At 45.3% G+C, this 70,118-nt stretch overlaps 4 protein-coding genes across 7 annotated transcripts; all 4 read left to right on the top strand.

The window, feature by feature from the left end:
• The first annotated feature begins 6,276 nt into the window (after positions 1–6,276).
• LOC127292456 (uncharacterized) lies at positions 6,277–9,442 on the top strand. The gene is made up of 4 exons (XM_051321851.2): positions 6,277–6,522; positions 7,447–8,550; positions 8,658–8,801; positions 8,905–9,442. The coding sequence occupies exons 1-4, from the start codon at positions 6,427–6,429 to the stop codon at positions 9,241–9,243; spliced, it is 1,683 nt and encodes a 560-aa protein (XP_051177811.1). The 5' UTR covers positions 6,277–6,426; the 3' UTR covers positions 9,244–9,442.
• A 7,245-nt stretch (positions 9,443–16,687) lies between these two features.
• On the top strand, positions 16,688–23,270 carry LOC139829768 (casein kinase 1-like protein HD16). The gene is made up of 17 exons (XM_051321849.2): positions 16,688–16,847; positions 17,536–17,994; positions 18,612–18,737; positions 18,822–18,895; positions 18,978–19,047; positions 19,132–19,187; positions 19,264–19,335; positions 19,445–19,539; positions 19,691–19,757; positions 19,833–19,962; positions 20,052–20,267; positions 20,361–20,491; positions 21,063–21,237; positions 21,321–21,411; positions 21,916–22,073; positions 22,603–22,791; positions 22,895–23,270. The coding sequence occupies exons 2-17, from the start codon at positions 17,590–17,592 to the stop codon at positions 22,952–22,954; spliced, it is 2,115 nt and encodes a 704-aa protein (XP_051177809.1). The 5' UTR covers positions 16,688–16,847; positions 17,536–17,589; the 3' UTR covers positions 22,955–23,270.
• Positions 23,271–27,855: 4,585 nt separating this feature from the next.
• Positions 27,856–36,007, top strand: LOC127292455 (casein kinase 1-like protein HD16). 2 transcript variants are annotated; one of them, XR_007845154.1, is made up of 18 exons: positions 27,856–28,362; positions 28,601–28,960; positions 29,041–29,187; positions 31,519–31,629; positions 31,720–31,793; positions 31,873–31,942; positions 32,035–32,090; positions 32,168–32,239; positions 32,327–32,421; positions 32,597–32,669; positions 32,742–32,871; positions 32,951–33,166; positions 33,246–33,376; positions 33,982–34,156; positions 34,243–34,333; positions 34,926–35,083; positions 35,579–35,688; positions 35,794–36,007. XR_007845154.1 is itself a non-coding variant. In XM_051321847.1 (18 exons), exons 1-18 carry the CDS (start codon positions 28,114–28,116, stop codon positions 35,851–35,853), a joined length of 2,460 nt encoding a protein of 819 aa, XP_051177807.1. In that variant the 5' UTR covers positions 27,856–28,113; the 3' UTR covers positions 35,854–36,007. The 2 variants fall into 2 exon arrangements, 1 of the variants encoding a protein (XP_051177807.1); XM_051321847.1 differs by having other exon boundaries at positions 35,497–35,688.
• Positions 36,008–52,937: 16,930 nt separating this feature from the next.
• LOC127292453 (casein kinase 1-like protein HD16) lies at positions 52,938–60,791 on the top strand. Of its 3 annotated transcripts, XM_051321844.2 has the most exons (18): positions 52,938–53,553; positions 53,796–54,101; positions 54,179–54,319; positions 55,150–55,278; positions 56,349–56,422; positions 56,503–56,572; positions 56,655–56,710; positions 56,789–56,860; positions 56,957–57,051; positions 57,189–57,261; positions 57,335–57,464; positions 57,562–57,780; positions 57,864–57,994; positions 58,643–58,817; positions 58,900–58,990; positions 59,533–59,690; positions 60,156–60,344; positions 60,467–60,791. In XM_051321844.2, exons 1-18 carry the CDS (start codon positions 52,987–52,989, stop codon positions 60,524–60,526), a joined length of 2,736 nt encoding a protein of 911 aa, XP_051177804.1. In that variant the 5' UTR covers positions 52,938–52,986; the 3' UTR covers positions 60,527–60,791. The 3 variants fall into 3 exon arrangements, with proteins under 3 accessions (XP_051177804.1, XP_051177805.1, XP_051177806.1); XM_051321845.2 differs by lacking the exons at positions 52,938–53,553; positions 53,796–54,101; positions 54,179–54,319; positions 55,150–55,278; positions 56,957–57,051 and having other exon boundaries at positions 56,378–56,422; XM_051321846.2 differs by lacking the exons at positions 52,938–53,553; positions 53,796–54,101; positions 54,179–54,319; ... (5 more) ...; positions 56,957–57,051; positions 57,189–57,261 and having other exon boundaries at positions 57,351–57,464; positions 57,540–57,780.
• Positions 60,792–70,118: the final 9,327 nt, after the last annotated feature.

The following is a 70,118-nucleotide window of genomic DNA, read 5'->3' as shown; positions in this document are numbered from 1 at the left end:
TGTAGCAAGATTGAAGATTTGAAGTCGATCCAATCAGGTCAATAACCACGATTGAACAAGAACCAGAAGATCAGATGTAGGGCGACTCGGCGCGTTGGCATCTTCCCGGAATATGAACTAACGATGTGTCTCTTTTCCTTCAGCGCAGCGTGTCGCCCTCTCGTCTCCTGGACTCCTGGTCCTGATCGATCGCTTGTATCGATTACCGAACGAGGCTAGCCTGCTGTTGCTGTTCGCTTCGGTGGCGTGGAACGTGGAAGGCCCAACCGAGGCCAGCCTTTTTTCATTTCCGAGCACGCATGGGCTGGCTTCCAGGCCGAGAGCAAGGCTAGTTTTTTTTGTTGTATACACATATAGACCTATACCAAAATATGGGGGCCCTCCTGTGGGTCGCACAGGCCGCACTCCTATGGGCTCGGGCCTGTTACATACACATATTTGGAGTTCGAGTCTATGTAGGATTAGAGTTTTTTCGACTAAGCGAGCTTTTATTAATTGGGAGTGTCTAATCATCAGCTAGATGATTTTCCAATTCGCCTTAAGTCAAATTTTTATTTTTATTTTCTCTATTTTGGGGTTTTGTCCAGTTTAGTTCTGGACCAATATATGGTATTTCATTCCACCCGATTTAGTTCTGAACCAAATCTGGTATTTCATTCCACCGGGGCCATGAAATTAAATTACCATGCACATGGTAATTTAATTTCATGCTATCTCGCTGGAAGCAACACTCTAAAGTATGTATCTATCTAGCTAGGATCTGCAATGCAGCCGCAACAATGCTGGTGTCCGTTCGTTGCCTATCCATGGTCCTGTGACCTCTAGGAACCATTAGCTAGACGGTGAATAGCAAAGGTTATCAAGCCTCGCTCTTATACAAGAAATCAACTAAAAAGTTCAGTCCACCAGAAAACTAGAGGAATTCTGTTTGTCATTCTATATATGATATGACAGATGAAGTAGACTAGATATACAAGAATGTATTTAAAATCGGAAAGGTGTAGCGACATGTGCCATGCAATGGAGGTGTCAGATGGTGGAGGTGTGCTGCTTTGGGAGCACATCCATTTGCTCACCACTTGATAACCAATAGAAAACAAGATATGATATATATGTTATCAATTCCTCTCAACGTCAAGTTAACATAACAATAGAGACTAATGCTGCTTTTTGATCAACTTGTGGAGCAACCGAAACAGGTGAATTATGTGTTCATATTTCATAAAGTAGGAGCGGAGGACACATACCAGGGTTCAGCATTTCCTGAGATCTCTTTGGCTTGCCTTATCACAGCCTAGTACCCAATTTTGTACTAGGTTAGGAGACACATGTCCAACTTATACAATTTTTGTGAGGAAAGAAATTCAGAAAAAGTTAGCAAGGAAAGTCCTGATATCCCATTACTCAAAATATGATACATAAGACTAAAGTGGATCAAACTGAGAAAAAAACGTTGGACTGAACCAAAGAGATAACAGATAACTATAAGCATAGTAAACAAGATGAATGAAGAGACTGAAAAAGTGAAATAAAGGCATATGTGAAAAATAGAGAACCGAGTAACTGATACAACTGAAAAAAATAACACAAGAAATCAAGACTGATAGAAAGAGTACTAAAGAATAAAGACTAAAGAATGAAAATACTGAGGAATAAAACTGAACTATGATAGAGTAAAAAACTGAACACATATGTAAAGAAAGACTAAAGTGAACCAAAGAGATAAAAGATAACTAAAATTAGAGGGAAATCAAGATGAAGGAAAATTCTAAAAACTGAAATAAAGATTGTTGTGAAAACTAAAGAAAGACTGAGGAAATTAGAGGATTGAGAACTGAGGTGACTGGAGAAAGAAAGAAGAATGAAGAAAGAGATAGAAAACAAATAAAAATGAAATAAATAAAAAATAGTGAGATAAGACCGAAAAATGACGAAGAGAGAAAGATGACTGAACAATGAAGAAACAAGAAAACTGAGATAATAAAAAAGAAACACTGAGAAATGAAAGAAAAAAACCAAAGAATGAAAAATGATAAGATAGAGGAAAGAATGATAAGTTTAAATTTATCATTTTCACTGCACGATCCGAGTAAACATCAATAGACATAAGAAATGAGAGTGAAAATTAAACAGTGATGATTGTCCAGTCGCAGGAGGCACCCTTGAGATAACATCGACATTGACAGGCTAGTTAATACTACAGATTTATAAATTACTTGACATATTTCTCGAGAAGTAATTAGAGGCCTTTTCTATTGCCTTGACTTTTCATATGAAATGTGAGCAGAAATAGCACATACATCTTACACCTATTGTGGCTGAAAAAAAGATTGTTTAAGCCACTAAAGGAGAAACATAACCGAAGAAAAATGCTATTTATTTTGGCTAACACACTACTAGAACAAGAGTCGTAGTAGTACTGTCACCTAGTTTATTTCCCTATTCCTATTAGTAGCTAAGTTTTCCTCCCTATATGTTCAACTTTGAGAGGGATTGATCTGGAATTAAGGAATCTAGCTGAGCACATTTCTAGCTGAAGTCCAACCGAATCCCTCACTTACTGGCAATTAGAAAAATTAAGAAGAAGGCTAACGACACGTCAATGTTGAGGAGCCATGCGGGACGAGCGTGAAGATTAGGAGACTTGGCATGGACATCATCGAACAAAACAAGAAAAACAAACTAGGATTGATATCTAAACATGACGTACACTTCATTTGAACAGGGCAAGGAAGACAAGCCGACGAATTAGTGTGTGCATCAAGAGTTGTTAGAACTATGTTTTTTACAAACATGCAATAAGCTAATCTGCGTTTTAAGGAATTAGTTACCCGAAGAGAACCAAAAATAAAATAGATAGCTAAAGTATGTCGATCGTGAATGACCATGTCAGGAACCATTGCTAGGGGAACTTTGACTTGTGAGCGACGCGTCTAAGATGACACCCACTCCAAAACAACAGAAAGAGCCCTCCATATAATTTCCCTTGTCAAAGCACCTAGTTATTCACCACCTCATCCACTTTAGCTGGGTGGGGTATCATAAACTTTGGTTCAAATGCCTAATGTAGTTAGTGGCCAGACTGAAAAGATAGAAGTACTTTAGCATATAAATATATTCAGACCAATAACCACTATAAATACATGAAAAGTATTTTTGGTTGAACGAAACTAGAGAAGAACCTCAATACAAAAACTATTTCCCGACATAATAGGTCAGAGCACCAACTATACACAAATGCAAAATTCAAACAATTTTCTGATAAGGACCAGAGCACAAAACAGATTCGATCATGAATAAGCGAATACAGCTCATATGTCAACAACTCCTGTTTTGTATGTGCTATTTGTATTATGAATATTTGAATATTATTGAGCAATCGATTTTTTTAAAGGAAATATTACCAAGCCACCAGAGAAGACTAGAAGTGAAAAGTTCGATTAATCCAAACAACTTTCGGACATCAACCTTTTCTTGATCTTTCCGTTCTAGCAAACCTTTGGGAAGCACTGAATGATGTTGAAACAATTAGACACTGAACTGAAAACACTTGACTACAAACTGAGCAGACAAGTGGAACAACCAACCAGTGAATAGAATGAGTAACCAAAAATGCATAACTGATGACTGATATGGTTAACTCAAATTGCAACTATGTCTTGCCTAAACACTCCAGCTCAGATTTGGCTTACCCATGTACAGGAATTACGAGTTAGATGCTACTGCAATGGATGAATTTGGATGTAAACCCTTCAAAATGTGGAAAACAAAGGGTAGAGCACATCGTGAAATTGAAAACTCCACCACCCCTGAAATTTCCAAATCTCGTCCGCTCACATCGGTCTACTTGTCGTTCGTTCATGTTTCCTAAATATTTGCCCAGTAGATCAGACGGTCAAGAAGCTACACATAGCAGCCAAGGGCGTCCAGGCGGTGCATCCGTAAATGAACACATTGACTAAAAACGAAACGAGCGAACTATTGGAGAGAATAGGGGGATGATAGGTGTAAGCTACTAAGCTTCCCGCCGGCAGACATGGGGATTAATGCGGGAAAAACAAATTACCATTCGTGAATTAACGCACATACTAAATCCGGGTGGCGAGCTGCCATAGAGGAATAGGGAAGAGGCTAGACATACCCTGGCCGCCGCCGGCGACAGATCCTCCCGCCCACCTTGATCCGTCGCTATTACTCGTTGTGTTTAAGCCTCCACTCCACTACCCTCTCTCTATAATTTCCTACATACTTGTGACAACGACTCAAATATGGGAGAGCAAATTACGCGGCGCCGACCCGCTCGAATGAAGAAACCGGTTCCGTTGATTTGGTAAAAAAACAAACTGATATTGAGCCAAACAGGCAACTTTGAAACAAGGAAGCAAGTAAATACTGAGGACGCGTCGAGATTTGCGTTAGGCTGAGGGATCAATTGTCCAAAATGTGACCGATGGCCAATTGAGAAATCAGCTAGCTAAAATTTAGGAAAATTGTTTTTTAACACACCACTATTGTCCGTACTCCGTAAGGAGTAGTCTAGCATGGAAAAAATAGGGACACACTTTCCCCCTTATCCTCTCTCATGCATCTACAATACCGCGCGTTGAGAGTCGCCCGTGAACACCCGCCTTCGCGCCCTTGTTCCTCCGGCAGGGAAAGTGGTGGCCGGGGTAGGCTGTAGATAGTACTGGTAGTGGTTATGGCGGTATGCCCGTAGTTTGGAGTAGGGCGCCAGTGTCTTTGGGCGAGATCCGGTGCAGCCTGGTGGGGATCTTCCGTCTTCCTTAGCTCCGATGATCGGTGCTGGTGATGGGTGTCTCCTACCCAAGGATCTCCGCAAAATAAGCCATGGGTCCTCCAGATATGTGGTGTTCTCTTGCTGCTACTACTTCGATCTCATGGCCAGCCGTGGTGGCGAGGGCGAGAAGAAGTGCAGCGCAGCGATGGGTGGTTCTAGAGGATGTCGGGGGCCTTCCTCTGCTCCGGTGCGATGGCGCGGTACCGGGCAGGGGCAGGCCCAAAATTTTGACTAAGGGTATTCAAAATTATTAAATAATTATTATATGAAATAAAGTTTATAAAATAATTTGAGTATGAAGTAATATTATCACACATCTCATATTTTCTTGAGAAACCCTCGCAATGAAGGATACTTCTGCTTGAGAAACATATGAATTTACCAAAATAAATGTATCGAATGTGTATTTTTTTTTCAAATTTCTAACAACTAGAGTTAACATGCAAAGGTGAGAGTAGAACAAACACTATATGATCTTACTATAACAAAAGAAGCCCGCACAATGAAGGATACTTGTGGTTGAGAAACATATGAGTTTACAAAAATAAGTGCATGGAATGTGTAAATTATTACGAATCTAACAATTGGGTTTAACATGAAAAGTAAGAGCAGAAGAAACTCTATATGATATTTCTATAAAAAAAATACATGGGCAAAAGTTATTTTGCAAAAAAGGAATAATTTTCTTACAAGGAGATTGAACTCAATACCAAATGAATATATTGTTCCTACAGAACCATTTGAGCTACTCCAAAATTCATGTCATACCTGAACCGTTTTGCTTTTTATATATTCTATAGAACATATATATCAATGTATTTTTCAAAAAATTTGGGTATTCAACTGAATACCCTTGAATTGAAGTGGGCCCGCCCTGGTACCGGGCAGTCATCGACGAAGCCCTCTGTTGTTCTTCCAAGGTGGAAGAAGGCAGAGTTTGCTATCGTGACGGGCCCTCTCAATAAGCGCTTTGTTGATGGCCACATCGAGGTGTCGGGATGTTACTCTTCGAAGCTTTCTCTGGCCGGCCGTGGAGGCGAGGGGAGGAGGCGTCATGGCGAGTTCTACTCTGCTTCCTCGAGGTGGTGCGACAACGAAGAGCTCTTCACGTGGTGGTCTTGATTTCCATCACGACATACAGTCGGAAGGGCGGCCATTCGGGACGCCAAGACAACGCTATTTTCAACCTTTAGAGAGGAGGCCCTTGTTAGAGCTACTCGCTGGAGTTCACTCCTTCTCTCAGCCAAGTGGTTTGTCCCCGGCGGATTGAAGGAGACCGGCGGTGGAAGCTCAGCTATGTTGGAGAGGATCAGGGACACGGTCGCCTTTCCTGTTTTTCTTTCAAGGTCATTTATGTAATTGTTCAGGACTATGTGACTACTTCCTTTTTAGTTCGGGGTCTTTCTAAAAAAAGTATGGCAAAAATAAAATAAAATTTGTTGCCAAAATCAGGTGTCCTAAAACAGCTTTGCCGCATCATTGCGGTGCCAACACGGACTCGCCCCCACGGTGGCAATCAACCTCGAACTCCAATACTCCATACCCGCCTTCCCGGCGAATCCACTGCCGCCGTCCTCTACCTGCTGACCGGCCGGCCAGCCAGCCGCCGCCGCGGCGGAGCGGATCCGATGGACGCGGGTACAGCTCCTCCACGCTACCGCCGGCTCAGAAAGGCCTCCGACCCCTGTACCACCGCCGCCTCACCATCCCCATCGCGAAAACGAGTACCTACGGTTCCCCTCCTTCCGGTTTCTGTTGAGCTTTTCACATCCTTTCAGTCATCTACTGGCAACTCACGCCCAAATAGTGTCAGATAACACATCCGTTTAAGCAATTGTTCATACTAATGGTCTGAAACTGTAGACTGATTTGGGATTCCCCTTCCTACTTCTGGATTGCTCCACGTTTGCGGAGCAGTTCGTCTTTTTTCGATAGCGAATGCAGTTTAGTAGTATGGTTATTTTGCTACTGACGTTTTTTTAGTTAATCTCTCAATTTCTTGTTATAAACTATGGGACTAGAACACCTATTCCCGTCCATCTAATGGAGGATCTATTATGTACACTCTTTAAGCTGTTTCGCTTGTTCAAGTCATTGTTTAGTTTGTTTAGGCACAAACACCCTTTAAGGTGTTAGTCTCTGTGATTGCAGAGATCTTGATAATAACTACTGTAAAAGGAAAGTGGCTTTCTTTTCTACCTAAGTTATCTGCAATTCACTGGCTACAGTTCCATATTCTTCCTAGTTTGGGGTTCTCCTCTTTATTTCTGGACTGCTCCATGTGTTGAGGAGCCATACTGATGTTGTAGGTAGAGACAATGCAGTTTAGTATGATTATTTTGCTACTGAATTCTCTTAGTTAATCTCTCAATTTGTTCTTAAAGTATGCAACGAGAACACCTCTACATGTACATCTTTTGCAGCACAATGGAGTAACTATCCTGTACACGCATTACACTGTTTCACTTATTCATTTTCATTATATAGTTTGTTTAGGTAGAAACCCTCTTTAAGGTCTTAGTCTCTGAATTTTAGAGATATTCATAATACTTATTAACATTTTAAAACGAGTGGCTTAGTTTTCTCTCTAAGCTATTCGGAATTCATTGGCTACAATTTCACATTCTTTCCCATGGAAACGAATCCAGATGTGTATGAGCAAGGAACACACCAGTTGCTGCGAGGACAAGCTCAGCAGCTTGCCTGATGAGATACTGATCATGATCCTTGACAAGCTAGACCCACGCACAACAATAACCACCACTGTCCTGTCAAAGCGGTGGCTGGATCTTCCTCGGCGATCGTACACCTATTATGACCTCTCCGTTTATGAGATTCTCCCTCCACGCTACCACAGGCTGAAAAAAATAACCGTGGAGGCTAAGGCTGGGTATGAGGCGGAGAAGAGGGCACAGAATCTGACCGATAATACTGCTTTCAAAGACAAGTATGATCGGTTTTATGCCATCAAAGACCAGTATGAGCAGTGGATGTGGAAAGTCCATCTGGTCACACCCATCCTGCAACGTTATGAGCGTCTCGCCATGCGACGCTATGTGAAACGGGTGAATGCACTCCTTCTGCCTCCAAATAATGTTCAGCAACTGTCTATACAGAAGCTGAGGCTTCAAACCTTTAGCACGAGCAGTGTCGATCAATGGATTCCGGCAGCGGTTGGCAGATGGGGAGTTGAGGATTTGGAGATTATCATCGAGAACTCTTATCAACCATATGACTTCCGGCTATTGGATGGATACCAGAATGTGCGGCTCAAACGCCTTGTGCTATCCAATTGCTGTAATTATGGACGCACCCCGTTGTTTTTTCAGAGGCTCACAACACTCACTATGTGCGGTTTAAGTTCACGTATTCACATCATATATGATATTCTGATGAACTGTGTGCAGCTGGTGGATCTGAGGCTGAAAAATTCTCCGTATCACTGGCAAGCTTATCGGTTCAATTTTCCTGTCTCAAGGTTAAAGAATCTGCAGTTGGACAAGTGCAGCATCTGGAAAATCTATCTGACTTCGCTGCCTTGTCTCGAAACATTTGCTTTTCGGGGCCGGCCAGCGAAACTACAATATGGTGAGGTGCCTCAACTTAAGCACGTGAGTTTGGACTTCCTGGAAACTGGAGATAATGGCGATAACTACAACCTCCGTAGAAAGAGTACCTATGCACTAGGCAAATTCTTTAAAGGGACTCCGCCACCACTGGAGTACCTTGTTCTGCAACTGAGAGGGCATCAGGTGAGGAAGCATCCCTGAATGATCTCGTATTTTATTAATCATCATCATCATAACCTTGCATTGCTATATATAAGGTAGTGCTGAATATCGCTGTATCATGTATGCAGATGTGGATTGAACCAACTGTCATTCCCAGCCGTCTGATTCATCTGAAGAAGTTATTCGTTGCAAACGTGCCAAGGAGCTGGGACACATTCTGGATCTTCATCCTTTTTGCCGCCGCTCCTTTCTTGCAGTCGCTCCAAGTTCATGTATGTCCTTTGTCGACCTAATAACTAAGTTTTCTTTTCAAAACATGTACGTTTCCGGTTTTGAAAGGTTTCTGAAACGAAGTATTGTGAACTCTGAACGCAGTTTGACAGCAACTCGGAGAAGGCAAGCGGTGCTGGACCGCTAGACGTGCAGGTGGAGCAACCGCAGCAGCACCTTCACCTGCGAGAACTGGTGGTCGTCGGCTTCGACGGAGCGGCGTGGCAGACCGGCTTCGTGAAGCGGGTCATGAGGGCGTCGCGGTGGCTGCAGCGCGTCCACCTGCTGGACGGGTACGTCGTGGAAGCCGAAGAGCGGGGGCTCGGGGTCGACCTGGAGGTAGTCCCGCGCCGGCGGGAGTGGCACGAGTGCGAGAGGTCGGAGGTGCTCGAAGAGCTTGCAGACGGGACCGGCTTTCGACAGCGCAAGATCGTTTTGGAATGATTTTTGGTAGTTTGTTAGTCTGTGCTGGTGGCCGCCTGGCCGGCCTCCCTTTTTTTAGGCGTTGTAGCTGTATGCCAACGGCCTAATTATGCTGGCATAAAAGAAAGAAGAGAACAACATGTGTTTATATTGGGCATGTCTTGTGCTCTACTTTTGCTTGATTGTGCAAATGATGTTGTTCAAAGTCGATGGCTGTTCATGGTGTGGTGTGGCTTGACTCGGCAAAAATGACCACTTGGAGGGTGCCTAAAAGATATTTCCCTTTCTCGTTTTGGAAAAACCAGAAAGATTCTTAGGGTGTGTTTGGTAGGGTGAGTCAACCTAGAAAATCCGTCCTCATCCCACTTCTGCCATATGAGATAGTGTTTGTTAGATCGGGTCGTTGCGCAGAGCTAAGCCCACCTCAGGGTTCTCAGCCTAGCCAGGTTGTGAAACTCAAATCGAGCTTCACAACCCAGCTTGGCTGAGTCCATTCCGCAACTTCTCTCGGGAGGCCCGCGTGGCACCCCCAGACCCCAACCCGATGCCTCATTTTCCCCACCAACTGCTCTCACCCGTTCGTTCCTCCCCCATGACAGCTCCCGCACCCCTCCTCCCATGGCCGCCTGTCATCGTCGCGCCTCCCTTCCCCCGGCCGCCGCCGCGCATCCCCTCCTGGGGCCGTTGCCGCCCGCCGCCACCCATAGATGCCGTCTCTCCCCTTGCCGCCTGACGCCGCCCCTCCCTTGTACTTCCGACGCCGCTCCTCCCTTCCCTTGGATGCCTCCCGACGTCGCCCCTCCCCTGGCCGACTCCCGACGCTGCCCCTCCCCTCCCTTGGCCGCCGGCCGCAGCCGACCCTCCCTTGGCCGCCGCCACCGAGTCACTAGGCACTGCCCGTTGCCACCGCTGGATGCCACCCCTCCCCTGGTCTCCCGATGTCGTCCCTCCCCTGGCCGCCACCGGTCTCGCCCAACGGCCACCACCTCCGGCGAGCCACGACCCGCGACCAGTTCTGCTCGAACATGCAAATCAAGTTGAAGGACCCGCTGGATTTTTGGTTACTCTGTTTGAGGGCTTATTTGCAAAAATGCTTCACCTATCTCATCTCATACATGTGATGCCAAACAACATCTCATCCCATCTCATGCGAGCACATACATGTGGTACCAAACAACATCTCATCTCATTTCAACTTTTTTTTTTTTGAAATCATAATATATTAAAGCACGCAAGCCGCCTCATTAAAAACCTTCCAGTCCCCTTCGGTACCCTGGTAAGGAAAAGAGTGCGTCTGAAACTTGCTGCTGCACAAGACTGTTCCGATTACAAAGCGAAGAGACTTACATCATCTGCTAACTCAGCTAAAATAAAGTCAGGAGGTTCATCAATCCAAACAACAGATTGATACCCCTGAGCCTTTGCAGCTAGACTATGAGCTACTCTATTACTCTCTCTAGGGCAATGGCTAAATATGACCTTCGCAAAACCCCTCGCCAGGAAAGCACACTCTTCATAAATTGCTGCAGCAGGACCCGCTGAATTTCCATCTTGCTCCATAGTATTGATTACCTCCATACAGTCACTGTTAACCTCCAGCTTAGAGCATCCCATCTGGCTTGCCAAGATAAGACCATCCCGCAAGGCCCTAGCTTCAGCAGTAGGCGCATCGCCAATATGCTCAATTCCACAGCTACTCCCAGCAATAAACCTCCCTTTTTCATCTCTCAAAACTGCGCCGGTTGCACCTGAAAGATATTCATGAGAGAAAGCAGCATCAATATTAAGTTTCACATAATCTTCCTTTGGTCTCTCCCATCCATGACGCCTGATACCAGCATTTTTCTTAAGGGCACGAGAATAATTCAGGGCCAAAGCTGAAATAGAGAGTGCAGATTGGGCTGCCTTCTGAACCTTCTCATCATGACAAATTTTCCTTCTCTCCCACCAAAGGTACCAACATGCGGTAACGATCAATTCCTGTAAACCTAGGTCGGGTATAGTCGGCGAGGTCTTATTGTCTTGTCTCAGAAGAACTTCAAGGACACCTGATCCCGCCCGGTCTACTACACAGCTTGTTGTAATACACTCCAATAACCCCAAATTGTCCCATACTTCGGCTGCTCTTGGACACTGGAAGAAAAGATGTCTAGTGTCCTCACAATGGACTTGACAGATGGGGCATAAACTACTAGTGATAATGTGCCTATTTGCCAACACTGCCTTGCAAGGAATTGCACCGTGCAGAAATCTCCAAGAGAGAATTTTAACCTTTGCTGGCACCCGTAATGACCATAATTTGGCCCACACTGGATTCACTGCTGCCGTCCCCTGCTGATTAGTTCTCCTCAGTTTCTGACCATGCTGAAAATCCCACTCAGTATGATATGCCGATCGGACAGTAAAAATACCAGTCTTGGTACAGTTCCAAGACACAAAGTCTTCCATCATTCCAACAGCTAGAGGAATTTTCAGAATTCTATTAGCATCCACGTGAAGGAATAATTCTCTAATAAGCTCCTCATCCCAACTTCTAGTCTCAGGCTCAATTAGTTCTGAGACCTTTGTGTAGACAACGTTTCCTCTCGGAGTTAAAATTTTCCTTGACGGGCTAGAAGGGATCCAAGCATCGGACCAAATATTAATATTTGTCCCATCTCCAACCCTCCAAATGTGCCCTCTTTTCAGAGTTTGTAGGCCAGCCCAAATGCTCTGCCATGTATAAGATGAGCCTTTTTTTAGTTCAGCATTCAGAATATCTCCATTTGGGTAATACTTGGCTCTTAGTACCTGCGCACATAAAGAGTCTGGTTCACATAGCAACCGCCAGCTTTGCTTTGCCAACAAAGCTAGATTGAAACAATGAAGATCCCGAAATCCCATGCCACCCTTGTTCTTTGAAACACACATCTTCCACCAAGCAAACCAGTGCATATGCTTCTGATCATCTTCATCTCCCCACCAGTAACGGGCCATTGCATCAGTGATCCCTTTAATTACTAGCTTGGGCAGCTTGAATACGGACATAGCATACGCGGGAATCGCCTGGATAACCGCCTTCAGCAAAATTTCCTTTCCCCCATAGGATAACAGTTTCTCCTTGTAACCCGCTAAGCGGGCGCAGATTCTATCGATAAGATGTATAAAGCAATCAGTTCTATCAATTCCCACCAACGGTGGGAGTCCCAGGTATTTGTCCGTAATTGCTTCCGTTAAGATGTTCAATTCGACACAAACCTCCTCCCTAGTCTCCACCCCTGTACACGGGCTAAAGAATATACTCGATTTCGCTTCACTTATCATCTGCCCAGAAGCACCACAGTAATCCTCCAGCACTTTCCGCAAACTTCTCGCATTATGCAAATCCGCTCTCATCAAAATTAGCGAGTCATCCGCAAAGAGCAAATGGGACACCGCCGGGGCAGCCCTACACACCTTCACCCCCAGAATGTTTCCCGCCTCCTCTTCAGACTTGAGAAGACTGGTTAAACCTTCAGCACACAAGAGAAACAAATACGGAGATAGAGGGTCTCCCTGTCGTAATCCCCTAGTCGGAGAGAACCGATCTGTTTCCCTACCATTGAATCGGACCTGATACTTCACCGATCCTACACAAGACATAACCAGTTGGATCCAATTTTGGTCAAAACCCAGTCTGCTAAGAATCTTCTCAAGAAAACACCACTCAACTCGATCGTACGCCTTATGCATATCGAGCTTTACCGCACAGGTCCCATATTTCCCTTCAGTCTTTCTTTTTATAGCATGGAAGCACTCGAAAGCAACCAAAAAATTATCAGTGATCATACGACCAGGAACAAAAGCACTTTGCGTTGGGGAAATAATCTCCGGTAGAAGCACTTTAAGTCGCGCCGCTAACACTTTAGAAATCACCTTATACACCACGTTGCACAAACTAATTGGTCTGTATTGGGAAATACTCTCCGGACAATCAACCTTCGGTATAAGAACAATATTTGTATTGTTCCACCCATCTGGAACCCTCCCAGAATTAATGGCATTAAGAACTTCATCTGTCAGGTCCTCTCCAATAAGACTCCAGTATCTTTTGAAAAAGATGGCATGTAACCCGTCTGGCCCTGGGGCTTTGAGATCCCCAATATTAAACATAGCTTTTTTCACTTCTTCACGAGTATAAGGGGCAACCAGGGCCGCATTCATCTCTGCCGTCACCCGTGGAGTGACTTTATTGATAACCTCCATACTTGGTTCATCCACTCCTTTAGAGAATAAGTTCCCAAAGTAACTATTGATATGAGCAGCCAGTCCTTCCTCGTCCTCGATCCAATTACCACTCTCATCCTTAAGGCGTTTAACAAGATTCCTTTTCTTCCTTGCGGTCGCGAAGTTATGGAAAAAATTTGTATTCCGGTCCCCCGATTTCATCCAGTTTGCCCGACTTCGCTGTACCCATTTTATTTCATCCTGCTCATGAAGGTGCTCAATCTCTAATTGGATCGCTTGTATTCTTGCAGTAGCTTCATCCGACAGGGAACCCTCCATAGCAGTATTCAGCTCATTCTGAAGCTCCTTTAGGCGACGCTTCGGCTCCCCAATGACCCTACGATCCCATGCATGCAAGGCTAAGTGGACCGCTTGCAGTTTTTGAGCCAAAGTCGACGGCCCACCAGAGGAAGCCTCTTCCCAAGCCCCTCCAACTATATCATCAAAAGATTCTTCCAGTAACCATTTTGCCTCGAACATTTTCTTTGTACCATTGTTCCTCACCTGAGTAGCGTCGAAATACTCAGTATCTGTCATAATCGGTCTATGATCCGACTTCCAAAAATCCTCATGTAACACTGCTGCCATGGGAAACTTATCCCTCCAACCTTGATTTGCCACCACCCTGTCTAGACGTTCTCTAATACGGCCTCGCCTCCATGTAAAAATATCTCCAGAGAAACCCAGATCACTCAGATTACAATTAGACAAGACATCCCTGAACATTTGCATGCATCTCTGCGGCCTCATGTTACCTCCCTCCTTTTCACTATTAGATAATATTTCATTGAAATCCCCAATTATCATCCACGGCAAATCAACCATCCCCTGCAAATCTCTTATATAGTCCCATGATAAATGTTTTCGATCTCCACTAGGTTCTCCATAGAACCCGGTAATTCTCCAGCCATCATCAGAATTCTCATCAATACGGATATCCAAATAATTAGTATGGACAGTAGAAGAAGTCACCTTGATATTATTATTCCATAGCATGAGCAGCCCACCACTCCTTCCATCACTTTCTGATTCGATCATATGATCATATCCCAGCTTCCGTTTAACTGTTCCTGCCCTAGCTTTCGTCAGATGCGTCTCGGACAGGAAAAACACATCCGGCTTCAACCGCTTGTGGAGATCCACAAGCGCACCAACTGCCGACGACTTACCTAGCCCCCGGCAGTTGCATCCACATATTTTCATTGTGCCCGGCGGTCATCCTCAAGGGATGCCGCCGATCCTTCATTTTGGTTCGAAATTGGTGCCCCATCCGTCTTTTTTTGTCTTTTGGAGTCAGACGACGACTCCTTTTCTTGATCTGGAAGGTCCCCTGTACCATCAATAAGCATATTTGAGGGCACTATCTCTAGTCCCTTCTTTCCTCGCTCATCACCAAAATTGAGCCTTCTCTTAGCTAATTTCTCTGCTTCAGTCATAACCTCATCCCCCTGTTTTACTGGGCTGGACGCAGTATCCAAAAGCTCTGGATCCACCTGAGACATATTGACTGTACCCTTTTTCTCTGGATGATTTCGCCAATCAACAAAACCACGGCCTCTGCCATTATCCTGTGCATAGCCTCCCCTTCCACTAGCAAAACCACCCTCTCTCCCTCTCGCACCTCCAAAACCTCCCCTAGAGCTGCCCCGGGGGTATGTACCACGACCCCGTCCATTAGCATATATCCAGTCACCAAATTTCAGGTCCTTCTCTTCATAAACCCCATCACCACATTCCTTATACTCATGACCTATCAGACCACACGCATAGCACAATTGACCCAACTTTTCATACTTTACTGCATAGAGAGTTCTCCTTTTGTCCAACACAATGGAAACAAAACGTGTCAAGGGTCTCCGCACATCATGTTTTACTCGAAGGCGAACAAAATCGCCTCTGAACATCCCGTTTGGGATCATCTCCACCAGAATCACCTCACCAGCTGATCTCTCTATCAGGGGCCTGATAACTCTCTCCTTCCTGTAAGCTTCAGGCAGTTTGTGAACCTGAATCCATATAGGCATATGATCCAGGGGAACCATCATCGGATCCGAGAATCCATCATAAGGTGCAGTAATGAGCACCCAATCACGGAACAGCCAAGGACCCTTCTCCATAACTTTCTCCCAATCGGCAAGACAAAAGCATTGGATGACAAACCGATTCTCGTCTACTGCACGTATGTTGATTTTCTGTGAGGAATTCCAGGCAGCAAACATCTGCTGGAACAGAGCATCATGACTAAATCTCTTTCTGCAATTCACCCTTGCAACCGCGAGCCAGCGAGTGCCTTCCTCGAAATCTTTCACGTCCTCTTCAATAACAAAATCATCGAATTCATCTTCCCCTATATCTAGATTGCCAAACATGGAATCAATACCTTCCTCCCCATGGCTGAAAGCATCTGATGGGGAATCTCCATAGTCTCTCCCCTTGCTGCTGCTCTTCTCCTCTTCTCCTTCTGTGGCGCCGATCGCCGCCCCTCCTGTCGCACTAGCATCGGATCTGGTCTGAGACATCCTTTGAGGGATTGCCAGAACCCTAGCTCCCCGCCCTGCGCACAAAGACCACCGCGAGACCCGTTCCGAGGATCAGATCTCTGGGACTCGATGGGAACAAGCACCTCGAACAAGGGAGGAGAATCAAGACTCCAGGATCGCCACAAACTCGCCGTCTGGACGGAGAGGAGAAAAACCCTAACGGGGACTTGTGTGTGTCGGTTCTTCATCTCATTTCAACTTAGTTAGGGTCATCATGTATATGTACGAGAATAGATAGTACATTATTCTCGGTTGCCCCGGACTACCAAACGTACCCTTAACTTTACTTGATTATTGATTGACATTGCTGACTACTTGGTGGGTAGACCGTGGACGGCTACAAGTCGAATTTGGAAATGAACACAACCACTGGATTCGAATCCTGAGACAATCCAACAAAAAAGGCACCAATTCAGAGCGCACGGATAAGGTTCACCACGGATTCCATTCGAATTCACATCACGTGTTTGTTCCTTCATTAACTCCTGCACCTACCTGTAATTTCCGAGAAGCCATTACTAATCGCTGCCCGTCAAGTTCAAACCTCGGGCGAAATGCGGTGTAGAGCCGCGGTGTGCGCGCACAGGTTTTGTTGAGGACGGCCAGGTGCGCCCCACTATCCGGCCCCACGTGTCGGCGACCGAGGCGGGCCCACCCTCGAGCCAGCTGCTGCGGCACACCGAGCACCAGCACTACTCCTCTCTCCCACCCTCCCCAGCGCTCCACAATTCCTGACCCCCGGTCGCGTCCCCCTCCCCCACCGCACGCACGCGCCCCGAGGCGCCGCCGCCGCCGCCGCCGACGACGACCACCCCCGCCCCGGACGCCATCGTCCCCGATGTAAGCACCCCGCCCGCTCCCGCATCCCGCACGCCCCGTCCCGTCCCCATTCCGCGCGCGCGCAAGATATTTCTTTTATCCCAATCCACGCGCGCCGGCGTCGCCCCCCGTACGATCGGGCTGGGCGGCGGCCTCCCGGCCGCGATCCGACGGGGCTCCCCTGCCCCGATGCGTTCACCGGCGCCCGATTCGTGCGCGGTTTTTTTCGTTCTTTCTTTGTTCCCTCCGGACCCGGCGCCCGCGTGTCTCGCGGCGTGTCGCCGTGGATTCAGGAAGGGGGTGCGCGGTTCGTGCGGGATTGGAGGTCCGCGGCCGCGATTTGGCCGGCCGGCCGATTGGTCGCGGCAAAGGTGGGATTTTTCTGGAGATCCCCTTGTGAGGCGGCATCGGGTGGCGATGGAGATGCCCGGGCCTCCTTTTGCGGCCATGGTGGCATTCGATTCGGGCTAAAGCACCATGGGGCGCTGGGAAAGCAGGCCGGCCGCTTTCGTGATGGGGACGAAGGCCCCCAGAATGATTCCTCCCTCCTCAGATTTTTGTCTCTCTGCGTGCGTCTGGGCTAGTCATTTCTGGTTGCCGGTCACCACCGGCACGCACGGTGAAGGAGCAAGTTTTGATGTGTATTAGCGTCTGCCACGATTCCATTTTGCAAGTATTTAATGTCTGTGTTGGTTTCTTGTGCATGCAGAGATCACCAGAAGCGCGAGGGGTGTGACGCCACACCGGGTTGCATGGACGGATAATGCCAGAGCTGCGGAGTGGTGTGCGGAGAGCTCGTTTGAGGTCCGACGTGCAGGCTGCAGACCGAGTAGCCGCTCCCGTGTCGCCGGCTGCGAGGGGTGGGAGGGGCGGAAGGCGTGCCGCTGCGGCTGGCAGGGGCTACAAGAAGGCACCTGCTGCGGGAAGAGCAAGGGCAGCTCCAAAGGCTAGAGGAAAGGGGATCCAGGCTATCGATTTGGAGACTGACCAGCCATCACAGGACCTCCCTGAAGCTGTCGCAGTAGACGCAGCTGTTGCCAGAGCCAGGCAGGACCTTGCTTTGAACAAGGTAGCTGAAGCTGCTGCTAACCTCAAGATGGAGGGTGCAAGTGGTGACAGGCTTGCGGCGGCTGAAGATGAAGCCACGACGACGCCTGTGCCTGAGAGGGTATGACTTTGTTTATGTTGGTTGTCCTATTTCTTTGTACTGACCGATCAAGTGTTTGGTTCCTTCTTTTTACAAAGGCTGTTGTTTGTTATGCTATCTGCTCAGGCTGTTTACTTTGTTTGTTACTTTTTCTACCATCCTGTGGCAATGCATTGTCATTTATTAGCTGTTGTCGCACCTTGTTCTTCTCTTGTTTCATGCATACTTATCTCTCTTTTGGCAAATAATGTGTCCCTTTTAGAAACTATCGGTTCTCATGACGTGTAAGTAATAATGAATGGCTGCTCATCTGAATGGCGAGGGTGGCCAAAAGATTAACATCTTCATCACATATTGTGTTAATACTTGCATGAGAGCAGTCAACACTGAGTCGCTGTATTATAGTAGCTCTGTTTTGTAGTAGAAAGCAAACATTCCAGTAAAATACTAAAGTTTAGACCTCGTGGGCTTGAAAACTGTTATTAATATATGCTGGCCATTCCTATAGGCTATAGTTTAGCTTAGTTTGCCCTCGTGGTGGTATTATTACAGATCTACCAGTACTATATTACATGATATGGAGTTCTATGTCCATGATTTAAGCTCTTCAAGATCTGAATGTTTTCTAACTATTGCAGGTTCAAGTAGGCAGCTCTCCAGAATATATAACTGATCGGAAGTTGGGTAAAGGTGGATTCGGCCAGGTCTATGTTGGCAGAAGAATAACTGGCGGAGCTTCACGTATGGGTCCAGATGCATATGAGGTTTCTTTTCCGACCTGCCTCAGTTGGACACTTTAGTTCTGTTTCTTAATCTAGTCAATTCTTATATGGATTAATGTGCTGTAGGTTGCACTAAAACTGGAGCATCGAAGAAGCAAAGGATGTAGCTATGGCCCCCCGTTTGAGTGGCAGGTTTATCAGTAAGAACTATGCCTGATCATCCCGTTTTACATTTATGTTACTATTATCTGTAAGCATGGTATGCTAAACGTTTTGTGACAGGTCTCTCAATGGTTGTTATGGCATACCATCAGTCCACTACAAGGGTCGCCAGGGAGACTACTACATCCTTGTGAGTTTAACTATAGTCATACACTGCAAAAGGCCTCTTCATATGACCCTTAATATTAATTCAACTGGCATTTTGTATTTTCAGGTAATGGATATGCTTGGTCCTAGCCTCTGGGATGTTTGGAATTCAATGGGACAGGCGTAAGTATCTTACCAAACTTTTCACCTTGGCAGCATGTTTTTCTTACTCTTGCTGAAAGAACCATACCCCAAACAGGATGTCATCTCATATGGTTGCTTGCATTGCTGTTGAGTCCATATCAATCCTTGAGAAACTTCACTCCAAAGGGTAATCTTCTGAAGCCATTTACCTGTGATAATCATCCTGGAGTGCATGGACTTTCCATACTTTTCTTTGCAGTGGTGTTAACACATGTTGTGCCTCTTATTATTCTCAGTTTTGTCCATGGAGATGTAAAGCCAGAGAACTTTTTGCTTGGCCAACCTGGATCACCTGATGAGAAGAAGCTTTTCCTCATTGATCTTGGTTTAGGTATGATATTGTTTAAGATAGTTTCATGTTTTCAGTGCACTGTGGCCTTTGCTAAGAAGCATTGCACAGTAAACAGAATGTTGATGGCTTGATTCATTTTATGCCGTCCTAATCTTTTCCACGTGGTTCTGTTACTATCTAAATTATGCAGCATCCAAGTGGAAAAAAGCATCATCAAGTCAGCATGTTGAATATGATCAGAGGCCAGACATCTTTAGGTTTGTTCTATACTAGCTTCTTATGTACAAATTAGTCACCTGTGAACTGACCTATTTCCTTTTTATGTTTTCCAGGGGAACAATTAGATATGCTAGCGTCCATGCCCATTTAGGCCGTACAGGTAGTAGGAGGGATGATTTGGAGTCACTAGCATACACCCTTGTTTTTCTAATTAGAGGAAGATTACCTTGGCAAGGCTATCAGGTAGGTTTTATGTGCTCAGCAGAGTTCGACTACTAATTTTCTATTTGCTCTTGAACCTATTGTTAGTTTTAACGGCTTATTGAATGCAGGGAGACAACAAGAGCTTTCTTGTTTGTAAGAAGAAAATGGCTACTTCTCCGGAGGTTCTGAGTAGCTTCTGTCCACCTCCATTCAAACATTTTCTTGAGATGGTCACCAATATGAAATTCGATGAAGAGCCAAATTATGCAAAACTTATTTCTCTCTTCGATAGTCTGATCGAAGTGCCTGCTTCAAGGCCCATTAGAATTGATGGTGCTCTAAAGGTTTGTACTGCTGTACCCACCACATGTACCTGTAAGCTGTAGTCTAATTCTCTTGTATTAAAATCTTGTCATGCATTTGCTACAAATTTACAGGTTGGTCAGAAACGTGGAAGGATGGTTGTAAATCTTGAGGAAGAGGAACAGCCTAAGAAGAAAGTACGGTTGGGCAGCCCAGCAACTCAATGGATTTCAGTTTATAATGCTAGGCGACCCATGAAACAGCGGTAATTATTTTTATAATATGAAATTGGGGCATAGTTCTTCATCATTTTATGTCTGCTTGCCCAGACATAATTTTTTCTGTGAATTGTCATTCCTTTCCTGTTGAAAAGTAGCATGTTCTAGTGATTTAAATGTCATCTAAATTTACCTATGATTTCCCTTGTGCACATTATTGACTGAAGATAGCCTTGTCATGAGTGTATTACATCCTCCTCTCTCTCTACCTGGCAGTCACCAGTCATCACATGGCACATGATCTTGATACTTGCGAGACCTTTAATCATCAGATGAATCTGAATAGCTGAATTGCGATGGAGTTCAGTACTGCCGTGTAGTGATTCATGTTGCAAACATGCGATTATTCTTGGTGTGAACCTGATTTCCTTGTGCTTACTATAGTTTAAGTTTGCATAGCTCCTGTTTATTGGGCTACTCCCGCTTGATCTTGATTTGAGATGTTTGAAACTTGCCTATTTCCTTGCTTATTGATCATTAACTTATCGTCCTTCCTAAATTAAATATGATAGTATTAGTTGATTCGACCGTAAAAGCATTTTTTCTGTCATTTTATAGGTACCACTACAATGTAGCTGATTCAAGACTGCATCAGCATATAGAAAAAGGCAATGAAGATGGCTTGTACATTAGCTGCGTAGCTTCTTCACAAAATTTTTGGGCTCTCATCATGGATGCTGGGACTGCCTTTGCTTCTCAAGTTTATGAGCTTTCACAAATTTTCCTGCACAAGGTGAGAGCTGTGGTCTCTGTCCTGTAGATGGTATTTGATATCCAGAATCCTGACACTATCTTTGTTTCTAACTTCGTATGTAGGATTGGATTATGGAGCAGTGGGAGAAGAACTTCTACATAACAGCAATAGCTGGGGCAACCAATGGAAGCTCATTGGTTGTCATGTCCAAAGGTTTGTAAATGGCCTGTTCTCTGCCAATAACTGCTCATTTTTTAAACTGCCCCCTCTCGTGAAAATTAATTGTTTGGAAATAATACTGCTTGTATGATGCATCACATAAATGTTTGATCACACAGTTTGTTTGGGCCAGAGTGAGGAATTTTACAATATTTGACCATCGTACCAAATTAATACCTGATTTTGTCGAGTCTGTGTGCACACACTTTTGAAAAGAATCTTGAAGCTAACTTTAGCAGAACCTCTTGTACTGCCAGTTGCCATAGCATAGGTGTACAGAATACATAATTCTGTCCTGGACATATTATTATTGATTTGCCATCGGTGATTGTTCTGGTAAACCACCTACGCACAGACGTTACCAGTTTTCTAGTTCTAATATTTACATAATGAGACATTTTGTGCTAATCAAACAAATTATCAGCATCTACATACTGTTGTTGTCCCTTTCTTTCCATGGGTATATTACTTACCCTGATCTTTTTGATATCATCACAGGGACTCCGTATACACAGCAGTCATACAAAGTCAGTGAATCTTTTCCTTATAAGTGGATTAATAAAAAGTGGAAAGAAGGTTTCCATGTGACATCTATGGGCACTGCTGGGAATCGTTGGGGAGTTGTCATGTCGAGGAACGCCGGATATTCTGACCAGGTCAAAATACGTGCCTTCAACTTTTTGTTTGCTGAAATCATGTACAGAAAATATCTGTTTCATAAGTTTGGTGGTTCGTGGTATGTTGTATGATTTCATTTATGCTAAACATACATTAAATGGCTGCATATGTCGTCACAAAAGAAGAAAACAACACTGCATATGTGTCTACATTTAAATTCTTTAACTATCAACTCAGCGAGCTAAACTCTTTTGAACAATTAGATTGTTCACATCTGACAACCAGCAGTTTGAGCCTTGCGTGTAAAATATATGCATGTAGCCTTCCTGCCTGATTCAAAGAATATCGTAAGATACATCATCATGAAATATATATTGAGGTTACCTTTTTATTGGCTTCAGTTTAACCTGAACTACCTGGGGCTCTCCACAGTTTCCTTTTTATCTAAACGATAAGTAATTGTACAGAGTTGTGCAAGTCTGGATTTTCGCACGTATTATGTCAATGTCCCAGTTTTACCTATGTGGCAAGGCTGCAACAAAATTAAATCTGTCTTCCATTGTGCAGGTTGTAGAGTTGGATTTTCTTTATCCAAGTGAAGGACTCCACAGGCGATGGGAGACTGGTTACAGAATAACTTCATCTGCAGGCACTCCTGACCAAGCCGCTTTTATCTTGAGCATACCAAAGAGGAAGCCGGTGGACGAGACCCAGGAAACCCTTAGAACTTCTGCTTTCCCCAGCAACCACGTGAAGGTAGTACCTTAATACATCCTTTTGTGGATTTACAACGATGTACAAATACAGATGTTTATCCCCATTTATATATCTGAACCTAACCTCTAAACCAAAATTTCAGGAAAAATGGGCGAAGAACCTGTACATCGCCTCCATCTGCTACGGGAGAACCGCGTGCTGACGGCGGTTTGTCGTACTCGAGCTCACTCGAGTTATTACCACTTAACAGTGGAGCCAGAAGAGAGTTGTGAGAGACGAAACAAACCTGCCTTGACCGTACTTAGGGTCCAAGCGCGACTGGCTGGCACTGGCCTGGCCTCTTTTGGCTGCAATGCTATTCTAATTGTAAAGAATCTTGCGAGATGGATCAATGTTGTTGTACCAGTTCATCGGATATGAACCTGTCCATAAGCTGAAGTCGTATTATTGGCAACTGCGTTGTTACTCATTTGTAGCAATCTAATATGATTCGGCTGCTATGGCTGCTGTTAATCTAAGATCCAACATTTGGTAGCTTGACTCTGTATGGAGGAGCGCGCAAACGTAGACGTATAAAATGCTGCATTTCAGAATAGTTTTGACATATCGGGAGGACACGTCCTCCTGCCCTGTCCAAGTCCAACATTGCGTCCGTCGAATTCAACGCTGTGACGGGACCGTTTAGAATTTGTTTTGAGACGGGTAGGGGACTTTGTCGGGCTCAACTGAATTCCGTTTTGAGTTGGGCCTGGAAGTTGGATGAGCTTTCCAAACACTAATTGAGTTATTACGAATTTGTATAAACATACTAGAGATCCAAACACTAGCTGTAGCTAGCTTGTACCCATCCAGAAGTTTTAAGCTCAAGAAGGTACTGATGAGAGGTTTCTGGAGGCTGGGTTCACAATCTAAAGCTGACTACATCCCATTCAAAAAAGATGGTTTTGGCCAAACACATTCAGAGGCGGCGATTTACACAGAAATAACCCTTTGTCGCAACTATAGTACAGACTGACCCTCCGGGCAAACTATTTCACCCATCTAACCCTTTTGTGTGGCGCTCCTCCCATGGGTGCCACACATGCCAGTGTGGCGCCCCTCCTGCCGGCGCCACACCCCCAGCCGACGTGGTGCCCTCGACGCTGAGCTGGTGCGCCGATCCGACGTGGCAGGATGTGTGGCGCCGCTCCCATCGGCGCCACACATGCATTTGTAATTGGCCAAAACATATTGTAAGACAAATCGTCTGGGACTTAGCCATTTTGCAACCCTGTTTGTGTGGCGCCGATGCCACGGGCAGAACACCCACGCGTATGACATATGTGTTGCAGCTCTCCAAATTGAGCTTCGAACGTGCTAACTGGTGCTGAAGAAAGCTTCCCTGCACAACGCTGGCCCAGCGAGCAGACACTTGGAGCTTACTGTTGTTTAGAAGAAGACCGAGTGTGGGGATAAATATAATGCACAGTGAACCCAGCATGAGCTATACTAATTAATCAGGTTGGCAATCTAATCTGAACCGATGGTGTCTGTGGTTGCTGAAATGGCATCATCTCTCTTCTTTCCTTGTCTTCGTTCACTCTGCAGAGCTACTCCTGATTTGCATAGACACTTTGACCTGTATGTCTCTTCAGTTATCAACTAGTGCATTAAATTGCTGTCAGGCAGGCGATGGCAAACGGCAAGTGCTGCGGCAGAAAAGTACGTAGAGAGTATAGTGCCATCATGACCAAGTGCTATCACATCCGTGCAGGGCTAGGTGGTTACGTACTCAGGGTTTACATGGTAATGGTACGCACGCCACCTGAGTATTGGTACAGTGATACGTACGGTCAAGCAACCTGCTATACTCCCGTAGCCCTGATACTACTACGTATAGCCTTTGACTTCTTTGCGAGCATCAGAAAAGTAGAACTGCAGTTGCTTGCTTGCTGGGACACAAGTTCAGAAGAGTACTTGGAGCTGATATGCTAGCTCGTCCTAGCTGCTTGTTCTTATCCAGACGGAAATTCAATTTGGTTTCCAAGTATGTATGCTCCCTGTATTAAGAAAATATATTTTAAAGTGTCAAAATTTTTTGACAAAAAAATCTACATGTACATCTCCACAATATATGTGCGTTAATCAAATTTCAAGAAAAAATCGATATTTTTTTGTGTTCTATATAAAAAAGAGAAAATTTATGTTGTGACAAGCGTTATTTTTAGCACCGAATTTTATCTTTTTTACAAATGCCACAAGACAAGTCGAATTTTCATGAAAAAACTTTGTAGACGTGTAGCACATGAAGATATACATGCGAATTTTTTGTTTCAATTTTTTGATGCATTTTAAAATAAAGGGATCATATTATCCCATGTGCCAAAACACCACTTATCGAGGGTACTTTACAACTTTTTATCTTCTTCTTTTTTCTTCCCTTTTTCGTGCTAATATAGAATGATGGGTATTTTGTAACGCAATGCACGCTCACACAACTTTCAAAGTTCGTATAAACGCAGTGGCGGGGCAACATTGTGACATGTGGTCAACTGACCACACATGTTTCTTGCAAATCCTTTGCATGCTGTTATAAATCATGAAAAATATATTAAAAATAAGTAAAAATACATATATTTGACATCACAGATTTTAAAAGACAATACAGACTTCAAGGTCTCGCTCCGCCACTGATAAACGAGCTGCTCATGTATTTTACATATATTTTACATGCAGCTATTTCCACCAACATGTTCTATCGAGCGTCATGTTGAAACTAAACTTGGATCACAGACTTTACCGCTGTTGTCCTTGCAGAAACAAATTAGTTAAAATGACAATGGCGATTCTTTATTTTGGAAATGCAGAACATCTGTCGGTGAACCATCGGTCAGTCCCGGCCTCGCCATCAACAAATTTGCCTAGTCTTTTCTTCTTCATCACTGTTGTAGGAGGTCATACATGGGTGCAATCTAACACATTTTTATTGTTGCCAAATTTTCCGGTTCATCTCTTTCTTGGTCTTGGGTGTTGTCTTTTTTTTTTACCCCTTGTTGTTGGTTCCTTCTTTATCTTTCTCGTCGCTAGGGCATTTTTTTTCCTTCTTCCTCGGTGTCCTATGTAGGTACAAAGATGAGAACATTTTTTGTTGCTTTGGATTTCCAATGTTCCTTCTTCTTCTTCTTTGTCGATATCCGATGCACTAACGACGGTGGTAACATTTCACTAGAGGTGATGGTGCGGTAACTTAATGGTGAATACCAACATCTTCATGGTATGGCGAGGAAGGGAGCCAGATCAAATATCTTGAAACAAAATAAAAACCATTGAAAAATTAACCGAGGGCGGTGAAGTCTTGTGTTGATAGGCTTGCAGCCAATAAAAAAGAGTGAAATTTTTATTTCCAGAACGTTGATTCTTCTATCCAACTAATGGTGGGTATTGAACATTCAAAAAATATTTGCATAAGGGCATCTCTAGCGGTGCGACGCAAAACGGTCGCTTCGTCCGCCGTGACCGGAAATGCGTCTGGGGCCTGCTCCAGCGGCGCGACGCAAAGTGACCGGGCCGTCCGCGGAGACGCAAACCTGGCCCCCCGTCTTCGCGGACGCTCGGCGGTCGCGGAATGTGTCCGCGTTGGGTACATCCGGGCCCGGTCGGCAGTGACTAGGTAAGCAAAAGATTTTTTCATTACTATTGATTGGCCAAAAGGACCATCTTTACAGAGATGGTTAGTCGAGTTAACCTAAAACTACAACGGCCGTACCTACTCGCCGTCGCGTGGCCTACACCAGCCTCGGTTACTCGCAGTCGCGCGCCCTACTACTGGCCGCCGGACGGGCCGACGACGTCGTCGAAGCGGGAGCGCTTCGCGCACTCCGCGCGCCGCGCACGCCGGCGACTGGACATCTCGTCCTGCCGCCTGCAGCGTTCGAGGGCCTCGGCCATGGAGCTGTTCCACATGGCCGTCGCCAGGGCCTCCTCCTCCTCCGCCGCCGCCTGGACCGCCGCCTCCGCGGCCCGGGCCTCCTCCTCTGCCACCGCTTGGACCGCCGCCGCCGCCGCGTCCTCGTTCGCCTAGACCGTCGACTGGATCGCCGCCATGTCGGCGACAAAGCGGGCCCTGTCCCTAGTCGCCGCCACCGCTTCGTCCCCGGCGGCGATGGCGGCTCCGGCCTTGCGGTTCTCCCGCCGACCCGCGCGGGAGAAGGGCCCCTACGCTGGAGCGAGTCCAGGTCGGAGCACATTAACTCTCGAGCCATGGCCATCGCATAGCCGTGGGCTTCCTCCTCCTCCACCCAAGCTCGACGGCGCCGGGCGTCCCGCCCAGGGACTCGAAGGACGCGGGCAGAATCCGCCGGTCGCCGCCGCAGCCGAAGCGCATGGGCACGGGGACGCGTCGTCGTCCGCGATGTCGTGGATGACAAGATCGGCCGGAGGGGCCGCGATGGCCGCCCGCGCCTCCGCGAGCTCGGCCCCCGCGTCGGCGAGCTCGACCATGGCGTTGGCGATCTCCGCCCTGGTCGCCGCGAGGCGCCCTTCCGCGCGCTCTGCCGCCTCCGCGACCTCCGCCTCCGCCGCCGCCACCTCCAGGTCCAGCTGTTGGGCCTCAACGCCGCCGGCGGCTACCTCCTCCTCCTCCTCCGGGTGGAGCTGGCGGCACATGTGAACAACGTGCTCCCAATTCATGTGGTCGGCCATGGATGGATTGTAGCTTGAGGTGTGCCCGTTGCCCCCGCCGGTGTCCACCATATATAGCCACAGCGGGGCGGAAAACGGCGTTGGCACAGGGCGTTTTGCCAATGTATTGGGTAAGCGCGGGAACGATCGTCGTCGCGCGGGAACAGTTAATCACCGGCGGCAGTCCTCGACGGGACGTAAAACGCCAGTAGCGAGCTTGACGCTGTTCCCGGACAAAAAATACGTCGGCACCGCTGGAGGTATCCAAGACGCAAACGATCACTCTGGGCCACATCGCGTCCGCGGGCCGACGCAAACGGACATTTCGGATGCGTCGGCCAGCTAGAGATGCCCTAACGTTATCGGATTTGAAATAAATTTTGGACACTACCATTAAACGGGAGGAAGGAGCCGTGGAGACTGGAGAGTGCATAGGTGGGCCATGGCTCGAGCGGCAGCAGATACAACTTCCAAGGCGGCCGGTCATGTCGTCCCCCTCCTTTGCCCCCGCTCCGCCGCCTGCTGCCCTCTGCTCTGCTCTGCCGCTGCTGTCCCCTCCTCGCCCTCGCCTCCATCAATGCCGCCCTCTCACCGCCCACCGCCCAGCACCCAGCCGCTATATCCCACGCCCCAGGCCTCCTCCTCCTCCACCAGTCCGCCTCCCCGCTCATTGAACCCTCTCTGCCGACCCGGTGCGCTACCATGGCGTCCACGGCGGAAGCGGCCGCCATCCTTTTCTCCATGCGCGAGCCCGGCCCCGTCCCTGACGACGGCGCCGCGCCGCCTGCCTCGGTTCCTGCGCGGCCGGACATTGATTTGAACAGGGCGACCAGCGACGACGAGGGCGGCGGCTGGGTTGCCGATCACTCGATAAGGGGCGGTGAAAGAGCCGCCCACGGGTCTGCGTCGGCTGCACTTGGTGATTCCACCACGCCGGCACTGCCTGAAACGGTACGCACTCGATCAATACGCTTTCCCCTCACTCGATAAGGGGCTGCACTTGTTTTTTTTTTTGTTTCGTCAGTGACATTACTTCCGCAAGCTTCTCTTGTTGATCGCGACCCAGTGGCTGCGAGGTTTTGTTAACTGAACCCTCACCACTGCTGCCTGCCTGCTGAAACGGGGTGATCACTGTTGTTCGATCAATGTGTCCACTTGCCCTGGTCTGATTGTTCAATTTTGTTGGTAGGCTCTGCACAATCAAATTGAAAATGACACTCCACGGGGGAGGGCTGCAAAGCGTGCTAGGAGTAGGACTGACGAGGGAAGACGAAGGCCACCATCCAAGCATGGAGGCAAGCGGTTCAGGGTTACTGATGATTTGCTGCAGACTGGCCAGGATCAAATTGGCAGTACGGCTCCACGAGGGAGGGCTGGAAGGGGAAGAGGAAGGCCGCCACCCAAACCCAGTGTGCAGACTGACCTGCCTCAGCAGGACCTCCCTCAATGTATCGTTGGAGAGGCAGCCAGTGCAGGTAGAGTGCGGCAAGACCATGGTTTGAACAAGGAACCTGAGAGCGCAGCCATGATAACGCCACAACCTGAGAGGGTATGCATGGCCTCATTTTCTTTTCTGCATCTTTTTTTTTTTCTCACACTGATTGATCAAGTAACTGTTTTTATTCATAGGCTGTTAATCATACCGCTATATGCGCTTGTTGCGGTGCCAGTTGCACTGATGAAAGTGAAAGCCCGGATTTGGAGCCTAGGGGAAATGAACCCCCAGAAGTTACCACCAAAGACCAAGCCCCTGCAATGCCACCAGTCCCAGACAGGGTATGCTTTCCTAATTTCCAGTGGACCTAACTTGTTCTGTTCATATTAAATTGATCAATGAATATAGGTATATAGGAGGTTTATACTCTATTGACCTTGAGGGGTCACCGAATTAGTTTCATGCTTTTCTCGACATGTAAAATAAAGTGATGTGCTATTTTGTCTGAATATCACAATCCTTCTCCATGCTGGCACTTTGGGAAAACATTGGATGTTCATATTTCACTGAAACACCTTTGATAAATCTTAATGTATATGTCTTTGGCTACAAAGCAGTTCTCGGCCAGTGCACTAGTAGTGGCCCACATAGACTGTATAATCTTTATGCAGGATCGAACTGAGGAATTGGGATTGGTACAGTTAAATTCCACCAAGCCTACCATCCCTAGTTGAAAAAACCGTACCGGACAATGGCCTGATTGTAAAATACCATATCCGGTGCCCTAACTGGCTTTTTACACTAGGTGGAACGTACAGGCAAGCGAACCGGCAAAATCCTAGCCAGATCGCCAGGTTTGTTGCGAACTAGAGAAAACCAGGAGCGCTCGAATTGCCAGGCGCTCCAGACGTCAGCGCTTCCGCTAATTTGTTAACAATTGGCGCGACAATGGAATCCGCTAATTTGTTAACAATTGGCGCGACAATGGAATTAGAACCATTTGTCCGACCTGTGGACCTTTAAATGAGAGCTCGACCGGTTTGATCGACGGTCTGGCTTTTTAAACTAGGCTACCATCTAGTTTTTTATTTTGTAATATTATAATTTCATACTCCAGAAAAAACTAAAATAGTACTCCCTCTATCCCAAAATAACTTGCTCAACTTTTTCTAGATATGTTGAGCAACTTATTTTGGGATGGAGGGAGTATTATAAATCTGCAACTGCCAAGCTACACATTTTTTAAATCAAAAGTTGGATATAAAATATTAGGACAATTTCAATTATTAACAATGTAATTGCACATTCTGCAAGTATAATTATTTTTGCATATTAATTATCGGAAACATGCAGTTACCTAGATTGGAAATTGTTCTAGCAACTCGTTGCACATTTTTAACTCAAGCTGCGGAAAAGAAGTGCATCTTTAATGTTTAAAAATGAGGAACCAGATATTAGATTTAGAAAATTAATCAATCACCAACAATTAATAATTAATTACTAAAGCAGAAGAAAAACGAAAATGTTATAGTAGCAGGTTGCACAGTTTCGTGTGGACCAGCTAGTTTATTTTTTTCCATACGACTAACAACGGCCAGGTTCCACTATCAGAAGTTAACGGAACAGGACAAACCATTGTTTCAGCATCCAGGTGCAACAAAAAAGAAAATTGTTCAATTCTCCACCTATGCTAAAGTTAACTGCAGCGGAGTTCTCGAGGGTACAATATTAACAGTATTACAACAGGACCCAGGGATTTTCTTTTTTCTCGAACACATGCCAAAGCATGCGTCATTGTATATTAGAAGAAGCCATCGAGAAGACGGGAGCATACAGGGTTTAGCAGAGCTACAAAAGAAGTTCAGAGAAAAGAAAATGAAACTATACAAGGCTAACTTTGTTAGGCCTAGGTACTCTAAGGTGCTGCAGCATCGGGAGGTCTAGCATGTAAGGGTAGCCGGCGTAGCGCCTTGGCGCCGGCCATCATCCGTAGGTTGGCTTCCTCAAGGATTGACACGACCAGATCACGCATGTTGGGTGTTATGTTTTTGAAAATTGCATCATTCTGAACCTTCCAGAGTCTCCACATGGTTAGGATAATGATCTTTGTCACAAATCAACTCAGAAGATATCAACAGGATGCAGGATGCAACAAGTTTATCTTTCTCACAAATCAACTCAGAAGCATACAATCAGCAACATAATTTTTCCTCCCTTGAGTCCTGGTGTTTACCAACATCATCTTGAATCGGAGGCCCCAGCAGTCACATAAAAGTTTTTATACTCTACTGTCCTCGAGGGATCAGCAAATCATTATGCTACTCTTCAACATGTAAAAGAGGAGACCAGTGTGCTATTTTGTCAGAGTAACACAATCCTGCTCTGTTTGGCTCTTTGGAAAGAAAAATTAGGACGGGCTGATAACTCTGCAAAATATTGCATTTTCTATAATCTGGATCGACTAACTTACAATAGCTCGGTTTTGCATAAAATTTCATCACCCAAATAGGTTTCTCATGTTTCCCTGCTTATGCATAGTTTTGCACGAAGTAGTACTTAGCTTACCTCTCTTGTATTGATATATATATTTACTGATCTACCACTAAAATATTATCTGCTATTTTTACTGCCATTTGTTAAGCTAAAGTTCTAAATGTTATATAACTATGCAGGTTGATGTAGGCCCAGGGTATATAACTGGCAGAAAGTTAGGTCAAGGTGGCTCTGGCAAGGTCTATGTTGGCAGACAAATACCTGTTACTCTTGGAGGTCCAAGCAAGGAGGTTACATCTGTTGCCTGACTGCCTTATCTAGATGGATGCCGAAGTCTGTTCTTAATATATGCAAACCTTATCTTGATCAATATCATGTAGGTTGCACTAAAATTTGAGCTTCGAAGAAGCAAAGCAGGTAGCTATGACCCCCCATTTGAGTGGCAAGTCTATCAGTAAGAACTATACACAATCATCCCTTTTACATTTATATAATTCTCTGTGGAGCAAGGCATATTAACATTTTGTGCGCAGGGCTCTCAATGGTTGTTATGGTATACCATCAGTACACCACATGGGTTGCCAAGGAGACTACTGCATTCTTGTGAGTTTAACTTTTGGAAAACAATTATGCATTCAGAAATTCCTTTTAACTCATTATGATCTTTCCACTGAACCATCATTCCGAAATTGCAGGTAATGGATATGCTTGGTCCAAGCCTCAAGGATGTTTGGTATTCACAGGGACAGGAGTAAGTATCTCATCAATATTTTAACCTGTCCACTAGTTCAAATTACCATTTGCTGAAAGTATCAACACTCCTAACAGGGTGACATTTCAAATGGGTGCTTGTATTGCCATTGAAGCCATATTAATTCTTGAGAAGATCCATTCGAAAGGGTAATTTAAAGCCATTTGATGTTTCTGAGATGCATTTCCTCTAATCTTCTACTATTCAACTCTTGCTGCGCCTCCTATTTTTGCCAGCTTTGTACATGGTGATGTGAAACCTGAAAACTTTTTGCTTGGTCAGCCTGGATCAGCTGATGAAAAGAAGATTTTCCTGGTTGATTTTGGTTTAGGTATGCTGTTGCATAAGATAATGTTCTTTGTATATGGATATTCGGTCCCATGTTCTCAATGCAGTCTGCCCTTTGCTCAGAACTCAAAGACATTGGCTACTTAGTAGAACGTTGATGTCTTTTGTGTCCCACAAATCTTTTTTCACATGGTTTTGTTGATATTAAAATTATGCAGCATCCAACTGGAAAAGGAACATAGCGTCATCCAACATGCATGTTCAATATGACCAGAGGCCAGGCATTTTTAGGTTTGTTCTGACTAGTTTTTCTGTACAAAGTTACCACACCTATTTAACTTATTTCCTTTCGTTTTTTCGTAGGGGAACAGTTAGATATGCGAGTGTCCATGCCCATTTAGGTCGTACAAGCAGTAGGAGGGATGATTTGGAATCACTAGCATACACCCTTATGTTTTTATTACGAGGAAGCTTACCATGGAAAGGCATTCAGGTAAGCCTTTGATATGCTCAACAGAGTTTTAATAGTATTTTCAATTCGCTACTTCAGTGTTGCTGGCTTATTAATGCAGGAAGATAACAGGAGCTTTCTTGTTTGTAAGAAGAAAATGGAAACTTCTCCAGAGATGCTGTGTGAATTCTGTCCTGATCCATTCAAACGTTTTGTTGAGATGGTCACTACTATGAAATTTGATGAAGTACCAAATTACCGAAAACTTGTTTCTCTGTTTGAGGATATGATTGAAGGACCTGCTTCAAGACCCATCAGGATCGATGGAGCTCTAGAGGTCTATACTGCTTTATCGACAACATGTATCTGTACTGCTTGTATTAGATTTACTCATGCTTCTGTTATGCAAATTATAGGTTGGAAATAAACGTGGGAGAATGGTAGTAAATCTTGAAGAAGATGAACGGCCTATGAAAAAAGTTCGGTCGGGGAACCCAGCAACTCAGTGGATTTCGGTTTATAATGCTAGTTGGCCCACAAAGCAGCGGTAATTATTTATTCTAAATATGAAAATTGTGAGATATTCTTCAAATCGTTTTTTTTGCTTGCTCAGATTATTATTTCCTCATTCCCTTGCCCTCTGAAAGTGGCCTGTTCTAGTGCTTCAAGTCCCCAGAGATCCCTGCCACATTCCATATGTGCCACATAGTCCTCATATACTCTTCACACCTGAGATCAAGGATTAGTTAACTTTAAGCGTTTGATGGTTCTAAATAGCTTGTTTATATGAATATGTGACTTTTTACCTCCAATTATTTTTCTTAATAAGGCGGAGATCCAGTTATTGTCTTTGGTTATTTCAGTTGAATACAACACCTGTCTTGTGGCGATTGATGTTGTGTGCCATATCTATTGGTCTGAAACTCCACATTTAGATGTCATCCACATTATTCGTGCCTTAATTGTATCTGATATCCTGGTGAAATCATCTACCCGAAGCTATACGATTATGCTTTTCTGTAACTAAAAAGACATCCATGCTAGTTGTTAGTACCTTTTTTATTGGATATTGATGAATGTTTAATATCCTTCCTAAATTAAAGGTGTTATTGATTAATGTAAATGTCAATATATGTTCTCTGCCTTTTGTAGATACCACTATGATATATCTAATTCAAGGCTGCATCAGTGTATAGAAGAAGGTAATGAAGCTGGCTTGTTGATTAGTTGCGTAGCTTCTGTAACAAATCTGTGGACTCTCGTCATGGATGCTGGGACTGGTTTTTCTTCTCAAGTTTACGAGGTTTCCCAATTTTTCGTGCACAAGGTGGGCTACTGTCTCTGCCTTCTCAAGTTTGCATTTTATTGAATCCAGAATCCTCAATACTATCTTGTTTGTAAATTTGTATGTAGGATTGGATTATGGAGCAGTGGGATAATAAGTTTTACATAACATCAATAGCTGGAGCAACCAATGGAAGCTCATTGGTTGTAATGTCCAGAGGTTTGTGAATTACCTGTTCTCTGTCAACAACTACTGTTCTTACTGACCTGTTGTCGTTTGCTCCAATAGCTCCTTCGTGAAAGATTATATTTTTTAAAATAATATACTTCTATAGACAATATTCTCCTAGTATGGTGCACCACATCAATGTTTCATCACAAAGCATGCATGGGGTCATAGCGGGGGAGGGGAGATTACCATTCTACCGATATTGTACCTCATTTTATCATGCGCGCAGTCCTTCTCTTTTGAAAATGAAGAGTTATCTTGAAACAAACATTTAGCAGAGCATCTTGTACACCAAGGTTATGTAGAGGTCATCAGAATTAGTTTGTGGAGGTTGCACACCATTTTTAGTCCGCTTAGTGTCTGGGGCATGTTATATTTATCTGCTATTGGTCATTGTTCTCATAAATTAGTGATGAGCCTACTTTTTACTATTTTTTGTTTTTAATATTTACGTAACGCTTTGACAGTTCGCTACTATATATAATCAGCATCTGTCTAATGTATGCGATCCTGATGCTTCATACTGGGTTCTTTTCTTTCCATGATATGCTCTTTTAATCTCTGGTGTTTGCAATCTTTACAGGAACTCCATATACACAGCAGGCATACAAAGTCAGTGAATATTTTCCTTATAACTGGATCAATAGAAAGTGGAAAGAAGGTTTTCATGTCACATCTATGGGAACCGCTGGAAATCGTTGGGTAGTTGTCATGTCGAGGAATGCGGGTTACTCTGATCAGGTTAAAACACGTGCATGCACTTCTTATTTGTGGTACATATTAAAAATCTTTTGTAAATAATCCTTTCATGAATTTTGCGGTTCCTCATGTATGATATAACTTCACCTGTGCTAAACACTGATATGTACATCTACACAGTCTGCATATGACTTCACAAAAACACACAGGCATGTGTATGTACTTGCAGAGCTATCTAAAACTGCTTTGGACATTTAGGTGATTCACGTCTTACAAGTGGCAACCTGAGCCTTGCCTGTTAAATATTTATATTTTAAATATGTTGCAGCAAGAATGGGGTAGTTAATCTTAGAGAATTTAACATAAAAACATTTGTAGCAAGCCTGAGATTTTATACATATTACGGTCTCCTAGGCGAGGCCGCAATGAAACTGAATATGTCTTCGAATCTTCAGGTTGTGGAGTTGGATTTTGTTTATCCGAGTGAAGGAATCCACCGGCGATGGGAGAGTGGTTACAGAATAACTTCATGTGCAGGCACGCCTGACCAAGCAGCTTTTATCTTGAGCATACCAAAGAGGAAGCCAATGGATGAGGCCCAGGAAACCCTTCGAACTTCTGCCTTCCCCAGCGACCGCATGGTGAAGGTACCTTGAGCATTTTTCACTAGCTTACAACATATTTTACATGGATGTAGTAATATGTTCATTCGTAGGTCTGAATATAACCGTAGCGTGGTAACAATTTTTCAGGAAAAATGGGCGAAGAAGCTACGCATTAATTCAGTCTGCTATGGGCGAACCAAGTGTTGACGGCAATGGGCCGGGTGATACTCTTATTCCAATTGTAAAGAATCGCAGGTGGTGTTTTGGTTTGTTGCTGTCAATCTATGTTGATAACTTGACTCCAAACGGGGAGAGCGTGCACCTGAAATGTCATCTAGTTGCTGCGGTGCCTAGCTTTGAACCAACAGCGGAACCGTTTTGTTGCAGTAGGTCTGGTGCTTCGTGCACTACGCTGAACTTGTTTGTTGCAGTGTGTTCGTAGCGATATGTGGGAGTCACAAAGCTCATTTTGTCGACCAGGCAATGTCCTTTGGTTACAATCGTTCACCCAACTTTCACATCCCCAATCATAAAATATTGTCGTCAACCAGATTGCCAAACATTTTGAAAACTCATATTGGGTTCACCGCAATTCTGCAAACTTGATCATCTTCATCCTAACAACGCGTTCGCGCGGTATCATTGCACCATGTCTTGCTGGGTCACCGATGATGGATCATCTGGGTTCGTGGTTTTGTGATCGTGTGACCCGTACGTCCCTTCAGCTATCAACTCGTGCAGTAAATTGCTGTCAGGGCTTAAACGGCAAGTGCTGCGGCAGAAGAGTGCAGCTCTACGTACGTGCTCGATCAACTAGAGAGTAGAGTGTCATCATGACCAAGTGCTGTCATATCCGTGCGCAGGCTAGCCGTGTTGGAGCATGGAGATCGAGTTTATGGGCACGTCGTGCATACAGATTCGCACGACCGACCGACCGACTGATATGGGCGAACCTTGAGCACGTACCGACCGATGCCGGCTTGCCGGTCCGACATCGCGTGTCTGGACTGTACAGAACGAGCTTTGGATATGGAAAATGATCCTATTCCCCCGGGGGCTGCGAGCGAGCGCACCTCCGGGTCACGCACCGTGCGATCGGCCTCATCGCTTGGTCAAAAAACGGCCACGTCGCTCCTCTTCTTATCTCCTCGTCACCAACCGAACATCATCTTCTTTCTCTCTCTTCTCGCTCACTCCCTAGAATTTCACCGACGATCCACGTGCATCCCTCCGGCTGGACGCCGTTGATCTCGTTATTCGCGGCCGCTACCTCTCCCCCGCCGCCGGATCCCGCGCCTCCCACTTCAGATCTCACCCCTTCTGCTACCTCGACAGATCTCGCGCCTCCCACTACGCAGTGGAGGGCGGTGGACAGGGGCCCACAGTTCGCGCAAGCCACGGTGGCTCCGCCCAGCCTCGTGGTACTCCGCCGCGCCAACCTCCGTCCAGGCTTCGTCCTCAAGGCCATCGGTGGGTAGAGGTTCTGCCAAGAGAGGGGCTGCTGAGCACCTCGATGCGCCGACCCGATCGTCTCCGGTAGGTGCTACCTTGGGCGCGTCAGCGTTGCTGTTTGAGATATGCCCAAGAGGCAATAATAAATTAGTTATTGTTATATCTTAGTGTTCATGATAAATGTTTACATCCCATGCTATAATTGTATTAACCGAAACATTGATACATGTGTGTTATGTAAACAACGAGGAGTCCCTAGTAAGCCTCTTGTATAACTAGCTTGTTGATTAATAAATGATCATGATTTCGTGATCATGAACATTGGATGTTGTTAATAACAAGGTTATGTCATTGGGTGAATGATATAATGGACATACACCCAAATAAGCGTAGCATGAGATCAAGTCATTAAGTTCAACTTGCTATAAGCTTTCGATACATAGTTACCTAGTCCTTCGACCATGAGATCATGTAAATCACTTACACCGGAAGGGTACTTTGATTACATCAAACGCCATTGCGTAAATGGGTGGTTATAAAGATGTAATTAAGTATTCGGAAAGTGTGAGTTGAAGCATATGGATCAACAGTGGGATTTGTCCATCCCGATGACGGATAGATATACTCTGGGCCCTCTCGGTGGAATGTCGTCTGATTAGCTTGCAAGCATGTGACTGGATCACAAGAGATGACATACCACAGTACGAGTAAAGAGTACTTGTCGGTAACGAGGTTGAACAAGGTATGGAGATACCGATTATCGAACCTCGGACAAGTAAAGTATCGCGTGACAAAGGAAATCGGTATCGTATGTAAATGATTCAATCGATCACTAAGTTATCGTTGAATATGTGGGAGGCATTATGAATCTCCAGATCCCGCTATTGGTTATTGGTCGGAGAGGAGTCTCGACCATGTCTGCATAGTTCACGAACCGTAGGGTGACGCGCTTAAGGTTCGATGTCGCATAAGTAGATTCGGAATATGAGATGAAGACCGAAGTTTGTTCGGAGTCTCGGATGGGATCCAGGACATCACGAGGAGGTCCGGAATGGTCCGGAGAATAAGATTCATATAAGGGAAGTTGATTTCTAGGTTTCGAAAAAGTTCGGGATTTTTCCGGTGGATGACCAGGAAGGTTCTAGAAGGTTTCGGGGGTCCCACCAGTGGGACCACGACCCTAGGAGGCCTAGCATGTGCCTAGGGGATGCTCCCTAGCCTAATGGGCTAGGGGCACATGCCCCCCAAGGCCCAGCCGGCCAACCCCTTAGGGTTTCCCCAAAACCCTAAGGGGGATCAACTTGGGGGGAAGAAAACTCCCCCTCCCCCTTTTGGCCGCCGGCCAGCCCTAGATGGGCTTGGGGGCACCCCAACTGACCTCCCCCTTATATAAAGAGGGGAGGGGGAAGGGGGCGCACCACCCCTTCCAGACCAAACCCTGGACGCCCCCTCTCTCCTCCATAGAGTTGTTCCGGCTTGGCGAAGCCCTGCAACTTTTCTCCTCCACCACCACCACCACGCCGTCGTGCTGCTGGGATTCTGAGGGGATCTACCACACCTCCGCCGCTCGCTGGAACGGGGAGAGGACGGGCTTCGTCGACACCGTACGCACGACCGAGTACGGAAGTGCTGCCGAATTGCAGCACTGGATGATCGACTACATCAACAACGAGATCTAATCTCGTAGGCTTTGGAATCTTCGATGGTTAGTATCACATACATCTCGTTGCTTCGATCTTGGTAGTTTAGATCTTGGCTTTTCCATAGATTAGATCTTGGATTTATTCGTCTTTGCGGTAGATTTTTTTTTCTTCCATGCAACGAATCCATCAGTGGTATCAGAGCCGTGTCTATGCATAGATCTGTTGCACGAGTAGAACACAATGGATTTGTGGGCGTTGATGCTCTTGTTGTTTTTGGCTAGTGTACTTTGCATCTTGCGGGATGGTGGGATGAAGCAGCCCGGGCTAACTTTACATGACCGCGTCTCATGAGACTTGCTCCACGCTTGACATGCAACTTGTATTGCATAAGTGGCTTTGCGGGTGTATGTCTCTCTCACCATAGTTAAGATTCAATTTACTCTTTCAATTGATAACATTAGTATCACCGTTTTGGTTCATGTTCGTAGGTAGATTGGATCTTACTCGAAAACCCTAAACCACGTAAAATATGCAAACCAAATTAGAGGCGTCTAACTTATTTTTGCAGGGTTTGATGATGTGATATGGCCATGATGTGATGATAATTATATTTGATGTATGAGATGTTCATTATTGTATTATGGAAACCAGCAGGAGCCTAATGGTTGTCTTTAAATTTGTTAAGACCTGCATGTTTATTCATCAGGTAATAGATTTATTTCAAGTAGTTGTTATAGTAGCTATAAGTGATGGATAACCATGAAGCGACGCCATGGACCTTGGTGCAATGCTGGTGATGATGGAGATTATGCTCGTGTGCTTTGAAGATGGGGATCAAAAGCATAAGAAGAAGAAGGCGAGGGGGGAGGGAGCCTTTGCCACGCAGTGATGTCCCTTTGGCTATGTTCTCGTTGTCGAACCTTTATGTTGTCGAACCATGATATTGTGTGAACATTGATCTTCTCGAACCTTCATTGTCGTTTAACCTTATTGTAATTGGAACTTTGATGTCGTCGAACCTTCTTTGTAATTTCAACTATTATGCTGTGTCGTACATATTCTGTCCAATGTTGTATTCAAAACTGTTGGAGCATGGTAGGATTTTTCATGGGTTTAACACAAGTCAATGTGTGGCGCCCTTCCCACTGGCGCCACACTGCACTGTGTGGCGCCCGATGCCACGAGCGCCACACATGCCAACTTATATCAACTTTTGGGTCGAAAACATCCAGGGGCTCCGGACGATTAGTCCTTAGCCGTTTTGGCGAGGCTATTTGTGTGGCGCCGATGGCATCAGCGCCACACTGTGAGGTGTGGCGCCCGTGGCATCGGCGCCACACAAACAGGGTCGCAAAACGGCTAAGTCCCAGACGATTTGTCTTACAGTATGTTTTGGGCAATTACAAATGCATGTGTGGCGCCGATGGGAGGGGCGCCACACATGCTGCCACGTCGGATCGGCGCACCAGCTCAACGTCGAGGGCGCCACGTCGGCTGGGAGAGTGGCGCCGGCAGGACGGGCGCCACACTGGCATGTGTGGCGCCCATGGGAGTGGTGCCACACAAAAGGGTTAGATGGGTGAAATAGTTTGGCCGGCGCCACACTGGCATGTGTGGCGCCCATGGGAGTGGTGCCACACAAAAGGGTTAGATGGGTGAAATAGTTTGGCCGGAGGGTCAGTTTGTGCTTTTCTTTCACTTTTGGATTATTTCTGTGTAAATCGCCCTCCCCCGCTCTGTTTTCTCTTACTCTGCGCGCCAAATATTAGATTTTAGAAAATTAATCAATAACCAAAAATTTAAAATTTAAAATGTTGTAGTAGCGGGTTGCACATTTAACATTTTTGTGTGGACTACCTAGTTTTTTTTCTTTCCGTATGATCAACAACGGCCAGGTTCCACTATCAGAAGATAACGGAACTGGGCAAACTATTGTTAGGCATCCAGGCTCAGTGAAAAAGAAAATTGTTGAAAGGACAAACCATTGTTCAGCATCTAGGCTGAACGAAAAATAAAATTGTTCAAAGTGCCACCTATGCTAAGGTTAACAACAGCGAAGTTCTTGAGGCTATGATATTAACAGTATTACAACAGCACCAGGGCTACATCAGCCAACAAATATGATCAACAGAATGCAGGATGCAACAAATTTATCGTTGTCACCAATCAAGTGAGAAGAATATCAGCAGAATCATTCCTCCCGTGAGTCCGGGTGTCCACGAACATCGTCTTGAATCGGAGCCCCAAGCAGTCCAGGGTTATCATTGCTTCTCGAAGCATCTTGACCCTCCACGCCATCCTTTGAAGCTCATATGGTGCTTCTATCAGCATCTCCCTGTCTTTCAAACCATGTAAACCTGCCCAATATTTTTCTTTTTTAAAAATTGGTGCTTTATTACTTAATCAAGCAATTACACCTGGCCTCTGCATAACTAGGATGCACACAGCCGTTCGGCAGCCACAAATAGTTCCAAAGAAAAAAGACGTACGTAGGCGAAATACATATCATTAATGAGCAATTGTTGAACGCCTAAGATGATGGTGGAGGCGCAATCCGTAGATTATGCTGCCATCCATGTAGGGAAAAAATATCTCTTGCCGTATCCTCCAACCGTGTACAGACCTCCGTAAATAAGTCTCGGTTCTCCACTCTCTGTAGCGCAGACCACGAACGGGTTGTAGCGGTGCATCTGTATATAACCTGCAAAAGGGAGCAATTCTTATCATTAAAAACTTTGTCATTTCTGCATAGCCATAGCGACCATATAACGGCAAGCGCTTCCACCCTAATAAGCGTTCTAAACCTGTGATCGATACCATGAAGCCAATTCCCAAATATATTGGTTACACTGGTCGGAGGATACAGGCCTGAAGCTACTTGGATGCATGACCATATAGATCTGGCAAAACGGCACTGGAAGAACAAGTGTTTAATTGTCTCATTGTGATGACAGAATACACACTTGGTACTCCCAAGCCAATTTCGTTTCAGAAGATTATCTTTGGTTAGAATTACCCCTCGACGTAAATACCATCCCAAAAAATTAAATTTTAGCGGTATTTTCATCTTCCAAATCTTCTTGTTCTTATCAACTGGAATGTCAGATTGGATAATTGCATTGTATAACGAACTTACTGTGAACTTCCCATTGGATTGTAAGTTCCAACGAAATTCATCCGGCCCTTGGGATAACTGAATGGATTCCAAACGAAGAAGTAAGGAATTCCACGTAATAATTCTCTGTCCGTATAAATCTCGTCTAAATGTCACAGATGGTGGTGAGGTCGCCATTACTAGAGCAATGGTATCACTTTCGCGACGAACAATGCTATATAACGCCGGATATTGTTCCGAGAGAGGTCTATTCTCTAACCAAGAATCCTCCCAAAATCGTATCTGCGATCCATCCTTAATTGAAAAAGTACCAAATTTGAAGAAAAATTTCTTCGTTGCCATTAGGCCGGCCCAGAAGTGCGAGTCCCCTGATTTTCATATGATTTGGGATAACACTTTCTCGCCAATGTACTTTCTCTTAAGAAGGGTCTGCCATACGTCATCTTCAGTAAGTAGCTTGAAAAGTCATTTACCTAGTAAGACTGAGTTCTTAACCGCAAGGTCATGAATACCAACCCCCGATATCTTTGGGACGGCATACAACATTCCACTTAACCATTCGATATTTCTTTTTCTCGCTATCTTCTTGCCAAAAAAATCTCGATCTATAATAGTCGAGTTTGTGCAAAACACCTTTCAGCAAGAAGAAGAAGGATATCATCTACAACACCATATTAGAGAGTACTGAATTAAAGAGTACCAGTCTTCCTCCCAGAGATAACACTTTACAGGTGTTTGGTTGCTATGTATTAGTTTGTGTAATATTATCTGGTACCTACTAATCTTCTACTTATCAGCTAATAAAGTCATATTTAGCCAAACTTATCATCAACTCCACAGCTCTAACAAAGATGAGACCAGCACGGGACGAGGCCGGCGAGGGCGCAGGCGCGGCCGGGGGGCGGGGCGCTGTGGCGCTGCTGATGCGTGGACGCCGCGAGCCGGTGCTAGCGCGGCCAGGCGCGGCGGGGCGGCTAGGCGCAAGCACGACCGGCGCGGCCGTGCGCGGCACGACCGGCGTGGGGGGCTAGCGCGGGCGCGTGCTGCCCGGGTCGGGCCAGCCGCGGCCATGACAAGCACGGTCAGGCCAGGCCGACGCGGCCGGGGGCTGGGCTGGGCAGGGCGGGAGCGGCCGAGCGCGACGCGAGGAGAGGAGGCTGCTGCTAGCTCTCGTCGACGCACGCCCATGGCGGAGCTCCTTGTTGTGGCCGTGGCATGGCCGTCACTACGGGAACCAGTCAAGGTGCCGACGGCCGGCGGCCGTCGGCACAGCTTGCTTTGCCTTCGGCACAGGCTTGTGCCGACGGCAGCCGTCGGCACAATAACGCCTCGGCACAGTCAAAGTTGCCGTCGGCACAGGCTGGCCGTCGGCACAGGATGCTGTGCCGACGGCAAAGCCGTCGGCATAGAAATAACGCCGTTTGGTAATTCTGGCTTGAATTTTTTCAAAAAAATAAATTTAAAATTTTTAAATTTTTTTTTCATATTTTTTTATCCCAATTTTTTTAATCTCTCACATGCACCATTTTAACTCTAACTACACTTAATATTAGGTCAAATTCCACTCATGGTCAAACTTCTCGGTCAGTCACCCATCCTCACACTACTCCACTCCTAGCACGCTTAACTTTTTGGTTCCATTTAGACTAGATTCAATGAAAGAAATAACACCTTGTTGACAATAATACCATATCAATACTATTAACCCTTATTACTTGATGTTGCACATCATTATTTTTTGAATTCCAAACAATTACCTACATAAACTACAAGAATAAGTATATTAATCTTGAATTCAAATGGACAATAAAGTGATTTATTTTTTCTTTTTTATTTAATATGGAATAATTAATATCTTTAAATCTGTAAATCAAAATTTGACAAATAATATGTCTAAATCGATTAGAAAAATGAGAGGAATCCAAATATGACATCTATATCATATTTTGAATCTAAAAATATTTTTTCCAAAAAATCTTGAGCATTAGATCATGTACCAGTATTTCAAATCTGGCCGGCCTCTTACCGATTCGGCAAGAATTTGTCTTTTTCATGAGGGATAGACGTAAAAGTTTCAGATACACCGGTAGGGAAATTTTTCATCTTAGGTGGTCTAATATTTTAAAAAAATATGTTGGTACCAATGTGAAACTTTAATTTGGTGGTTGCTTTACAAAACACCCCGTTTTCGGCACCTCAAAAATGGAAAATGGTTTTTTCGTGCGATGAAATGGAAAACTTCCTCCTGCAATATCGTAAGACATCCCAATATACACATGTATGCACAATATGGGCATATTATCACAAACTATATCGTGATTCTATCCATAACATTGTCATTTGACCTAAATGTCATGAAACCTCGAACATGATAGCTCATTTTGTGAAGGATTTTTTGTGATGTTCACAATTTTCCAACTTTAATATTTTTTCTTGCAACTATGACACATAATATGACACCACGCGAAGGTTTCACATTGTTTGGATTGTTTTCGATTTTTTTATGCCCGTTTCAAACTATATTCAAAACGGCGGGCATGAAGATCCTTTGCCCGGGGCTGAGGCTCGCCAAACTTGCACTGGATCTCTGATGAAATAGCATGTTGTGAATCTAAAAATGATTTTTACAAAAAATCTTGAGCAATATTTCATGTACCCGTAGTTCAAATCTGGTCGGCCTCCTGCCGATTCGGCAGGAATTTGTCTTTTTCATGAGGGGTGGACAGAAAGGTTTCAGATACACCGGTTGAGAAATTTTGCATCTTAGTTGGTCTAGTATTTTTTAAAAATGTGTTGGTACCAATGTCAATCTTTAATTTGGTGGTTGCTTCAGAAAACACCCCGTTTTCGGCACCTAAAAAATGGAAAATGGTTTTTTCGTGCGATAAAATGGAAAACTTCCTCCTGCAATATTGTAAGACATCCCAAGATGCACATGTGTGCACAATATGGGCACATTATCACAAACTATGCCGCGATTCTATCCATAATATGGTCGTTTGACCTAAATGTCATGAAACCTCGAACATGATAGCTCATTTTGTGAAGGATTTTTTGTGATGTTCGCAATTTTCCAACTTTAATATTTTTCCTTGCAACTATGACACATAATATGACACCATGCGAAGGTTTCACATTGTTTGGATCGTTTTCGAATATTTTATGCCCGTTTCAAACTATATTCAAAACGGTGGGCATGAAGATCTTTTTCATTTTAAATATTTCAAGTTTGATATTTTTCCAAGATAGAACTTATTTTTCTGAAAATTTTGATATATTATTTGTATTTTTCTGAATTATAATGATTTAGTTATGATTTTTTTAAGATTAATGTCGTAAAATGGAAAATAGCTATGCCGACGGCTTTGCCGTCGGCACAGGGCTGAAAATATATGCCGACGGCTTTGCCGTCGGCACAGGTCTGACGCTGTTAGCTCGCCGTCACGGCGGAGAGGCTATGCCGACGGCCGAAACTGTGCCGACGGTTGCCGTCGGCACAGACCTTCATGTGCCGACGGCTGACCTGCTGGCCTGGCCAGAACGAGTCCTGTGCCGACGGCCCCGATATTTTGCCGTCGGCACAGGATCTGGCCGTCGGCACCTTGACTGGTTCCCGTAGTGCGTCGCTGAGTCCGTGGTCGTGTCATGGCCGTCGCGGAGGTCGTGGCCATTGTCGAGGAGCTCTTCCCATGGAGTGGATTAAGGAGAGAGATTAAAGAAGCTCCTGAAACACACGTTCGGTGGATGTTTCACCTTTTGCATCGCGGGGCCAAAGTTTGCATCAGCGGGGATGGGGATTTACATCGTCAGGGTCTGTCGCAAGAGAAACTGCCGAACCGTGCGTTTCTCAAGGTCTGTCCTAGGACTGCTTTGAGTCCCGTACGATGCAAGAACACGACTTAATCTTTGCAACGAAATGAGCCGAAAATTGCTAACCCCATACGAGCCAAGAGGGTAACAGGCTACCAAAAGCGCCCTATGTCTCGGTCGATGATTACTGATGGATCATCTGGTTCGCGGTCTGTAATCGACGAGTAACCTGGGCGTATCATTATATATTTTCTTCCTTCAGGTCTCTTCGCCGTGCAGAGCTATTCGGGTAGACACCTTGACCTGTATGTCCCTTCAGCTTGACAGGGACCGTCAGAGTAGCAGTGCTGCGACAGAAGAGTACAAAGAGAGGGCGAGAGAACGTAGAGTGTCATCATGGCCAAGTGCTGTCATATCCGTGCAGGCTAGCCATGTAGTAGGCGTGTAGGTTCACTAGGCGTTGGGCAAATTCCTGTTCTTTCGCGACCGATCAAGTGATACGGGCGAATCTCCAGTACCCGACCGATATCGGATTCTATCGTCAAAGTTGAGTTTTGCTTCATCGTGCCGGTGCCGGAGCCCGGAGCGTACCTGATCCTAGTCCTAGTCCAGACTTTGGCTATTCTCCTCTTGCTGGTGCGCCGTGCCGTGCGCATATGATTTATCAGACGTTTGATCTATGTATTGCGCGCGATCTCTGACGATCACACAACGGTTCCGCTTTCCGTGGCAAGATCGATCCGTATGTCTTCGCCCTCTCTCCTCGTTTCTTGCTAGCTAATTAGAGCATCTCCAATAGACGCTGCAAAATCCGACGTTGTAAATCGGCGATTCGGCGCGCTGTATACCGCTAGCGCGCGTGTTAGCGAATTTGCCCGCGACAGAGGCTCTATTTTGCAGCGCGCGTTGCTGTGCGAAAAACGCACCTCCGGTAGAGGCTCTATTTTGCACAGCGTGCGGCACAAACTGCTAATCCGTCCGTTTTTTTGAAAATTTAAATCAAACAAACTATGAAAATTTGATCGAAAATACGAATATATTTAAAATTTTAACGATACAATGCGACATATAGGACTACTAAACTACTCGTCCGACTCCCAATCGAAGTCCGAGCTGCACGGAGTCGTCTTCGACACCGGCGTCGTCGTCCACTCGAAGGAGGAGGAGGAGGAGAGGACGATGGTCGACGGCCCTGCGCCGTTCTTCTTTTCCTCCTTCATCGCCGCCTTCCTCGCCGCGGACTCCTTCTTCGCCTTCGCCGCCGCCTTCTCCTCCTCCTTCTACTCCTTCTCCGCGTAGAAGGCCGCCGTGGCGGCGACGTCCTCAGGGAAGCGGCGCGCCCATTCAAGGCGAAGCGCCTCGTCGCGCTCGGCGATGAGAAGGCGCTGCTCTAGCTCCCGCTGTCGGCGCTGCTCCTCCCGCGTGATCATCGGCGGCGGCGGCGCCAGCATCTCCGTCTGCTCCCGTGTGAACAAGTCGTGGAAGTTCATTGCGCGGCGGGAGCGGCCCAGCCGCCACGCGACGGCGTCGTACGCCCACACCGCCTCGTGCGCCGTGTCGAACGTGCCGAGGCGGATCCGCTCCTCGCCGGAATGGATTTCCGCGTCGAATCGGCCGCTCGGCAGCGCCCGAACGCCGTGGTAGCCGGAGGGGGCGGCGGCGCGGAGGCATCTTCGCGCGGGGGCGAAGGCGACGACGGCGGAGTCGCGTGGAGGCGGAACGGCCGGAGGCGGAGTGGCGCGGGAGGGAGAGAGGCGGGGAGAGAGACGGACGAAGGCGAAGACGCGTGGGAGGGATGGCAATTGGCCGCGCGCGTGTCGTGTTTCTAGCGCGCACGGCAGCGCACGCGGCAGATATCCCGCGCGAGATAGCGCGAAAGCGCGTGGGCGGCAAAAAATTTAGCGCGCGTGTCGTTTTCCCGCCTCCGCTGGAGCAGCGCGGCAGCGCCCGCGCGCGGCAAACCGGCGGTTTTTTTGCCGCGCGGGGCTTTTACAGCGCCTGTTGGAGATGCTCTTAGGGCATCTCCAGCGGCGCGACGCAAATGGACGCTCAACGACCGTTTGTGTCCGCCGTGACCTGAAATGCGTCTGGCACCACCTCCAGCGGGGCGACGCAAAGTGACCGGGCCGTCCGCGGAGACGCAAACCTGGCCCAAATATGCGCCAGGTTTGCGTTTGGGCCAGGTTTGCGTCTCCGCGGACGCTCGGCGGTCGCGGAAAATGTCCGCTCGGTCCTCGCACGGGCCCGCCTGGCAGCGGCACAACTGCTTCGTCTTCCGTGGCATTACTTCCGGGCGGCGCGCTGCAGCCTTTGCAGGGCCGCGTTAATGGCGTGCCTCGGCTTCCGCGAGCGTGCGCAGCGTCGATGCGTCTTCTCCGCCAGTACTGGCACCGAGGCGTCGCTTCGGCAGTCTGCGGCCGCGTTAATGGCGATGTCTCGCGTGGCGCGCGGCCGTCGCCTACCTCTGCGCACGTAGTAATGGCGATGCCACGCGTGGCGCGGCCGTCGCCCTGCCTCCGCGCTATATATACAGGGGTGCGAGCATCTCATCTCCTCCCCACAAACCCTAGCCGCCGCTGCCGTAGCGCCGCTTCCTCTCAAGCAGATCCACCATGAGCAGCGCCGGACGCGGCCAGGCTGCCGCGCCTCCACCTCCACCTTCACCTCCCACTCCACCTCCTCCGGCGTCGAGCTCCTCCGAGGAGTTCGACTCCGAAGATAGCACCGATCTCCTCCACCCGGTCAGGGACGCCGCGGCCCTGGCAGTCGCGGCGCAGGAAGCAGAGGAGGAGCTGGCGGGCCACGCGGCGTTGGACGCCGAGCTGGAACAGCGCAGGCTGGCGGTTGCCGCTGCAGCCGAGGACTCCGACTCGGAGATATCTTGGTCCTCCGATGACCCTGATGCGCCGACGCCGGAGGAGAAGGCGGCGGAGCAGCGGGCCCTCATCGAGTCTTTCGAGACGCTCAAGGACGAGGCCGCCAACGCGAGGCTGGAGCACTGCCTGCAAGAGGACGCGGCGGCGTGATACGTCTCCAACGTATCTATAATTTCTGATGTTCCATGCTTGTTCTATGACAATACCAACATGTTTTGCTCACACTTTATAATGTTTTTATGCGTTTTCCGGAACTAACCTATTAACAAGATGCCACAGTGCCAGTTCCTGTTTTCTGTTGTTTTTAGTTCCAGAAAGGCTGTTCGGGCAATATTCTCGGAATTCGACGAAACAAAGACCCAACATCTTATTTTCCCCGGAACCTTCCAGAAAGTCAAAGGGGGACCAGAGGAGGGCCACAGGGGGCCTACACATGTGGCTGGCGCGGCCCAGGAGGGGGGCGCGCCGCCCTGTTGTGTGGCGCCTCCGTAACCCCTCCGACTCCGCCTCTTCGCCTATATAAGCCCCTTCGACCTAAAAACTCGATACGGATTGACGAAACTCCAGAAAGACTCCAGGGGCACCGCCGCCATCGCGAAACTCCAATACGGGGGACAGAAGTCTCTGTTCCGGCACCCTGCCGGGACGGGGAGGTGCCCCCGGAAGCCATCTCCATCGACACCACCGCCTCCATCATGCTCCGTGAGTAGTTCCCCCATGGACTACGGGTTCTAGCAGTAGCTAGTTGATACTCTCTCTCTCACATGTACTTCAATACAATGATCTCATGAGCTGCCTTACATGATTGAGATTTATCTGATGTAATCGGTGTTGTGTTTGTTGGGATCCGATGGATGATACATTATGATTAGTCTATCAATAAAGTTTGTGAAGTTATTGTTGCTGCAATCTTGTTATGCTTAATGCTTGTCACTAGGGCCCGAGTGGCATGATCTTAGATTTAAGCTATATAATTATTGCTTAGATTGTATCTACAAGTTGTATGCACATGTCTATGTCCGGAACCAAAGGCCCCAAAGTGACAGAAATTGGGACAACTGGAGGGGAAGGCGTAGGTATGAGGATCACATGTTTTCACCAAGTGTTAATGCTTTGCTCCGGTGCTCTATTAAAAGGAGTACCTTAATAGACAGTAGATTCCCTTGAGGCCCGGCTGCCACCGGCTGGTAGAACAAAAGATGTTGTACAAGTTTCTCATTGCGAGCACGTATGACTATATATGGAAAACATGCCTACATGATTAATAATCTTAATGTTCTGTCTTAATGCTTTCAATCCTATCAATTGCCCAACTGTAATTTGTACACCCAACACTTGTCACTTGTTATTGGAGAGTTACCACTAGTGTAGATCGCTGGAAAACCCGGTCCATCTCTCATCATCATATACTCGTTCTATATGTCATTGGAAGTAGTATCAACTATTTTCTGGTGCCATTGCCTCTGTGTTACTGCTACCGCTGCTGTGTTACTGTTACTATTGCTCTCATATTACTGCTGCTTTCACATCACCCCTGTTACTAGTGCCTTTCCAGGTGCAGCTGAATTGACAACTCAGTTGTTAAGGCTTATAAGTATTCTTTACCTCCACTTGTGTCGAATCAATAAATTTGGGTTTTACTTCCCTCGAAGACTGTTGCGATCCCCTATACTTGTGGGTCATCACGGCGCACCGAGCCATAGCGGCCGCGCGGGAGGCGGCGGAGAAGCAGGCGACGGAGCGACGCAACGACGGTGCCGGTCCATCAGGAAGCAAGTAGTCTAGGCCTATAGATCTATTTTGTATAGTTTTTATGCATTTTTATGTACTACTTTCAATGTTTGTACTATGTTGCAATTCAAAAAAATGGGCCGCCCCGGTGGGAGCACACCCAGACGCAAACGGACGAGCGGATAAAATATGTCCGCGGGGCGACGCAAACGAACGCTCGCGATCACTTTTGGGCGTTCGAAATGCGTCGCGCCGCTGGAGATGCCCATAGAGCATCTCCACTCGTCTCCCCGAGAAGCCCCCCACGAGCCGTTTTTTACATCCGGACAGCGAAAAACGGCTCAGTCGCGCCCCCAGGTTATCGTTTTCGTCCGGAAAACGGCCTAATTTCGTCCGGACTCTCCGGGCCATCCTCGGTTTCCCGGGATCTCTTGGGGACTCCGGATGGAGCAAAACCAACCGCCCACGCCCACGTGTCTCCTCTTTCGTCCGGACTCCCCGAGCCATCCTCTTTTTCCCCGAAAAACGCCGCTTGGAAAGCACACGACTGGAAATATACTGCCCCCCATACCAAAAATTGATCCAATCTGGAGCTATTTTCATCCGGAATTCGCTCCAGAGGACCTCCAACGGCTGGGATGCTCTTAATCCATGCATGGTCGACTCACCATGCATCTACGTGGATACGCACGGTCAGCCGGCGAGGCATGAGTTGCACTAGTACAACCTAGCTCCCTCGCGTAGCCCTGAAACTACATAGTAGCCTTTTGACTTGGCGTAAAGTATAGCAGCTCATGCTGGGAACATCGGCAGCAGATGTTCAGAGGAGTACCCGAGCCGGCAGCTCCTTGTTCTTATCGGAACTGCTTCTCCTTTTTTTTTCTCTCCCCCTTTTTTGTGCTAATATATGATCGACACTTCCTAACACAATGCAGGTTGATGGGTATTGAAGCTCTTTTAGGAACTTAATTTGGCCACGAAATCCACAAACTCAACCGGAATTTTTTAACTGCTGTACTTTTGAAGATCTTTTTTCCTTTTTTTGACCATTTTGTAAACATCGTCGAATCCCCAGCTTATCTTATTTTCTTGGCCACATGTGATGTTTTATTTTCACTTCTCATCACTTGTGACTTCTTATATCTTGTTCCTATCGAACTTCTTATTGTTCTTCTTCCTCGTTGTGGTGGCCCTAGTCTAGCAGGACATAGGATTATCTTCCGGCACATTTCCATACCCGACTTATTCGGAACATCGATCTCTTGAGATCGTGGTCATCAACATCTTCTGATTTACATCAATGACTTTCCAGTAGCTTTTTTTTTTAATCTACTAGTGTTTGGATTTTTTTTAACCTTTCCCCAACACGAGATTTGCTACGCCGGAGGCCCATAGGTGGCGTCAAGATTTGCTCACGGCTTGCTGTTGAAGGGTGCAGAAGGAAGATAGTGTTAAAATTGTCATGGACTTGTTTGTTATTCTCTTTTTCTTGAAAAACTGCTCTTGTTAGGGTTGGTTTCATATAAGATATTGCCTTAGGTCTTTCCCGCCAAAAAAAGAAGAGATATGAGCATTTTCTGTAGTGGAGCTAGGGCCGGCCCATAGGGCGGGGCAGCGGGGCGCTCACCCCGGGCCCTCAACAGTTAGGACCCTAATCCAAGATTTGTTTGCACACTTACTACACTTATATTCATACTTTTTAGGCAGTAAAGTTTAGAATAATTCTAGAAAATATAGAAGGTTGAACTTGTAGCTTAACGTGCCTATATTGCGACTTCTTCTCAAATGTGCAGAACAACACTGGTCCTCATAATTTTTTCCTCTGATTATTTCTATTTCTCGTAAATAATACACATGTACACAAGTAGCTATTGGTAGAAATAAGAATTATGGTATATAGTTCGTGCGATCAATAGAAATAAATAGTTTCAAATGTCTTCACCAATATTTTGAAGAGCATGGATCTTTCAGATGTAAATATTATTTAGTTTGTTATTGCATTACCTTAATATTTATCTTGTTGAATAATATTTTTTTTAATTTTTTTGTGTGTGTGACCAACTGGTGAAGCTTGACTGAGATTGTTAAGGAACCTAAAACACCAATCATGCTTAAACTTTAAGTAAGATTTATAAATTTAACATAAATGGATAACTTTAAGAATTTTTTCAGAGTAGGGGGACCATTGCCCCCTGCCCTAGGGCCCTCGAAATCTATGGACCGGCCCTGAGTGGGGCTATGTATATGTGAGGGGTTGACGGAAAAGTTTAGTCTCCCCCATCCCCGAATATGCCTATTCGAGCCAATAGTGAAGTTGGTCAACGTGGCAAGATGAGGTCATTGACAATATTTCGCTAGAACCATAGGGCAATGTCGCAATGGTGAACACCAACATCTCAATGGTTTGGCGAGGAACGAAGTTGAATCATGGATCTTGAAGCAAAATATATATGTTGAGAAATTAACCTAGGGTTTATAGATTTTCGTTGATAAACTATCTGCCGCTATAAAAAACTAAAAGCAGAGTACCATTTTTTTTAGGCCGATGGCCTTAACTTTGATTCTTTCATCCAACTTATATTGGGTATTTGACATTCAAAACTTTGTATATAACGTTGTGGAATTGGAAATAAATACCTTTCGACTTTAAAAAGTTGGGTATATATTTTAGGCATTCAGGGGAGGAAGAAGCCGTGGAGTACAGTGGTGGGCCATGGCTCTAGCAGCAGATCCAACCCTTGTCTCCACTCCACCCGACGACACCCTACGCGGCCACAGTGCGCTGTTCCTTCCTTCCCTAGTTCCGTTCCCTTCGTCCACAACTTCCGAGGCGGCCGGTCATGTCATCCCCCTCTTTTGCCCCCGCTCCGCCGCCTGCTGCTCTCTGCTGTCTGCTCTGCATCACGCTGCAGCTCCTGCTCCCTCGTCGACGCGCCTCCATCAATGCCGCCCTCCCACCGCCCACCACCCAGCCGCTATATCCCACCGCCCAGGCCTCCTCCTCCACCATGTCACCTCCCCGCTCATGAACCCCTCTCTGCCGACCCGGTGCGCTCTCATGGAGGCTGCCGCCATTCTTTTCTCCATGCGCCACCCCGGCGCCGTGCCGCCTGGCGAGGTTCCCGCGCGGCCGGACATTGATTTGAACAGGGCGGCTAGCGACGACGAGGGCGGCGGCGGGGCGGCCGATCACTCGACAACGGACGGCGGTGCAACTGCCGCCGACGGATCCGCACCGGCTGTACATGGCCATTCCGCCACGAAAGCGCTGCCTGAAATGGTACGGCCCCCTTTCTTTTCCGTGCTGACATTATCTCCGCAGGCTTCTCTTGTTGATCACAACCCAGTAGTTTGATCCGTGGTGCTCGTGCCGACGGCTGCGAGGTTAATTAACTGAACTTTGCCCACCGCTGCCGCCTGCCTTCTGCAATGGCGTGTTCGATCGATGTGTCCGGTGCAACTCTCACCATACTGATCAAACCTCCGCTTGCCCAGGCCTGAATGTTTACTTTGTTTTGGCAGGTTCTGCACAATCAAAATGGCAATGTGGATCCACGGGGGAGTGCTGGAATTCGTGGCAGCTCTGCCGAAGGAAGAGCTTCCAAGCCACGGGGGAGGGCTGGAAGGCGTGGTGGCGCTGCCAAGGGAACAGGAAGGCCGCCGTCCAAGCCTACAGCCAAGGGGTTCAGGGTTCCAGTTGGTGTGCAGACTGACCTGCCTCAACAGGACCTCCCTGGAGAGGCAGCCGGTCCAAGCAGAGTCCAGCAAGACCACGGTCTGAGCAAGGAACGTCAGAGTGAAGCTATGATAAGGCCACTGCTTCAGAGGGTGTGCATGGCTTTGTTTTCTTCTCTGCATCTCATTTTTTTCACGCTAATTCATCAAGAAATTGTTTGTATTCGTAGGCTGTTAATCATTCTGTTATATGCGCCACTGACCGAACTGAAAGCCCAGCTTCGAAGCCTAAAGCAAATGAGCCAAATGACCTCCCACAAGCTATCGCTGAAGACGCCCAAGAAACGGCAGTACCGCCGGTGCCGGAGAGGGTATGCTTACCCAATTTTTTCTTTCTACCTAGCTAGTTGTGTTCAGACTTTATACCCTAGAGTCATTGAGGGTTCACCAAACCAGATGTATGCTGCTCTTCAACAAGTAGGAGACCCATGCGCTATATTGTCAGAGTATATCAATCCCTGTACATTCTATATCTATATGACAACGGCAGAACACCTGCCATTAATTAATCCTACAAAAGGAATATCTTAATCCTGCTTTGTACTGGCTCTTTTGGAAAAAGAGTGGACTTTTGGCTATACCATTTCCGGCCGTGCTTTGAGATTCACATATTTTATGTCTCCACACTGCAAAAAAATAATTCCAATCTGTAGATGAATTGATGATTAAGTTATAGTCGAGTATAGACCATATTTACTTTGTTTTAGGCATTTTGGCACAAAACTGTAGAGTTAGTTTATTTAGGTGAAATGAGAATGTGCTACAACAAAGATGATGAAAATATTTGAATCTCAAATCACGAGATGACGCTAGGTCTAGGGGTGGTTGAGCGCACCATGGGTAGCAAGATATTTCTCATTGAAAAATTAACACTGGATGCCCATATTTCATTGAAACACCTCTCATAAGTCGTAATCTATATGGCAGAGCTAGACACATTTCCCAACTTCCCAACTTTGCTGATGAATTCTGGAAATTTTTGCAATATTCTCTTTATATACTTAGCTTTTAGATGAAAGTATGATGAATTTGCCTCTTGTTTGTTGATACTATTACTGATCTATCACTAGCAGTGTATATGCTAGAGTTTTTACTACCATGAATTAATCCCCATAAATCTTATCTGAACTATTCGATGCAGGTTGAAGTTGGTGATTCCGCAATATATGTAACTGGTAGGAAGTTAGGTAACGGTAGCTCTTGCAAGGTCTATGTTGGCAGACGACTAGGTATGCCTACTGGAGGCTATAAGGGTCTAAATGCAATGGAGGTTTGTCTCTTCATTTTTCATATTCAAATCTTGTCTCAGAACTTCACTAGCCTTGGATTATGTTCCCATTGTTGACTTGTAATTTGTATTTGAACCGATTAAGGCTCTTGTTGATTTTGACTAAATCTGTGACAAGTATTTAGGGCCAGAGGGAATATTTGAATTTGAACTACAACTTTGCAAGACACAATAATATGCTCAAGAACAGATCTGTACAGATTTTGTACTCCCTCTGTTCCATATTACTTGTCGCTGATTTGGATGTTGACACATTTTGTAAGTAGATACATCCGAATCTGTGAGAACTAATATGGAACGGAGGGAGTGCTATTTATTTTGTATATGCACTAGAAAAGAATGCAGTAAATATGTTGATATAGGGAAGAAATAATTTTTTTTGTTTCTGTGATTAATGTATTGGCTCTCTATATCCTGATGCATTTTGGGTACCGATTGGGCACTAGTGTAGTGTACAAATTGGAAATGTTTGGAAGATTACTACACTTACATATCAGCTCGATATTGGCATAAACACGAGTCGAGGATCCTTGTCCCTTTGAGTTGCATCAGTACAACATCAAACACCAAAAAGGCAATTAGAGATGTACAGCTGAAGGAGGCTGAATGGCGTTAATGAAAGGTGGAGGGTGACGACAGCATTGACGAGGAACGATCGGTACCGGGGATGGCAGAACAGCGGATGGACGGGCCCAGGGAAGACGGCATTTGACGTTGGGAGGAGGGCATCGGGGTCGAAGCGTGAACATAGCTCCTTTGATCGATATAATCTATTGCTATATTTTTTTATACTGGGGTATTCTTCTCTTTTCGTGTCTCTACAGAATTGGAGTGGCTCCTTGTCAAAAAAAATTGAGGCGTTTTGTCTTGATTTATACTATTTGTATCCAACCCCCTCATGTGTATTTTTCCAATTGCCAATCAACTATGGGTACATAATCGAATGCTAGATCGTGTAAATAACCAATTTTACCAACAGGCAAGATCCTCCTGTATCCGAAAAAGATCTCCTGTATCTAAAAAAAGATCTTGCCTGGAACAATATCATGTAGGTTGCACTAAAATTTGAGCATCGGAGGAACCAAGCAGGTAGCTGTGACCCCCCACTTGAGTGGCAAGCCTATCAGTAAGAACTATACACAATCATACATTTTTACATATAAATAGTTCCCTGAGGAGCTTGTCATTTTATCGTTTTCTGAGCAGGACTCTCAATGGTTGTTATGGCATACCTCCGGTATACTACAAGGGTTGCCAAGGAGACTACTACATTCTTGTGAGTAACTTTTCGAAAAATAATATGCACTCAGAAATGCCTATTAACTCATTATGATCTTTTACCTGAACCACCATTTCAGATAATGGCTATGCTTGGTCCTACCCTCTGGGATGTTTGGTATTCACAAGGACAGACGTAAGTATCTTATTAGTCTTTTCATCCTGTCTGCTAGTTTTCCTTACTCCTTGCTGAAAGTATCAGCACCTGTAACAGGATGTCATTTCAAATGGTTGCTTGTATTGCCGTTGAGGCCATATCAATTCTTGCGAAGATTCACTCCAAAGGGTAACTTAAAGCCATTCGATGTTTTTGAGATGCATTTCCCATAATTTTGAGATGCATTCATCAATGTTAACATGATGCTCCTAATATTATTGCCAGCCTTGTACATGGTAATGTAAAACCTGATAACTTTTTGTTTGGTCAACGTGGATCTGCTCATGAAAAGAAGCTTTTTCTGACTAGTTTTGGTTCAGGTATGCTAGGCATAAGGTAGTTTCATCTGTACATGATGTCATTTGCTCAGAGGAATTGGGTACTTAATAGAATGTTGATGCATGTATGCCTCACTAACCTTTTTTCACATGGTTCTGTTGATATTAAAATTATGCAGCATCCAACTGGAAATGCAAAAGAGGATCATCCAGTGTGCATGTTCAGTATGATCAGAGGCCAGACATATTTAGGTTTGTTGTTGCTGCTATATTTGTACAAAATTATGGTACCAATTTAACCTTTTGTCCTTTTGGCATTTCGTAGGGGAACAATTAGATATGCTAGCGTTCATGCTCATTTAGGTCGTACAAGCAGTAGGAGGGATGATTTGGAGTCACTAGCATACACCCTTATATTGTTATTACGAGGACGCTTGCCATGGGAAGACTGTCAGGTAGTCTTCATTGTGCTCGACAAGTCGACAGAGTTTGACTAATATTTTCTAGATGCTCTCTTAAACCCACTTTAGTTTTGATGGCTTATTACTGCAGGGAGATAACCAGAGCTTTGTTGTTTGTAAGAAGAAAATGGAGACATCTCCAGAGATGCTCTCTAGCTCCTGTCCAGCTCCATTCAAACATTTTCTTGAGATGGTTACTACTATGAAATTTGATGAAGAGCCAAAGTACCGACAACTTGTTTCTCTCTTTGATGATTTGATTGAAGGACCTGCTTCTTTAAGACCCATCAGGATCGATGGACCTCTACAGGTCTGTACTGCTTTAACCACAACGTGAATCTATTATCAGCATTTTAATTTGCTTGTTTTATAATTGGATGTGCATCATTGTAGGGTGGACATAAACGTGGAAGAATGGACGTAAATCTTGAAGAAAATGAGCAGTCTATAAAAAAAGTTCGGTTGGGGAGTCCAGCAACTCAATGGATTTCGGTTTATAATGCTAGGCGGCCCATAAAGCAGCGGTAATTGTTTTTAAGTGTGAAAAAGTAGTGAGATTTTTTTTTATGTTTGCTCTTTCAGGCATTTCTTCCACGCATTCCTTGCCTTTTTATAAGTGGTCTGTTCTAGTTCTTCAAGTGCCATGAGATCCCGGGCAGCCGCCGTCCACCTCACCTGCTTCCATATGCACATAGTCATCATAGGCTCTTCATACCTGAGATAAAGGACTAGATGGCCCAGTTACAGTCTTGTGATGATTTTGGTTGAAAAGAAAAACTGCCTCATGATAAAAATTGATGTTGAAAACTTGCGACACCCCTTGGCATGAACTCCATTTTCAAATTTCATCCGCATTAATCATGACGTTCATTGAATCATTGCACCTCATTTCCTGGTGAAAGCAGTTAATCCGAAAGTATATAATTATGCTTTTCTGTAATCTAACCATTCATGCTAGTTGTCAGCGATGTAGGGGTTTGGTTTCGTTCATTATGATCTAATCTTAAGTAGCTCTTGTTTGTCTGGCTAACACTCGCTTGCTCGTTCCTGAGTTTGAGAGATTTAAAGCCTCCATAATTCACTAGTTAATGATCAATGCTCTTTATCTCCTTCCTGAATTAAATATGGTGCTAACTAATGTAACTGTAAATATATTGTTCTTCCTTTTATAGCTACCACTGTAATGTAGCTGATTCAAGGATGCACCAACATATACAAAAAGGTAATGAAGATGGCTTATTCATTAGTTGTGTAGCTTCTTCAGAAAATTTGTGGGCTGTTGTCATGGATGCTGGTACCGGCTTTGCTAATCAAGTTATCAAGCTTTCGCAAAAGTTCCTGGACAAGGTGTGCTATGGTCTCCCCGTGTTTAGTCTGTATTTTGATGAATCCGGAATCCTGACACTATCTTGTTGCTAACTTTGTGTAGGATTGGATAATGGAGAGGTGGGATAATAACTTTTACATAACAGCAATAGCTGGGGCAGCAAATGGAAGTTCATTGGTTGTAATGTCCAAAGGTTTGTAAATCACCTGTTTTCCTGTCGACAACTACTGTTCTCACAGGCCTGTTGTTATTGCTGTAACTGCCCCCTTGTGAAGTTCTTATAAGAATACTGCTATACACATGACCCAAAGTAGCATGCTCTTAGTCTGATGCATCACAACAACGTTGGATCACACAACTTGCATGGGATCACAGCAGGAGGGATTACCATATTATATCATTGTACCAAATTTATATCTCATTTTTCCATACGTGCAGTTGTTCCCTTGCGAAAATTATACGAAAATGTAGCAGAACTACTTGTACACCAAGGTTATAGGTCAACATAATTGATGCTTGGATGTTGTACAGTGGTCATTATTCTGATAAACTAGTGATCTACTGATGCTGTTACCAATTTTCTGGTTTTAGTATTTACATGACGTTTCTACAATATACTAATTAAATAATAATTGGCATTTGTCTACTGTCTTGTGACCCTGATGTTTGTATAGACTGTTGGCTCTTTTCTTTCCATGATAAATCCTTAGAATCTGATCGTTGAAATCATTACAGGAACTCCATATACACAGCAGGGATACAAAGTGAGTGAACATTTTCCATATAAGTGGATCAATAAAAGGTGGAAAGAAGGTTTTCATGTAACATGTATGGGAACTGCTGGGAATCGTTGGGGAGTTGTCATGTCGAGGAACACGTGCTACTCTGACCAGGTCGAAACACATGCCTGCACTTCTTTTTTGCAACAAATCATTTGGGAAAAGATCTTTTCATGAATTTGGTGATTCCTCATCTGTTATATAACTTAATCTGCGGTAAACACTAATATGCACATATACACTCAATGCCTGCATATGTCCTCTCAAAAGACAAAACGCATATGTCTTCATTTGCCGAGCAATCTAAAATCTTTCGAACATGTAGATGATACATGTATTGCAACCAGTAATCTGAGCGTTGCGTGTGAAATATTTATATTAGACATATTCGGCTTCAAAAATGTTTTCAGATAATCATAGAGAATTGGTGCTCTGCTACAGTTTTTCAACAAAAAGTAATAATCAGTGTGGAGTTGTATCAAGCCTGAATTTTCGTGTACATTTAGTTCAGTGTCCTAATGTTATCAATGTGGTGTTGCCGCTTGGCAAGTGAAACTGAATCTGTGGTGCATTCTGCAGGTTGTTGAGTTAGATTTTCAGTATCCAAGTGAAGGACTCCATCAGCGATATGGCGCTGGTTACAGAATTACCTCGTGTGCAGCCACGCCTGACCAAGCTGCTTTTATCCTGAGCATGACCAAGAAGCCAAAGATGAAACCTATGGACGAAACTCTTCTAACTTCTGATTTCCCCAGCAAGCATATAAAGGTACATCTGCATGTTCTGCTGACCCTGGATGACCGTTCAAAATCACACTACACATCCATGCTTACGCAATGCCTTCTTGGTTTACATGCGTGAACCTAACCTTGACACGTCCCAAATTTCAGGAACAATGGGAAAAGAACATGTACATCGCCGCGATCTGCCATGGGCGAACCACATGTTGACATGGCCGTGTGTTTGTTTTCCGAAAGACGATTTCACTCCAGATATAAAGTTGGTCTTGGTAGGATTATTTTGGGATTTTGGGTTCCAAATGGCTGGCTGGCTCTGGCCCCTTTCAGTGTGCTGCTCTAGCTGTAAAGAATCACGGGTTGTGTGCAGTTGTTAAACTTGTCTGTAAGCTAAGGTATCTTTAGGGGATTTGCCAAATGTTGTCTTGTTTCGATCTCTGAGAAAGTACTAGCTGGTCGTAGTATTTTTCGAGCTGCATTTGTCACTGTGTGGTATAGTTGTTGTTTTTTAAAAGGAAAGAGCTGGGCGTCCCTCGGGATATGATTTCACCGCCCTCGGGTCGCCAGCCGTCGGATCGGTCATCTTGAACGGTCAGATCTGCTTTTACTGGATGCAGCAAAAAAACACCTCCCGCCAGCAAAAAATAACCCGCTTTTCCTACATTGTAGCAAAAAAACGGTTTAACCACAAAATTAAATAAAATGGCTGAGCTCGCTGGAGATCTCGCCGGAGAGCTCGTAGAAAAAAAATGCTATTGTAGCGAAAATAGATATCATCAGAGACATCGACGGGAAAGTTGCCGAAGACCCCGTATCAAACATAGCAAAACCACGGAAAAGTTGTAGCAAAAAAAAAACTAATTTAGCAAAACTTTTCGCCAAAGATAGCAACACACCTAATGTAGCAAAAACAACCTCTGTTGGTAGCAAAAATCGGCTTCCACCAGCGTCGGAGGCCAGAGGTAGGTAGCAAAGCCTGCCTTCGCTGGTAGCAACATCGGAGGCCTAAGGCACCAAACTCCCACAAATTTGCGAAAAAAATATGCTTTGTATTCTAGCACTGATTTCGCCTCCATCTAGCACTGATCTGGACGGCGGGGTTGGGCTGGCCTCCATCTCCGGCCTGCAGCACACAGGGCGAGCACCATATGTTGCCACCATCTCTAGATTCTCTCTGTTTACCACGACGGAGGGCACCGTTTGAAGGGAACAGCGACGGGGAGAGGTGGATCTCACGGCCCCATGGGAGCACCTCATGGCCACGTGCGGTGGCGCCCACAGGGTGGCTGGGGCGGGGCGGCGGCTTGATCTCATCGGCGGCTGAGAAGGTTGAGGAGGACGACTGCCGGCTGGACCAGCGAAATCTTGAGTCGTCTCGTCGTGGGCGGAGCGCCCGTATTCCAAGCGCTCAATTTTTTTAGATAATGGGCGCTTTATTACTTAAGGAAACAATTACACCCGACATCTGCATAGCTAAGATGCACACAACCATTCAAGAGTCTCAAAAATCTGTAGTGATAAAAGGCGAATTACATATCGAACAAGAGCAACTGTAAGACGCCTAAGGTGAAGGCGGAGGCCCAATCCGTGGATTATGCTGCCACCCATGTAGGGAAAAAGTATCCCTCGCCGTATCCTCCAACCGTGTACAGACCTCCGTAAATAGGTCGCAATTCTCCATCTTTTGCAGCACAGACCACGGACAGGGAGTAGCGATACATCTGTAGATAACCTACAAGAGAGAATAATTCTTATCATTAAATTTTATGTCATTTCTACATAGCCATAGCGATCATAAAATGGCGAGCGCCCCCACCCTAATAAACGTTCTAAATCTGTGATCGATACCATGAAGCCAATTACCAAAGATATTGGCCACACTAGTCGGGGGATACAGATCAGAAGCTACTTGGATGCATGACCATATAGACCTGACAAAGCGACATTGGAAGAACAAGTGTTTAATCGTCTCGTTGTGGTGACAAAACACACTGCGCAATCCCATGCCAATTATGTTTCACAAGATTATCTTTGGTTAGGATTACACCTCGACGCAAATACCAGCCAAAAATCATAATTTTGAGCGGTATTTTCATCTTCCCAATTTTCTTGTTTTATCAACTGGTATTTCATGTTGGATAATCGCATTGTACAAAGAACTTACAGAGAATTTTCCGTTGGCTTGTAAGTTCCAACGAAATTCGTCCTGCCCATCCGACAACTGAATGGAGTCGTAAGACATTCCATGCAAGAAGTCTCAGACTGATTAAATCCCGTCTAAACGTCACTGTCGGAGGTGAGGTTGCCATTACTAATGCAATGGTATCACTTTTGCGACGAACAATGTTGTATAACGCTGGATATTGTTTAGGGGCCTATTCCCTAGCCATGTATCCTCCCAGAATCGTATCTACGATCCATCATTAATAGTGAAAGTACCGTATTTGAAGAAAAATTTCTTCGTTTCCATTAGGCCAGCCCAGAAATGCGAGTGTCCCTGTTTCCAATGGATCTGGGATAACGCTTTCTCACTAATGTACTTTCTTTTAATTGCCATGTTCTGTTAGAAGCTTATATAGCCACTTACCTAACAAGGGTGAGTTCTTGACCTCAAGGTCATGAACCCCCAACCCTCTCATATCTCTAGGTCGGCATATGATAGACCACTTGACCAGTCGATATTTCTTTTTCTCACTATCCCCTTGCCAAAAAAATCTTGATCTATAATAATCGAGCTTGTGTAACACACCTTTTGGCAAGATGAAGAAGGATATCATATACAACACTGTGTTAGAGAGTACTGCATTAATGAGTATCAGTCTTCATCCGAGAGATAGCAATTTAGCTTTCCAACTACTAAGTCTCTTCTGAAGTCTTTCCTCATCTAGGTTTCATTCAACTATAGTTAATCTCCGATAATGAATCGGGATGCCCAGATAGTTAATGGAAACTGGCCTTGCCCACAACCGAACAGTTCTGAATATTAGGCAACTGAGTCCTGAGCCTCGCCAAAGCAGAATAATTCGCTTTTATGGAAGTTTATTTTGAGACCCGATAAATGCTCGAAAGCTGCCAAAATTAGCTTTAAATTTCGAGCCTTTTCGATGTCATGTTCCATAAATAAAATTATATCATCGGCGTATTGAAGAATTGATCAACCCCCATCAACAAGATGTGAAATCACACCCTCAATTTGGTTATCAGATTTAGCTCGTTCGATCAAGATAGCGAGCATATCAGCCACAATATTGAATAATAGTGGTGATAGTGGATCGCCTTGGCGTAAGCCTTTTCGTGTCTGAAAGAAGCGTCCCGTGTTGTCATTGACACGGATCGCAACACTTCCTCCATAAACAAAATTATTGATCAATGCTCTCCACTCGGGCGAAAAAACTTTCATCCTGAGTGTCTGATGAAGAAAAGACATATTAACTTTGTCACCAGCCTTCTCGAAATCAAGTTTTAAGATTACCCCATTCAACTTTTTGGTACGCATCTCATGAACCGCCTCATGTAGAACCACAACCTCATCTAGGATATTACGTCTTTGCATGAATGCGATTTGTGGCGGCCTGACCACATGATCAGCCACTATATTCAGTCTAATGGTGGTCACTTTCGTGAAAATCTTGAAACTTACATTTAGGAGGCTAAAAAATGGGGAGAATTTCACTTCCCGTCCTCTGCACCAACCAGGGATGCACACAACCATTTGGCATGAGTACTAAGATTTTTAAAGCATAGTCCTCAAGATAAATTGCATGAGTGCCAGGACCAGCCTGGGCCTCAAGTATAAATAGGAACCTAAATTCTTGTCCGTGAGGATTTGAACTCAGGTGCTGGGTTTGTACATCCACTCCCCAACCAGTTGAGCTAGGCTCACTTCCTCCAAGCGCTCCATGGCGTCGATGATTGGGTGGAACCGTCAAGGGCTTGCAGCAGCAACACCGTAGGAGGCGGCTGTCATCGCTCCAGGGGGAATGGCTGGCGAGGGTGTGGCGGCTACAGGATGAGGAGGTTGGGGGAGGCGGAGGGCGCGAGCAGGGGAAACAGAGCTCGGCTTAGGCACCGATGAGGCGCAGGAGTAGCAAGGAAGGCGGCTGGCGACGAGTTTGCTACCGACGCGAGGCCAGGATAAGCGACGGCGGCAGCGGCCGGCCAGGGGGGGGCACCGGCGAGCTGCAAGAGCAACGACGGAGCTTCACGAGGTCACGACCAATGCAACCGGAACGGATAAAGAAGAAAAAGAAGCTATGGACGGTGGGTTGGTGGGGCTTGGGAGGGATGTTGGTTACGTCCGTAGGATGAAGCGCATCCAACGCTCGCGCGTCCGGAGGTTGTGAGCGAGCGTAGCCCCCGGCGGTTGATTACAATCATTTTCCTTTTGAAAATCCACGGGCACGGGCATGGTTGTTTCTTGTGTGTGTCCGGTTGATTACAATCATTTTCCTTTTAAAAATCCACAGGCACGGGCCTGGTTGTTTCTTGTGTGTGTCCACTGTGGCAAATCCTATTCGCCTTTTATTACGGGCGTTAAGATCGCTCCCGTCTCAGGAAACTTGTTGCTGGGCCTGGCCCATTTTATCCTGCCTCAACTCTGTGCGCGCGTACATGATTTGGTCGGTTCGATCTGGTATTTCCATATACGAGATTTCTTCCGGTTTTCTCGGCTTACTCCTGTTTTTAGTTCAGTTTTTTCTCACCATTTTCAACTTTTGAACTTTTTAAAATTTGCACATTTTTTAAAGTTTGAACATATTTTAGGTTTGAACATTTTTCAAATCTAAACAATTTTGAGGATTGAACTTTTCATTTTTGTTCAGATTTTAAATTGTTCAAATTTAAAATTTGTTTAAAATTGAAATTCGATCAAAATTTAAATTTTTTTAGATTTTTGAAAAAACGTAGTTTTAAAAATGTTCATTCGAAATTTGTTCAAATTTAATAAACGTTCAAATTTAGAAAATGTTCTGATTTTAAAATGCTCACTTTTTTTAAGAAAAATATTAGAGAATGTTTTGAAAACTGGAAATGTCCCTGGATGAAACGTGCATGCATATGCACGATAACCCACCTTGCCCTGAATATCTATGCAACTACACTAGCTGGAATCTACGCAGCGAGCCAACGAGCATGCTAAACAACTTTAAGTTACCCAGATGCACAGCTGGTCGCGTGATCGTGGGCTTGTCGCGCTGTGCCAGGCCCATCTAGGAAACGCCATGAGCTGCGCGGTGCGGAAAACCTATACACCGACTAGGTCGGTGCCTACCGGCCACCGCACACCCCCTGGTCGGAGTTCGCTGTCTCTTTTTCGGTTTTCTGTTTCTTTTTTCGTCTTTTTATCTTTTTTCGTTTTTTTTTTCTGTTTTCTGTTTTCTTTCTTATTTTGTTTTTCTTTCTTCTTTTTGTTCAAACTGAAAACATTTCAAATTTCAAAAATGTTCAAAGTCAGAAAGTGTGCAAATTCGAAAATGTTCAAATTCGAAATTGTTGAAATTCGAAATTTGTGCAAATTTGAAAATCGTTCAATTTTCGAAATTTGTTTAAATTCGAAAATCGTTCTATTTCAAAATTTGTTCAAATTTGAAAAATCGTTCAATTTTCGAAATTTGTTCAAATTTCAAAATCATTCAATTTCAAAATTTGTTCAAATTTGAAAAATCGTTCAATTTTTTAAATTTGTTCAAATTCGAAAATCGTTCAATTCGAATTTTGTTCAAATTCAAAAAATCGTTCAATTTTTTAAATTTGTTCAAATTCTAAAAATGTTCAATTCGAATTTTGTTCAAATTTGAAACGGTTCAGATTTAAAACAGAGAAAAAATGAGAAAGGAAAAAAGAAAAAGAAACTTGGGCCGGCCCAACATATCTGGCCACGGTGGTCCGTCCAACCGAATCCACAGCGAACCAGTCTCAGCGAATCGTGGGCCGACCCAACAAAGACCTGGGGGGTGGTCGGTGGCTGGTCGGTGTAAAGCAGCTCCTGCGCGGTGCGTCCGGCTCGCTAAATTGAAACGCCATGGGATGGGCCGGCCCATTAGCGGCGACAGTAATTTTTTCCGCAGGGTTTCTTCCGTTTTTAGGCGGTTTTCTCTTGTGTTTGGTTTTTTCTTCTGGTTTTCAGTTTTTGGTTTTCTAGTGTTTTCCGATTTTTCTTACCTTTTAATTTTTTTTTCAAATCTTGAATTTCAAAATTTTCGAATTTTTAAATCCGAACATTTTTTTTGAACTTTTTCAAATTTTGAACAGTTTTAATTTTGAACATTTTTCAACTCAGAACAATTTTTAGAGCTGAACATTTTTTAAATTTGAGCATTTTTAGATTCAAATATTTATAAAGTTCACACATTTTTAAATTCGAACATTTTTTATATTTGAATTTTTTTAATTCGAACATTTTTATATTTGAACAATTTTTAAATTCAACCATTTTTTAGATTTAAACAATTTTTAAATTTGATAAATTTTAAATCCATTTTTTTCCAATTATAAACTTTTCTGGAATTAATTTTTTGTAAAATTCAAACTGAAAAAAATAGAGAAAGAAACAGTACCTTTATTGGGCCGTATTACAAACAATCGCTCCCGCTAGAAGCGCTGTATAGGAGCTCCCGTCCAGGCATGCTCGGCTGATGTGCCTCCGTTTAGCTTTTAGGCCTTCGGAATGACACCCGGCCTTGGAAAGTTGGAAACACCGGCAGGGAAGGCCTTTGTGCTGGTAGGCCGGGGCCCACCTGGATGCCTGGAGGGCAACCATGGGCCGCTGGTTGCAGGCCCCGAAGAGGCCCTATACACCGACCAGGTCAGCGCTTACCGCGCGCCGCACACCCCGCGCGCGGTACGGGCCAGCCCAGTTAGGTGCGGGCTTCCTCCTTTTTCGATTTTTTCTTTTTTTTTGTTTCTTTTTTTCCTGTTTTCTTTTTTCTGTTTTCGTTTTTCTTTTGTTTTTTCTGTTTCCTTTATTTTATTTTATTTTTCAGATTCGAAAATTAGAAATATTTTAAAAAACTGATACTAAAAAAATGTTTAAATATAAAAACCGTTCAAATTTTAAAAATCGTTCAAACATGAAAAATGTTCAAATTTAAAAACCGTTTAAATTTAAAAGTCGTTCAAACTTGAAAATTGTTTAAACATGAAAATTTTTCAAATTTAAAAACCGTTCAAATTAAAAAACCGTTCAAACGTGGAAAATGTTCAATATTTGAAAAATATAATTTTTGAAAAATATTCAAAATATAAAATTGTTCAAATTTTAAAACTGTTGAATTTAAAAATGTTCATGTATTGAAAAAAGTCTTGAAAAATAATTTCATAAAAAATGTTAGATTTTGAAAAAGGAAAATATTAATAACAGAAAAAAAACAGAAGAAATAGAAGAAGAAAAAAAAGGAAAAAATCGTACCTGAGCTAATGGGCCGCGCCCCAAACTACCCGATCTGGTCGCTGGGGTGTGCGGCACCCGCACGCACCGACCAGGTCGGCCTATAGCAGTTCCCACTCGCCCTTGCTATCAAGCTGCCGCCATTTCCTATCGGCCGCCCCATTTGTATTATTGGTCTGGCCCTTTACACGTTTTTTGTGTGCCATGTTCATGTTTTTTTTCTTTATGAAATAGTTTTTGCGAAAAAGTTCACCGATCTATTGATAATCATTAATATTAGTACCAAAATTCCAAATATTATTAAAATTACTAATAGGTTTTTAGACCACATAACGGCGATTATAGACAATAGTGCGAGCCAAAGGCGCATCGCCGTCCTTGCCTCTCCATTGTTGGAGTTGGGAAAAACTTATTATTGTAGAAAAACAATAATTTGTTGTGCTAAGGTTACAAAGTTCTAGCGGACCAAAGCAACAACCATTGTCAAGGATGAGACATGAAGATTGGAAGAGTAGACCTAAAACCACGAGAACAAACATGAAAGTCGACCGGATTCCAGGGGATCCGCGAGACGCACAACTCAACACGCTCTTCGGTGGTGCCTCGCACCATCTCGAAGAAGACACTGAAAAATAATCTAAACAAAAAAACTGGAACACTCCCACCGGTGAGGGGCTGTGATCCGCTATCAAGTTATTTTTTTTTCTTGTTATGTTTTTATGTATTCTTTTATTTCTGCCTCTTTTCTCACTTATAAGTTTAATATTCAAATTTTCTTTGTTTTTAGCTTTCGTCGCTTTCTATTTCTTAGTTTTCAGTTTTCTTTTTCCAAAGTACATGAGCATATAGTACATGTCTGAACAATTTTTTGTCAAATATATATATGTAGAATTAATTGAAATACATGAATATTTCCTTGTTTGTACAAGGATTTTTTTAAATGTGCGTTGAGCATCTCATGTCAAATATGTGAACATGTTCAAGCTCCATGTGGCTCAGCGGCAAGCATGCCACTTGTTGGCGGCTTGCTGGCTTAGGACATTGTCAGTCGCTCTCACCGGAGGAAGAAAGAGATCGTCCCGACAGGCCGGGCTGCATTTCTTCGTCATTCTATCTTGCTTTGCATGTGCATGGCGGTGTCGCCGGTGTGGGGCGGCTAGCCGGCCGACGGCCGGTGGCAGGATAAAAAACATTCGCCGTGCACGGGGACGGGGGAGAGGGTGTGTGCACGGTCCTCGAGGCCGGCCAGTCAGAGCGAGTGGCCCGCCCTAGCTGCAATGAGAATAGAAAAGCAGGCCGGCTCGCCCCCGCCTTTGGAGCCGGCCGGAGAAACTCGCTCGGTAGCTACCGAATCCAGGATTCTGCCTGCACGCCTTTCCCAAAAGCCGTGGCGCTAGCTCATGATTTACCGATCCGAACGTGCATCATTGATCGATGCTTGCTTAAGTACTGCTCCACACACCGTCACAGCAGCACACCGTCGATAGCTGGGAATGGATCATCTTCCATCTTTTCCGACCAACCAGAACCAGCGATGGAGAGATCAACACTCATTCGCGTCTCAACTTGGCGGAAAACAATCCTTTCACCTTGTCGATCCGAAGCTACGGGTATGTTTGGTTCATGACATAGCATGGCTTATCAAAATTTTGGTAACCGTTAGCAGCCAAAATATTGGTTAGAGATTCCTTAGACTCATCTTGGCCAAAAGGCTAGCAAGATTTGTGAAGGAAATGTGAGAAGATTTGGCAAGATTCAATAGGCAACCAGAAATTTGGTAGCAAACCAAACAATATGACCAAAATACCATGGGTTGTCAAAAAAAAAATGGTGGGGTAAATTTGGGCACCAACCAAACGTACCCCAACGACTGGGTGTCTCCAGAATTCCGGATGAACCATCCACCCCCTGTTCCATACAAGATCAGTGACGCCTATGTCCATGGTCCAAGTGAAGCAAGTAGAGTAGTAGATCCTAGTGATATTTTCCTCGAGATGCATGGTGGATTAGCACGATTGCAGATGCACGGTACGCACGGGGACCAGCCATGCATTGGCAATTTGGCATGCATGGGAAGGGAGAACAGAAACGCCAAGCTGCCTGCCATGGAATCGAAGAAGTTGAGCATGCACTTACGGGGACCAGCCATGGACTGCGCCGGCCTCAAAGCAAGATCCTATGCTCCGGCTACCGCGCAAAGCCATGGATCGGAGAGTAAACAAACCAGTGGCACTGGGAACTAAGCAGATATACAGGGTTTAGGAACGAAGCAAACAGAATGATCCCCGCCTTCGAGTCGAACGCATCGGCGACGCTGCCGTGGATGGCCGTGGCAGGGCAGGCGTCTGGATCGGAACGACGGGGGCTCCATGGCTGTCGCCCGGCATGCACGCAGCCACTTGTGATCCTAGTTCATGG

Source organism: Lolium perenne, chromosome 4, assembly GCF_019359855.2.
Source record: "Lolium perenne isolate Kyuss_39 chromosome 4, Kyuss_2.0, whole genome shotgun sequence".
Taxonomy (NCBI): Eukaryota; Viridiplantae; Streptophyta; class Magnoliopsida; order Poales; family Poaceae; genus Lolium; species Lolium perenne.
This window is presented reverse-complemented; position numbering and strand designations above follow the sequence as displayed.

What these genes read in the sequence shown, in the direction of transcription:
- LOC127292456 (XM_051321851.2), top strand. Translation starts at nt 6,427, where the DNA reads ATGGACGCGGGTACAGCTCCTCCACGCTACCGCCGGCTCAGAAAGGCC. An exon ending in TGCAACTGAGAGGGCATCAG is followed by an intron (nt 8,551 to 8,657) that starts GTGAGGAAGCAT and finishes TCATGTATGCAG; the next exon opens with ATGTGGATTGAACCAACTGT. An exon ending in TGCAGTCGCTCCAAGTTCAT is followed by an intron (nt 8,802 to 8,904) that starts GTATGTCCTTTG and finishes CTCTGAACGCAG; the next exon opens with TTTGACAGCAACTCGGAGAA.
- LOC139829768 (XM_051321849.2), top strand. Translation starts at nt 17,590, where the DNA reads ATGCCAGAGCTGCGGAGTGGTGTGCGGAGAGCTCGTTTGAGGTCCGAC. An exon ending in CCTCATTGATCTTGGTTTAG is followed by an intron (nt 19,540 to 19,690) that starts GTATGATATTGT and finishes TAAATTATGCAG; the next exon opens with CATCCAAGTGGAAAAAAGCA. An exon ending in CAGAGGCCAGACATCTTTAG is followed by an intron (nt 19,758 to 19,832) that starts GTTTGTTCTATA and finishes TATGTTTTCCAG; the next exon opens with GGGAACAATTAGATATGCTA.
- LOC127292455 (XM_051321847.1), top strand. Translation starts at nt 28,114, where the DNA reads ATGGCGTCCACGGCGGAAGCGGCCGCCATCCTTTTCTCCATGCGCGAG. An exon ending in TACCATGGAAAGGCATTCAG is followed by an intron (nt 32,872 to 32,950) that starts GTAAGCCTTTGA and finishes TTATTAATGCAG; the next exon opens with GAAGATAACAGGAGCTTTCT. An exon ending in ATTGGTTGTAATGTCCAGAG is followed by an intron (nt 34,334 to 34,925) that starts GTTTGTGAATTA and finishes CAATCTTTACAG; the next exon opens with GAACTCCATATACACAGCAG.
- LOC127292453 (XM_051321844.2), top strand. Translation starts at nt 52,987, where the DNA reads ATGGCTCTAGCAGCAGATCCAACCCTTGTCTCCACTCCACCCGACGAC. An exon ending in CGAAAGCGCTGCCTGAAATG is followed by an intron (nt 53,554 to 53,795) that starts GTACGGCCCCCT and finishes TTGTTTTGGCAG; the next exon opens with GTTCTGCACAATCAAAATGG. An exon ending in CTTGAGTGGCAAGCCTATCA is followed by an intron (nt 56,423 to 56,502) that starts GTAAGAACTATA and finishes TTTTCTGAGCAG; the next exon opens with GACTCTCAATGGTTGTTATG.